Below are 71,446 nucleotides of genomic sequence, written 5' to 3'. Positions count from 1 at the left end.
TGACCAGAACTTTGCAACTTTCTATTGCACTGATGCATTTCTCTTTTGAGTTTCTTTCCCAGAAATGGTGGAACCTCCTTGCAGCCATAAAATAATTACAAAGCCTCACACCACCTGTTTATCCCGAGAAGACAAGATAAGTGATACTCTACTACAGATGGTCCCCAAAGACCCCCTGAGCCTGTGCACAGGCTGAAAGAATGACCAATATTAACCCCTAGCCCATTATAATACCAAAATGTCCACCCTGGAGAGAGACTTATCTACCATTTTTTGATAGTGGGACGTATGTACTAGCATGATTTCCCACTGCGCTTGCGTGCCCTGCACTCCACCCCAAACACAGAATGATGCTCACTCCCCTCATGCATTATTCATTTTGCCTCCAGAAAACCCCCCTGACCCTGTTGGTTGGGGTGAGGGAGGCAATCTGAGGCAGTTCATACCTCCTCCATCCAGCAGAAGGGCCTCCTGCAATAAATCCTTTCTTCCTTGACAATCCTTGTCTCAGAATTGGCTGTCTGTGTGGGGAGCAACACTGAACCCCCCTTGTGGGTTCGTTAACATAATCACTTCCCATGCTCCAATATATGACCCACATATTTTCTGATTTATGTAAATATCTTCGTAGAAGAAAAATGACAAGTCTTACTCACGTGGGGCTCTGCTGCCTCTTCCTCAGAACAGTGTTTTTTTTTTTTTTGAGAAGTCAGGACTGGGGGAAGGAAGGAAGGTTGTGAAATATCAGGATTGTGTCTCCATCCCAGATAAATATTACAGTGCATTCCCCGGTACCAGCTAGAAGCAACCCTCTGCTTCCTAAAAATATCAAGAGTTAGGGACAAACCATACTCATGGGTTCACGGAAGCTCATTTAAAACTTTTTGTACTACCTCGTTTTTTCTCAAACATCACACTAGGAAGGTATTATTTTTATTTTCCTTTTACAGAACAGCAAACGAAGGCATAGAGGGGTTAACTAACTAGCCCAATGTGATACCGTATGAAGTGGTAGGACTGGCTTGTAGGTGGGGGAGTCGGGTTGGGGAGCGGACAGCTCCGGACACCCTCAAACCCGGCGGAGCACGACCCGCGCTGGCCCAAGCTGGTAAGCCCCCAACGCAAAGAAGTCCTGACCAGGGAAACACAAAACAGCACCCTCGCGCCTCAAACCTCCGCATTTAGCTGATCCTCCTTTTTCTCTCCATACGAAAGGCCGGTAGCTGTTGGCCTCAAGCACATTTCGGGAAAGTTCGGAAGGTTCCTGTGGAGCTGATCTGAATCACCAAAACCAAGGCAAAGATGGCTGCTACGTCGTCTGCCAAGGGCGGAAGTACCTGCGACTACCAGGAGCTCCGGGACTACACTTCCCAGAATTCCCCAGCACTGCCTCCCTAGCGTGGGAAGTGCCGAGGACTACGGGGAGCGTTTGGACCTACATTTCCCAGAATTTCGCAGGGAAAAAATATTTACAATCTGGACTTACAGTAGCTCAAGTATGTGAGACTACATGGCGCTCTGAACTACACGTCAAAAATGCTGGGGGGCAGGGGGGAAGGAGAAAAACTGGCAACAGTGCAGCCCTGCGGGACTACGCTTCCTGAATGTCAGAGACCCCTGATGCAGAAGTGGTCAGCTCCCTTGAGCTCGTGTTTTCACTTCCCCAAACCCCTTACTTCTCTTTGGGCAGTACTACAGTCTGGTTGTTTGGGCCCTCGCTCCGCCGCCCCCACCAAAATTCGTGTCGAAATCCTAACTCTGGAGGTGATGGCATTGGGAAGTGGAGCTTTTGCGAGGTAATTAGATCAGGAGGGCAGAACCCTCATGAATAGGATTAGTGCTCTTACAGAACTGGCCTGAGTGAGTTAGCTATGTGTGAACACACAGGAGACCCATCCATGAACAAGAGAGGGGGTCCTCGCTAGACAATGAACCTATTGGCGCCTTGATCTTGGATTTTCTAGCCTCCAGAACTGTGAGAAATAAATTTCTGTTGTTTATAAGCTACCCATTTATGGCATTTTGTTATAGCAGCCTGAGTGGACTAAGACAGACATGGTTAAGGAGATGTAAATCCATTGCCTATCACAGAGTCTTCTTGGTAAACTCTAGAAAGCCTCACCATAGAAGTAAAAACAAACAACACTCCCCTGCCCCAAATCCAGTTAGCTCCCAGGTTCTACAGCTATCTTGTGACCAACCTGAAGACTCAGGTCATCAGGAGGTACCTGTAGTCTTATCAGTTATGTGGGAGGGGGTCAACAAATTTTTTTGGCTTAACCTACTGAGTTTTCTGTTACAAATTACCTTGAGGAAACATGACCTAATATGGCATCTGGTGGTACCAAAAAAAAAAAAAAAAAAGAAAGAATAAATATGGGTACTGGATTTCTGATGCCATGTGTATAGAAAAGAGTTAACATAGATAGGCTGGAGACTGCTATCCTTAGAAAGGCCTGCTTGCAACACGTTATGGTTTGAATGATGATGTCCCCTTATTGAAGTTTAATCCCCTCTTCCCCTTCCATCCCTTCTGCCATTAGTATGCACCATCTGTCCCTCAAGAGGATGCAGCAACTAGGTGCCATCTTGGAAGCAGAGAGCAGCCCTCACTGTACATACAACCTGCCAGTGCCTTGTTCTTGGACTTCCCAGCCTCCAAAAGTGTGAGAAATCAGTTTCCATTGTTTATAAATTACCCAATCTGGTATTCTGTTATAGCAGCACAAACAAAGATACAAGGTTAGCCCTTGACTGGTATCTGGAAACTTAGATTTTGGTAGGATTTCCACAATTCCTTGATAAGAGTGGCTCACTGTGCATAAGCTATTTATACAATGTGGTTTACACTGAATACCTACTTTCCTTATGAGAGTCTGGAATTTTGGTATAGGCTAGGGAGAGGTTGCCTATGTGACCAGCTCTTAGTAAAAAAACTAAACTAAACTAAAAACCTAGGGCACTGAATCTCTGTTGAGCTCCCCTGGTAGACATTTCACACATGTTGTTACAATTCAATGCTGGAAGAAATTTAGTACATTGTGAATGGTTCCACAGGGAGAGGACTCTTGGAAACTTGTGTTTGATTTCCTCTAGACTTCATCCCATGCACATTTTCCCTTTGCTCAATTTACTTTGTATCATATCAGTGAGTATGACAATAGAGGGTGTCTTGAGTATTCCTAGAAATCACAGATGTGGTGGTGGTCTTAGGGTCCCCCAATATAACATGAAAATTGGTGAGTACAAAGCATCCTGTGAAAGTACACTCCAGAAAATCAATTGTGAAAACAAGTCTCCCCAATTAGATATAATTTGTTGAGTAAAGCCCTTTAATCAACTACACAGAAAATATCACCATAATGTCTGAGTATGGAATGGCATCCAAATCTGCTCTTTGTACTTACCAGTTCCACATCCAAAGAAGGTCTGCTGCTATTATGCTATGACACCTTTTCCTCAGGGAAACTTTTTTTTAATATCTCCACAACATATGTTTATCCATTTTGTTTCTATATCCAGGATTTGCCCTCTCCCTGTTATAGATTAATGCTTAAAAAAGTGTAGCATGCATTAATTGTAAAAATACTGTTGTTCACACTCATCAATTTGTCTGTGTATTCAAACATGCAGAGAATTTTTTTGTTTTTGAAATTTGCTCCCAGAGTCCATTACTTAATTTTGATCTTATGTGCCATATAACCACATAGAACAATCACATAATATTGAGGCTTTAGCTGTAAGGGGTTATTATTTAGTATTTTTTCAAATTCTATTGTCCATAATTTACTGCTTTGGTAATATTGATGTTCAATAAGAAATTAAAACATACTTACGGAATTATAAAATAGAAAAATACTACAAAATGCTCATTGCTAGAGAAAATCACTAAGGAAGGATATCCCTTTACACATTATCTTATGCATGTACACACACAGATTGACTCACAGCGATTTACACTACAAAGGCTGTCATCTGTGATCGCCCAACGCCAATATTATGTATTTCTCCTGTCATTACAGATATCTGCCATTGTTTTAATGGCTTCAGGTTAATACAGGAATGAATATATCAAAACTCAAATTCCTATAGAGGAATGCACACTTCCATTTTAAATAATCAGTGACATCATTGATATGTTATTTATATTTTGGCATTTTAATCTCATAATCATAAATTCCAATTATATAAATTCCAAATCAAAGAGATATACAACCTATATTCTGTTATATACTCCTTTCCCAAAACCATGCTTTACTGCTACCAATAAGGAAAAGCATGTAAATGTCAATCCTGCCCCAATAATACATTTGATAAAATAATCAAATTTCTACAATTTTTTTTTTTTTTTTTTTTGGTATTTGCTTCATGGGTTTACGGTAAGAATATGGTATAGCCCTTACTTGAGAAGTTTTGATAAGAGAATACTACAGTAATAGGAAGGCAATCATTTCCAAATCTGGATGGAAATGCAGAGTTAGAAATCAAATAAATTCAAGGTTAATAAAGGTAATTGTTTTTATCATTGGTTAACTACTTCTGACACTTTAAAAGTGTTACAGTAAACTCCTGCCTTAATGTTTATGGATCAAAATTCAATTGTGTTAATATTCAGTAACCTGTTGTTATAAGGTTAATAAAACTTTTTCAGTATGCATTGTCAGAAAAATCACAAGATAGTTGAATTTATACTGTAGGCAACTCTTGGATAACTAGACAGGGCCCCAAACAATAAGAATCCAACTTGAGAGCAGAGGCTGGAGATAGGACAGGAGTCAACTGCAATAGGGCAATATCCATACTAGTATTGTAGACTACAGTATCCAGTGGTTTTCTGCATTTCAACAAATGCTTATTTCCCTGAATAATTTTATTTTTCAGGTTTCCTCCTTTGGATGTGATTTTCAAACATTGTACATTTATTCCTTTTGATTCATTTAACAAACAAATAGTGATCACGCCTGTAAGCACTAGTCAATGTTAAGGCCGTAAAGATTCAGCAGCAAAGTTCCTTCCTCGGTGGAGCTTATAGTTTAGTGGATATCAATTCTGACACCCTGATCACTATACTTTTGTTAAAAGCCAAACCAAACTCTTTTCCTAAGTCCTATCTCCTAAGTGATATCTGGTAAATGCCAAAATTCTGACTGAAGTCCTTACTATACCACTTACAAGGGCTCTCAGCTGTGTGGTCTCTGGACCACTGAGATATGTTGAGTTATTGCTTTAAACACTGACATTTTCTCTCCTGTGAAACCTGATTATAAGAATTCAGGTTGTACATGAGTTTTTAAAATACATCACTTTATAGAACTTCCTTCCTCTGACAATTCTCTGATGTTCTTACCACTCTCGTCACTTTCATAAAATGTATCACCAGCATGAATTTTGTGATGACTTACAAGATTTGATCTCCAGCTGAAGCTCTTACCACATATCTCACATTTGTAAGGTTTCTCCCCTGTGTGAACTCGCCTATGATACTGAAGTTGTGAAGACCGACTGAAGACTTTACCACACACATCACATTTGTACGGTTTCTCTCCAGTGTGGACACTCTGATGAAGCTGAAGGCTTGAGGCCTGACTGAAATGCTTCCCACATTCCCCACATGTGTATGGTTTCTCCCCTGTGTGCACCCTCTGATGCATATCAAGATTCAGGCTCCACTTGAAGCCCTTCCCACACTCCTCACATTTGTACGGCTTTTCTCCAGTGTGGACTTTTTGATGGGCTTGAAGGTGTGCACTCCGACCAAAGCTCTTCCCACATTCTTCACATTTGAATGGTTTTTCTCCACTATGGACTCTCTGATGGGTCAGAAGATGTGAGGCTTGACTGAAGACCTTCCCACACTCCTCACAATTATATGGTTTCTCTCCTGTGTGTATTCTACAATGAATTTTAAGATCTGCTCTACGACTGAATCCCTTTCCACACTCTTCACATTTGTATGGTTTCTCACCAGTATGGATCAGCTGGTGGATCTGAAGTCGTGAACTCTGATTGAAGCCCTGCCCACACTCCTCACACTTATAAGGTTTCTCCACACTATGTGCTTTCAGATGGATTTTAAGATATGAACTCTGACGGAAAGCTTTCCCACATACCTCACATTTATACGGTTTCTCTCCTGTATGGACTACCAGATGAACTTGATAATGGATTTTCATCCTGAAGCTCTTCCCACACTCATCACATTTGTATGGCTTCTCTCCAGTGTGGACTCCCTGATGGGCCTGAAAACTTGAACTATAAATGAAGCCTTTATCACATACTTTACATACATATGGTTTCTCTCCAGTGTGGATTCTCCGATGAGCCTGAAATTGTGAAGGCTGAATAAAGCACTTCCCACATTCCTCACATTTATAGGGCTTCTCTCCTGTGTGGACTCTCTGATGGATACGAAGATTTGAACTACAAGTGAAACGCTTCCCACAGTCCTCACATTTATATGGTTTCTCTCCTGTGTGGACCATGCAATGATTATTAAGTGCCGATCTACGACGGAAGTTCTTACCACATGTATCACATTTAAATGGTTTCTCCCCAGTATGGATTCTCTGATGTTCCTGAAGATGGGAAGCATGTATGAAGGCCCTACCACATCCCTCACAATTATAAGGTTTCTCTCCTGCGTGTAGTTTGCAATGCACAGTAAGTGTTGATCTACGACTGAAACCTTTCCCACATTCCATGCATTTGAATGGTTTCTCTACAGTGTGGACTCTATGATGAGTTTGCAGATGTGAGCTCTGACTGAATTCTTTACCACACACATCACACTTATAACGTTTTTCTCCCATGTGAACTCTCTGATGAATACGAAGAGCTGAGCTATAACAGAAGCTTTTTCCACACTCATCACATGTATGAGACTTCTCTCTTGCATGTAACTGTTGATGAAGATCAAAGCTGGAGACATCACTGAAGGATTTTTTACATTCATTACACTGGTGAAGTTTCTGTCCTGTGTGAGTTATAGACAGTTCTGCCCCAACCTGGCAGGACAAATCACCTTGGGTGGGAAACTGAGAACTATTTATCATGAAGTCTTGACACCTGCCTAAATCACTTGCAATTTGTTGCCAGATTTGCCTGCAGAAAACCTCTTCATGTGGTCCTGCTTCTGGAATAGTCTCCATCTCACTTTGGATCTTGTCTGCTGTAAGGACAGAGAATTCAGAGATTTGGACAACTGAAGGCTCTGTTCAAAGTTTTCAAGATTTCATACTTAGGAGAGAGCATGAGATTTTAACAAATCCAGAAAGGTCCAGTTTTTCTTTTCCACTGTGGATCATGGTCTCTGGTTTGCATAAGTAGAAAAACCAAGAGGTGGTTTAGTTGGCTGCTATCCACTAGGCATTAAAGAGACCTATTTATATGATACCAAGATTCGTATGTGAGGTACAAGTTAGAAGTCAAAGACTTAATTTTAAAAATTGATAATATGATACAAACTTAACCTACTGCCATTTCTATTGAATTGCAAAGTCAGCATAGAACCCTGGATAGTAAATTATGTAAACATAAAACTCACATAGATAATAAAATATGAATCAACAAGAATTTTAAGGAAAAGCAAAAAATAATCAAATACTTTACAGTTGTGATTCATGTTACATACTCAAATTATTAAATACCTTGAATATTTACATTTACAAATTCACAGTACAGTTGACCCTTTAACAACATAGGTTTGAACCGGGTGTTGTCCACTTATACATGGATTTTCCTCCACCTCTACCACCCCTGAGACAGCAAGACTTACTTTTACTCTTCCTTCTTATAATTTTCTTAATAACATTTTCTTTTCTCTAGCTTATTTTATTGTAAGAATACAGTATATAATACATATAACATACAAAATATGTGTTAATTGACTATATAATATTATTGGTATGGCTTCCAGTCAACAGTAGGCTATTAGTAGTTAAGTTTTGGGGGAGTCAAAAGTTATACACAGATTTTTGACTGCAAGGGGGGGGTCAGTGCCCCCAAACCCCATGTTGTTCAAGGGTCAACTTATTCCTGAATTCTGTACAACCTAGGCACCTAATCTTATTTTTCTGTGTCGATAGACATTAAATGAGTTGCCAACTATTACAAACTCTTGATCACTTCTAATGTAAATGAAGTTTAAAATGTATCTTCTAAAAGGTTTATCGTTATTGATATTCCAAAACTTCTAAAGTTGTAAAATGGTAAAGTTTCTTTTTCAAGAAACTCTTCCACTAAAGTTTAGAAAGTACTTCTGAGGAAATTTTTACAGGGGAAAAATTTATTCCCCTCCATGTAGGAGTAGTCATTTAAAAGCTGCTTCCTCCTTTGTTTCAGTAGACATTGGATCAACAGCCTCTATATAACTCTGCCTTGGGTCATTTTATTGGAAAGTTACTTCAGTGTCTAGGTGACTGTAATGTTTAACACAACTTGCACATTGGGAACAAATATCTAACCACGTACTGACTAAAATATAATATATAAGCAGAAAGGGGATCTTTAGCTCCTGTCAGCAAGTTTCCTTCAGGAGGACAAAAGTGAAAGTTGAACTTGATAACATTCTAAAATCTGATGGTAAAATTCAAGCCTCCAGAAAAAAAAAAACAACAATAAGGCCGGGCGCGGTGGCTCACGCCTGTAATCCTAGCACTCTGGGAGGCCGAGGTGGGCGGATCGTTTGAGCTCAGGAGTTCGAGACCAGCCTGAGCAAGAGCGAGACCCCATCTCTACTAAAAATAGAAAGAAATTATATGGACAGCTAAAAATATATATGGAAAAAATTAGCCAGGCATGGTGGTGCATGCCTGTAGTCCCAGCTACTCGGGAGGCTGAGACAGGAGGATCCCTTGAGCTCAGGAGTTTGAGGTTGCTGTGAGCTAGGCTGACGCCACGGCACTCACTCTAGCCTGGGCAACAGAGTGAGACTCTGTCTCAAAAAAAATAAAATAAAATAAAAATAAAAAAGTAGAAGCTAATCTTTTACAACTGAGACAGAGCCTGAGAGAAGGAAAAGATGAGGTCACAGTGTGAACTCTGAAAGCCAACCCTATAAGAGTTATATTTGGACAGGAACTCTTCCCAGATAGTGACACAGATGACTCCTCATATCTTACAGGTCCCTGTTCAATGGCAACTCATCAATGAGACCTTCTTTACCACCCAAGGAAAAATGATAAACCCTGTCCTCATCCAATTCAAAATGTAAGTCATTGAAAATGAAAATGAAAACTGATACATCCTGTCATCATTCAATTCACTTCTGGCAATTTGAACCTGTTTATGTTCTTCGCAGCACTTTTTACCATCTGACACTCTAAAGTCATTGATCGTTTAAGGTATGTCTTTTCTACCACAATGCAGCATCCACAAGGGAAACATTTTACAATTGGGGCATTATACATATTTTATACTTTCCTACTTTGTAACCACTGTCCAGAACTGTGCCTGTCACATTGAGTGCTCAAGAAATGCATGTCAAATAAATAAATGAGCCCCATTTTGACTTTTTTGTGACAGTTAAAAGCCAAGTGCTATAAGGAAAATATCTTTTCCAAGTAAGTTATTTGAAATAGAAAAAAGACAGAAAACTATACTTTTGTGGGGAAGCTGTAAGGCTGTATGAGAGACAGGTGTACACTCAGGGTGATGTGCATGAAAAAAAAACAAAGGTGGCAAGAAGCCAGTTGGGATGAAAAGAAAGCAAGAGGGCCTTCTGAAGCTCTGGATATAAAGAAATTGGCCTTTCACAACAGGTTTTCAAGTTGAAAACTATGGCCCTTTAGGAAGCTACATTTTAAAATCTTACAAAAAGCATTCAGAAAAAAAAACAAGGATAGAAACTATCAGAGCATTAGCAGAAAAGGAGTCCTTATGTGAAATGCCTACTAAAGCCATGCATATCAGTCTACATGCAAAATGTCTCTTTCATTGTTCTGGTTACAATGAAAGATGAATTTCTTAATATGGCTCATGCTCAAAAGAGCTTGAAAACTTGTGTTCTAGAAGTTACTCAACCCTTAATTAAACAAATTGTTTCAAATGTAAAGATAATTTCCAACGGTGAGTATGTACCTGCTGGTGGATACTGTAGTTAATGATAATATCTAACAAACCAACCCTTAGAAATAGTTTTTTGAGGGAGACAGTGAGTTTCTCTGAAGATAGGACAATTTTGAGTGGGAAGTTTTCTGATTTTTCTCAGGTTATAATGTCAACTCGTTGAAAATAAAACCCAGGTCTTTATAAAAATAAGGGAAAAATTGTATGTTATCTATATTCTTTAACATTTCTTTAATGACTACATTTGTAGGAAATAAAAGCACAACATATTTTCATTTTGTTTTATTTTTATTTATTTTTTTAGAGACAGGGTCTCACTCTTTCACCTAGGCTGCAGTGCAGTGGTCCAATCATAGCCACCGTAACCTTGGATTCCTGGGCTCAAGCGATTCTCCTGCCTCATCCTTCTGAGTAGCTGGGACCACAGGCATGTGCCCCCATGCTCAGCTAATTTTTTTAATTTTTTGTAGAGACACGGTCTCATTATGTTGCCCAGGCTGGTCTCGAACTCCTGGCTTCAAGCCATCCTCCCACCTCAGCCTCCCAAAGTGCTGGAATTACAGGTATGAGCCACCGCTCACAGCCCACAACATATTTTTGAAGCTAAGATATAGGCAATGTTCAGCTGTGTGACATGTGTCATTCAAATCTTAAATCTTCCAACTCTAGCACAGGAAAGGAGAAACCTGTGGGTGGTGATGAGGATGGGTACTTTGGAAGAAGCAAAAGGGCTGGAGATGGGTAGATCACTTAAGGGAAAACAGTTTGCAACCTAGTTATTGTCTGACATTGTAGGAAATAGAAACCTGCCTTGTGTAGGGCAGCTGTTTTCAGGAGTACACATCAGAATCCTTATTCAAAAAGTATTCCTTCCCAGAAATGAATACACTTCCCATGGAAGGCTCCAGGAAAGCCACTGGGAAGGCTAGTTACTTAGGGTGGTCGCAACCACATGCTTACAAGTTTCCATGAGATATGGGTCAAGTGCACACATTCAAACACACATTCACGCCAAGGGCACCTAAGGAAGAAGAACTTATATACACAGCTGTCAGAAAACAAATAATGTTCTGCAACATACTTCATTTACTCTGGTTTGTGCAAGACCTATACTATCCCACGACTCCTAGAGACAGTGAGGTCCTGCCCATCCATTAACACATTCATTATGCCAACAAATATTTAGACACCTGGACTATTCTAGGCACTGAAGTTAGAGCAATAAACAAAACAGACAAAATTCCTCCAATCTTGGAGATTACCTTCCAGTGGGGAGAAAGAGGTGACACTGAAGTAAACAAAAGCTAATAGGACACAGTATAACACAGGGCAGAGAGAAGAGAAGAAAGTAAGGGAGGGGCCAAGAGTATTTTAGTTGAGTTTTCCAGGCAGAGAAAAGAACAAATAAGGGCTATGAGGCAGAAATGTCTTTAGTAGGCAGAATAACTGTCCTCCAAAGAATCTGCATTCTAATTCTTAGAGCCTAAGAATATGTCAGGTTACGTGACAAAGGGTAAAGTTGCAGGGGGAATTAAAGTTGCAAATCAGCTGACCTAAAAATAGAAGACTATCCTATATTATCCAGGTGGGCCCAGTGTAATCTAAAGGGTCCTTGTAAGTAGAAAAGGGACACAAAAGAGAGAGTAAGAGGGAAACGTGACTATAGATGATCAGAGAAGCAATGGAGTTGGCTGTGAAGATAGAGGAAGGGGGCCACAAGCTAAGAAATTTGGCAGCCCCTAGAAGCTCAAAAGGTAAAGATACGTATTCTCCTTCCCTAGAGCCTCCAGGAAGGAGTGCAGACCTGCTGACAGCTTACTTTCAGCTCAGTGAGACTCAGGTTGAACTTCAAACCTAAATAACTGAAAGATAATACATTTTTGTTGTTTAATCTGCTGAAGTGTGTGGTAATTTGTTATGGCAGCAGTAGGAAATACAGTGCCCTTGGTAGGTCTGAAAAACAGCAGGGAGGACAATATGGCTGGAAAAGACTGAGTGAGAGGGAGAAGACAGGAGCTGTGGTCAGACAGGCAGTGGGGAATGAGGAGCAGACCATGTAGGACTCTATAAGCTACTTTTAAGATTCTTCAAGAAAAATAAAAAGCCATAAACGGTTTTGAGCAGAGGAATGGCAATGTGACTTACATTTCCAAAGGATCACTTTGGCCACAAATGGAAATAGCCTGCAGGAAAACAGACTTTATACTATTAAGGGTGGAAGCAGGGGACCCAGTACAAATGCTGTTGCAATAATCCAGGAAAGAGGTTTGGCGATTTGGACGAGATGATGGCAACAGCAGTGCAAAAGGTAAAGAAACGTAGATAAGGACTCCCAGTCACTTGGTTCTTACCTGATTTCTCTTTTCTTTGGGTTGCTGTCTTCACCGTATCAAGCCTTTTTTCCTTTTCTAAGCAGAATACATCATGCTTCAAGGGGCGATGCCCTATGAACATGCAAAGTCACATATTTAAAACACACTAAAGGTATTAATACAACTTACTGGAAATTTGAATTCCCATTGCACACTGATGAATTAATCAAAAGCAGTGTTTTTCAAACATTTTTAGGATGATCTATTAAAGAGAAATCAGTATTTCAAGACTCAGACACAAATGCATAAATATATACGACAAAAACCCATTTCTAACCAATGTTGATTTTCATTACATCTCCTCCCACTGGTTGTCACACCACTCATGCAATCGGCCAGAGTTTTTGCTACAATGTATTCCAGTCCTCCTAACAAACTCTGGTATTTTCTACCTTATTTTATTTCATTAAAAATTATTAATAGGAAACTCAGGTCCACAAATGTAGGTAACTAATTCTAGACCTCCAGAGACCACAGAGTAACTTCAGGGGGCTGACATTTAGTGTCAGAAGGCTCGTGTCCTCACCTACTGACAGCAGGTTCCTGAAGTTCTCCAGCATCACATCTTGGTACAGCCTCCTCTGGACAGGGTCCAGCAGCCCCAGCTCCTCCTCCGTGAAGACCACAGCCACGTCCTTGAAGGTCAGTTCCTCCTATAACATCAAACATACCTAACTTCAATCTTATTATCAATGGCCACTTGAAAAGAAACAGCATAGAGAAGGTGGAGAGAATGTTAAGGGACTTAAATCAATTTGTAGATTTCCCAGTCCTTCTCCTCCTGTCTTGCTAATGCCACACACTAATTTTCCTCAGCCTGACCAAAAGTACAGCAGTGACAACAATCCTTGTTCTTTCACTCTGTGCCCTCACCGGGTCTATTTATAAGTAACCATCTAGAACTCTAAATGATGCATCGGGGCTACACATGTTTCATTTTTTGGCAAATAGTAGCAGTTGTGCCAGAAACATTTAGCAATTTAGTACCAACATACTTGATAACACCCACCTCCCTCCTCTCTCACGCAGGAACCCTGGATGCGAGCACTTTTCATTAAAGTCGGCCAAACTAACAAGCTTTTGGTAACACGTCTGGAACAGGCATGCTAGTTTGTCTTCTGTACACTCAAGGCACACACCAGCACCATTAACTGCAGCATTCAGTGTCATAATCTGCAGCCACCATGCCTCAGAGCCACCTCAAGGGTCTGCCCCTTCACAGCTGTGTGACCTTGGACAAGTTCACCTTACTTTGATCCCAGTATGATAGTTCTTAAATGACAGAACGCTTTCAAAAATTGAACAAGGGACTATATACCTCGTATAGCATTTGGAACAGTATGTGGCTCAGCCTAAGTGTCTGACAAACATTAGCTGTCATTTATCATTACTATTAACATCATCTATTTCATCTCATTTCATGACTGCACATTATTCAAGGGAACTGATGATCTGTATTTAGCTGTCTTAAATAATGAATATTTAATTTTACATCTTTTTCTCATTACAACCAACCCTACATGGAACATTTTGTGTAGATCGTACTTTAATGTCCATTTAAAATAACTGCAAATGAAAATTTAAAAATCAAAAAACAAGCACATTTAAAATGATGATCTTATAATGGCAGGTTTTCTTCCTGACTTTCTTCCTACCCTCTCCACTCTTTCTCTTTTTTTTTTTTGAGACAAAGTCTCGCTCTGTTGCCCACGCTAGAGTGCCATGGCGTCAGCCTAGCTCACAGCAACCTCAAACTCCTGGGCTTAAGCGATCCTTCCGCCTCAGCCTCCTAAGTAGCTGGGACCATAGGCATGTGCCACCATGCCTAGCTGATTTTTTTCTATATATATATTTTTTAGCTGTCCAGATAATTTCTTTCTATTTTTAGTAGAGACGGGGTCTCGCTCTTGCTCAGGATGGTCTCAAACTCCTGACCTCGAGCAATCCTCCCGCCTCGGCCTCCCAGAGTGCTAGGATTACAGGTGTGAGCCACTGCACCTGGCCCCTTTCCAATCTTTCAAGAGAATACAAGCACCGTGTTTCTCTACATGATGGCCAAAAGCAGGTTATAAATTTTCCAATTTGTCAATCTGATTAGGAAGAATGATTCCTTTTATCATTCTCACAGGATTATAAATGAACACCAACGTTTACTGGCCATCTCTATTTTTCCTTTGTTCACTCGCCGCTTCATGTTCTTTATTCACATCGCTTGGGATGTTTTCTTTACACCGTGTATAAGATTCCTATTATGGACTTTGTCTTTTTTTGGGCATCTGTGTACTAAATATTTTTGCCCCAACTTGTCATGTTTTCTGGTAATTCTCTGCAAGATATCATTTGTCATAGAGGGATTTAAAGATTTATATAATGACCATGCTAACTGCTGTCGCTGTGCACCTGGAGTGCTGAGCATCTTGGTGCACCTGAGGAAGTGCCACATAAGGATGAGAAGAGGTCCCCCAGGGAGGGGGCCAAGGAGAAAATGTGCTATTTCACTGGAGAAATGCTGAGTGCCAACTGTAATAATAAAATAAACAAAATCTAAAAACAAAGTCAACTCAAAAGGGACAAAGACAGAACCTGGCATAAAACAGGTCCTTAAATGCCTGTTGCTCTCTTCAATCTTCCCAAGACAGAGAAAAATATGTGACAATCTGAGTAATGAGATAAAATTTTAACAGCAAGAAAGGCTGTTAATACTATATTACCAGCCAGGCATGGCGGCTCATGCCTATATCCCCAGCAATTTGGGAGGCCAAGGCAGGAGGATTGCTTGAGGCCAGGAGTTCAAGACCAGCCTGGGCAACATAGTGAGACCTTGTCTCTACAAAAAAAATAGAAAAATTAGCCAAGCATGGTAACACACGCCTGTAGTCCCAGCTACTTGAGAGGCTGAGGCAGGAGGATCTCTTAAGCCCAGGTGTTTGAGGTTGCAGTGACCTATGATGATGCCACTGAACTCTAGTTCAGAAAACAGAGTGAGACATTGTCGTCAAGAAAACAAAACAAAACTGTATTACCTTTAACATGGTCATTTTTCCTCCTACTTCTGGAAATTTGGAGAGTCCAATTTCTGCAGTTCCTGTGAAGGCAGAATTGTGACTGGAACGCTATGGAAGACAGAAAGAGACATGAATTGGTGGCCAGGATTACCGGCCACCAACACAGACGCGTATTGTGAATTAGCACATGAATGTTCACAGCAGCATTAGTCATAATAACCCAAAACTGCAGTCAACCTAAATGTCCTCCTATGGGTAAATGGATAGACAAGTTGAGGCATATCTATGCAATGGAATCTCACTTGCAAATTAATAGGAATGATGTTCTGACTCATGCTACCACATGCGTGAACCTTGGAAACATTATGCTAAGTGAAAGAAGCCACTCACAAAAAGCCACAGATTGTATGATTTCATTTACGTGAAATGTCCAGAATAGACAAATGTATATAAGGAGAAAGATTTGTTGATGGGGATTTGGGGTGAGAATGAGGATTAACTGTAAATGGGCATGAGGAGTCTAATTGGGGGATGAAAATGATCTAAACTGAATTATGGTGATGGTTTCTCCACTCAGCAAAGTTTCTAAAGATCACTAAATTGTATATCTGAAATGAATAAATGCTATGATATTTACCTCAATAAAGCTGGAAAAAATAATGGTTAATCTACATGTCATTTAACTTAACAAAACTGGATTCAGAGTCCACATTGATAGAATATTTATATTTGGATGAATGAATAAGCCAATAGGGGAGAAGGGGGAGTTTGTCTTTATAGTAGAATAATCACTAATAAATGTATCTACCCATAAAAACTTCATTAATTAAAAAAATAGTAATTTTACAATAAAAAAAATCTGGCAAACATCACTTTACAAAGTGAAGAAAACTGAGATTGCCAATCAAGGGACAAACCAACATCATGTGGCCTGTTATGTTACAATGAAAAGGACATCTTACCACTTCTGTGGTATCTCTGCCAACAATGCACAATTTGTACCTAAACATGAAATATATCAGACACACCCCAAATAAACACCTTTGTCCAAAATAAGTTGCCTACACTCTTCAAAAATATCAGGAACAAAAAAGACAATGGCTGTGGAATCATTCCAGATTAAAGATGATAGAAATGTGATAACTAAAGGCAATATACAAACTGGACTTTGAAGTGGGGAAGAGGGGCGAGTCACTTAAAAGGACTTAAAATGAAAAACAAAAAATTTAAATATGGGACTTCATATTAGTTACCATGATGTTATCTAATCTGTTACCCAGCATTATCTAACAGTTAACACAATTGAACTATTAGTAGACATTTAATAGATACATATTTAATGCTATAATATGTAACATTATCTGGCATGTTATGTGAAACTGTCTAGCCAGCTCTTCCTAAATGCCTCTTACCAGGCTACCCCATGATTACCCAGGTATGTGGGCCTCCTTGCTGCAGAAAGCTGTCCCTGGACACAGGTGTGTTCCTAGTGATACCTGGCTGATGGTTATCAGCATAGTAAATAGGCAAAATGTAAACAATTAGTAAATTTGGGAAAAAAGTACATGAGAATTTCTTATACTATTTTTAAAACTTTCCTAAACAAATAAAATTATATAAATACTATATTAAAGTTTTTGAAAATCAGGAAATAGTCATACGAATAATAATAATGAGAAAAATAAGAATGAGCATGATAGAATGTGGCAGTTCATTGGTTTATTCTCTCTTGGCAGTGTCTGGACATTTTCACAGTTAAACAGATAAGGGGAAAAATACTGGAAAAAGCATAATAATAATTTTGAAACATTCATGAGTAAATAACTAAAGAACCACTAAATAGAAATACATTAGAAGCTTAAGTGTTACTATCTTTACATCTTGGAGTCATGAGTAATTAAAAAATTTTTTCTCCTCCTATTTCTGTAATTTCTTAATGCTGCACAGTGTTATGGTTCTATAAGAATATGAAATATTTGCAGAAAGTGAAACAAAATAGTTGACAATGGTTTTAAAAACTCAGAAAAGTCCAAGCCCTTGAGCCTTGCTCTCAAGGTCCCATCAATCATCAAGTCCTCACTTTCCCCACCTAATTACAGCTCGCTCTTATGCCTTAATGAGAATAAGGCACCAACTCAGGCTCGAGACCCAGGCTGCATAGGTTTCAACCCCAGCGCTGCCATTCATGGGTCACTATGGGCAAATAATGCATGCTCCTTGTGTCTCACCCTCATCTTTAAAATAAGAAAAAAGCAGTCCCTCTCCACAGAGCCACGGTGTGGCTTAAATGTATTTATTTGTACAAAGCCCTTAGAACTGAAGTTAGTAATTAAGATTTAATTATTATCAACACTCATGCCCGATGACATATCCCACAACAGACGAGGTCTCTGGAAAACAAAAATGACAAGTCATACTCACGCGGAGCTTTGCGGTCAGCGGCCACGGAGTCACTCCCTCTACCTCTGTGCAGTCATTTTTGAAAAGTCAAGCTAGGGAAAGAGAAAGCTGTGAAACACAAAGATCCTGTCGCTGTCCTCGATAAAAGTTAAATGCTCCCCTCCCTTCCTGCAAGATGGAACTAACCCTCTCCTTTCTAAAAAAAGGGATCAGAAGGCGTCCAGGATTATCCAGCGTCCTGCAGAGGTCAGAGAGAAGGGCTGGAGTCACTACAGCTGGAGCTCTGACCCCAACCGGGGGACATGACTGCTTTACGGGAAATTAAAATTAACAAGAAGAGATCACCATTCACCACGAGACAGGAGCTGTTTCAAGGCTTTCATCTGCATTACCTCTTTCAGTTCCCAAAACAATTCTGCTAGGATAGTTGCTCTAGGATGGATGATCCTAAATTCCCTATTTTAAAGAACAGCAGGGAGAGGCCCAAGGAGATTCAGTAACTTCCCAACGTTACACACGAGAGCAAGTGGCCTCGCAGGTGAGGTGGAGGGAGGCGGATTGAGCGAGCTGAGAGACCCAGAAACCCTCAAACCAGGCGAGACGCGACACGGCTACCTATCAACCCCCCTCAGGGACGCGAGGACAACCCGAAAGGCGAGAAGACTCCGCTGACAGGAACCAAAACCGCCGCGAACGAAAACCGCCGGCTTTGCCCCTCCCTCCGTTCTCCGCCAAGACTTCTTTCCCCTAAATCGACTACCAGGTCGTTGCAGGCCCCAAGCGTAAATCCACGAAGTTCAGAAGCGCCCGCGAGACGTGGAACCGCCTCGGACTACCAAGGAAAGTAAGGGAACAGCCTCCCACCCTAGAAACGGAAGTGCCCGTGTTGCCATAGAGCGTCTGGACTACATTCCCCAGAATTCCCTGGCGCGTCTGCCTGAGCCACGAAGTGACTCTGTGGGGCTGCTGGACTACACTTCCCAGAATTCCCCGGATCCGCCTGTCTAAGTGAATAGAAGTGTCCGCTACCCCCAGACCTTGTGGGTTACACTCCCTTGTCTCACCTTCCAGGGGGAAGTGTTGAGGCTACTCGAAGATCTCTCGCTACACTTCCCGCAATGCCCGAAGGGAACTAATCCCGCAGTCCTGACCTCCTGGGCAGTCATATGCATTCCTACACTTGAGAGTTTGCATTAGGTTTCCTTGAGTTCCCCAGCGAAACTATTCCATAAACGCGACTTCCTAATGCCCCCAGTTATTACAGGAGTATTATTACAAGGAGAACAAGCTGGGAAATATAATCTTCAAGAAATTAACAGATAATGACTGTTTAGGGATCAGTAGATGACTGAAAGGAGCATAAATATAATCTGATGGTATGCAGCCAAAACAGGTAGATTTTAAAGAATGGGTGAGATGGAATGGTTTGGGAAGGGCAATGAGGAACAAGAAAGGTACTCCAGACCCTGTGCTGGAGGGGTTTAGCAGGAATAACCACCATTTGAAAAGACCAAAAGGAAAGCCCTGTCCTCATGGAAAAGCTGTCTTTGCTCATTTAAACTTTTTGTTTAAACGGTATTATTCGTGCGTTGGAGGTGAAAATATCAAATTTCAAAGAAGTTAAGAAATTACTCAATATCTCGAAGCAAACGTAACTGCTGAAGAGCTTGACATTGGTATCAACCTGACTCTACAAGGAGAGTACAAGGGAAAGTCCCCATTTGGTACTTCCCTAGACTGACTTATGTAATTTTTCTCTTAGCTAACTGTAATGTATATTTTTCTGTATAACATTGAATACAATGTTAAGTTCTGAGTTTTTCCAGGTATATAGCCTTTATTGTGTTGTGGTAGTTTCCTCTCCTTTTAGTTTCTTGAGGTTTGTTTTTTTGTTGTGGTGTTTTTTTTTTTGTTTGTTTGTTTTTTTGGTTTTTTTGAGACAGCATCTAATTCTATTGCCTCAGCTACAGTGCAGTGGCATCATCATAGCTCACTACAGCCTCACTGCAACCTCACACTCCTGTGCTAAAGTAATCCTACTGCCTCAGCCTCCTCAGTACCTGGGACTACAGGCATGCACCACCATAACTGGCTAATTTTTTCTATTTTTAGTAGAGACGGGGTCTTGCTCTTGTTCAGGCTAGTCTCAAACTCCTGACTTCAAGCGATCATCCTGCCTCAGGCTCCCAGAGTGCTAGGATTACAGGTGAGAGTCATCGCGCCTGGCTTTTGAGTGTTTTTTTTAATCATAAAAGGTTGCTGAATTTTATTCAAATGAGTTGTGTTCACTGACATACTCATGTGATTTATACCTTCTAATCTATTCATGTGGTATAGTACATTGATTTTTGTATGTTGAACCATGAACCATCTTTGCATTCCAGGATGAAATCAATTTGGTCATTGACTATAATCCTTTTAATATGCTGCTGAACTTCATTTAATGCTTATTTTTGTGTGGATTCTTTATTAGTATCCACATAAGCATTTATAAGGGATATTGGTCTATAATATTCTTGTAATGTCTTTGTCTGGTTTGGTATCACTGTAATACTGGTCTCATAGAAGGAACTAGGAAGTGTTCCCTCCTTTTGAGTTTTTGGGAAGAGGTTGAGTAATTATCATGTTAATGTTCCTTAAATATTTGGAAGAATTCACCAGTGAAGCCATCTGGTCCTAGGCTTTTCTTTGTTAGGAGATTTTGGATTACTGATTCAATGTCTTCTGGATATAATTTTAAAACATTATGTTTTCCCCTCTTGATTCATTTAACAACCAAGTACTGAACATACCTACAAAGTGCTAATCAATAGTAAGGTTGTGGAGATTTAGCAGCAAATCCTGCCCTCATGCAACTTACATTCTAGTGGACAATTTTGGCAATGTCAATCATTAGAGTTTTGTAAATGCCTGAACACACCCTTATTCTAAGCCCTGTCTCCAGAATAACAACTGTAGTTGTCAAAATTCTGAATGAAGTCCATACTATAACCTGTATGAGCATTCTTTCTTATGTGTCCCCAGGACCACTGGATATAGTGACCTATGGCTAAAAATCACAGACTTTAAGTTAATCAAATTTTTTCCCTCTGATGAAACTAGATGAAATCTATTACTAGGATGGATTCTGTGATAAATTATTAAACATGAACTCAAACTCAAGTGCTTATCAATGACTCTTTTTTTTCTTTTCTGAGACAGAGTCTTACTCTGTCACCCACTACAGTGCAGTGGTGCCATCATAGCTCACTGCAATCACAAATTTCTGGGCTCAAGCAAGCCTCCTGTCTGAGCCTCCTGAGCAGCTGGGACTACAACCATGTGCCACCATGCTTGGCTAACTTTTCTATTTTTAGCAGAGACAGGGCCTCGCTCTTCCTCAGCCTGGTCTCAAACTCCCGAGCTCAAGCAATCCTCCCACCTCTCCCAGAGTGCTAGGATTACAGGTGTGACCCACTGTGCCTGCCAAAGACTCTCATTTTTAATTAATGTTTCTCCCATGTGAGCACTCGGACGAGACCATGGATGTTAAGAAGTGGTGAAGAGTTTAACAACACACGACATTTAGTTTTCTCTTCACTGTGGACACTCTGAAGTTGAAGACTTCAGGCCTGATCAAAGAATATACTATCCACACTTCCATGGTTTCTCTCCCATATGGACCCTCTAATGCATATAAAGATTTAAGTGCTCCAGCAATCCCACTACTGGGTATATATGCAAAGGAAAGAAAATGAGTATGTTAGATATCTGCACTCCCGTGTTTACTGAAGCACTATTCACAATCGCCAAGACATAGGCCAAGATATGGGATCAAACTAAAGGTCTATGAGATAAATAAATAAAGAAAACATGGCATATATACACAATTACTATTTAGTCATGAAAAAGAACAAAATCCTGTCATTTGCAGCAATGTGCATAAGTTTTGGAGGACATTATATTAAATGATATAAGCCAGGCACAGAAAGATAAATACATGTTCTCACTCATATATGGAAGCTGAAAAAGTTGATCTCATAAAAGTGGAGAATAGAATAGTGCTGACTAGAAGCAGGGAAGGATGGGGGAACAGCCAAAATTGATTAACAGATGCAAAAGTATGGCTAGATAGAGGAATAAGTTCTGGCATTCTACAGCACTACAAGGTGATTTAACAACAATTTCATGTTTACTTTGAAGTAGCTTGAAATGCAGATTTTCAAGGTTTTCCAAAACAAAGAAATGATAAGTGTTTGAGGAGATAAATATGCTGATTACAGATTTGATCATTATACATTGTAGATTTGTGTCAAAATGTCACAATATATCCCATGAATATGAATAGTTATGTATCATTTAAAAATAATGACAAGAGCATATCAAGATTCAAGCGCCTCTTGTAGCCCTTCCCACAGTCCTCACATTTGTATGGTTTTTCTCCACTGCGGTCTCTTTGCTGGTCTTTAAGGTATGAACTGTGTACAATGTTCTTTCCACACTCCTCACATTTGTATAGCTTTTCCCCAGTGTGAACTCTCTGATGGGAACGAAGTTCTGACCTCTCAGTAAATCTCTTCCCACACTCTTCACATTTGAACCGTTTTTCTCCACTGTGGACTCTACGATGATGAGTATAAAGTTGTGGACTCTGAGTAAACCTTTTCCCACATTCTTCACATTTGAATGGTTTTTCTCCACTATGGAGTCTCTGATGATTCAAAAGACTTGAGGCCCAGCCAAAGCTCTTCCCACATTCCTTACATTTATAGAGTTTCTCTCCTCTGTGGACCCTCTGATGAAAGTGAAGATACCACCTGCTTTTGTAACTCTTTCCACACTCCTGACATTTGTATGGCTTTTCTCCACTCCGGGCTCTCTGATTGGAATAGCACTCTGAGTTCGTATAAAATCCCTTCCCACATTCGTCACATTTGAAAGGCGTGTCTCCACTGTGGACTCTACGATGGGTATAAACTTGTGAATTCTGAGTAAACCTTTTCTCACATTCTTCACATTTCAAAGGTGTTTCTCCACTGTGCACACGCTGATGATGTCTTGAAAGACTCGAGGCCCATCTGAAACTCTTCCCACATTCTTTGCAATTATATGCTTTGTCCCCTGTGTGGTCCATCTGATGTTTATAAAGATGTCGCCTATAAATGAAGCCTTTTCCACACTCCTTACATTTGTACCGTTTCTCTCCAGTGTGGACTACGCAGTGATTAGTAAGTGCGGATCTCTGACCAAAGCTCTTACCACATGTATCACATCTGAATGGTTTCTCTTGCATGTGGACCATGGAATGTCTATTAAGATATGATCTATTGCGGAAGCTTTTATAACATATATCACATTTGAATGGTTTCTCCCCAGTATGGATTCTCTGATGTTCCTGAAGCTGGGAATCATGAATGAAGGCCTTCCCACATTCCTCACAATTATAAGGTTTCTCTCCTGTGTGTAATTTGCGATGAACATAAAGTCCTGATCTACGACTGAAGCCTTTCCCACAATGCTCACATTTGAATGGTTTCTCTCCAGTGTGGACTCTCTGATGAGTTTGCAGATGTGAACTCTGACTGAATTCCTTACCACACACGTCACACTTATAGAGTTTCTCTCCCTTGTGAATTCTCTGATGAATCTGAAAAAGTGAGCTATAACAGAAGCTTTTTCCACACTCGTTACATGTATAAGACTTCTCTCTTGAGTGTAATTGTTGATGAAGATCAAAGATTGAGATATCACTGAAGGACTGTTTATACTCATGACCCAGGTAAGGTTTCTGTCCTATCTGAATAACAGACAGTCCTGTCTCAACCTGGCAGGGCACATCATCTTGTGTGGAGAACTGAGACCTGGTTAAGTTACTTGCTATTTGTTCCAAGATTTGCTGGCAGGACAACTCTTCATGTGATCCTGCTTCTGGAATAGTCTCCATCTCAGTTTGGATTTTGTCTCCTATAAGAACACAGAATTAAGAGATATGAACAAATGAAGATTTTACTCAGTATTATCAAGATTTCCAGTTAGGACATGGCATGAAACTTTTATGAATACAAGGTATGTTCACATTGTGTTTTTCAAGGGCAACATGGTCACTCTACACTGCATGAGACCAATTCAGAACCACACTAAGTCTCCTATGTGAAATACTTGGTAGAAATAAAACCTTGCATGGTAAATTATGTAACTAATAAGCTATGTACATAATGAAATGTGAATCAAAAGGAACTTTAAAGAGAAACAATAACATGATCAATACTTTATTTATATTAGTTTATATTGTGTATGTATCTTTATCAAGTGAAGAAATTAACCTAATTCAAAAAGAGGTCTGGGTGTTATCCTCAACATGCGAGATGTAATCTATCGGCTCTTGACATTTCCTACCTGAGGAGAGTGTATTTGTTTGCCTGGAGGTAGTCGGTCACTCTGGGTAGTCTAATACTATGAATTAGGATTGTCCCTGGCCACACCTTTGGAGAGGGTGTGGTGCTCAGCACGTCACGAAGAACAACAATGTGATTTAAGGTGGGGCTTTAGGTCACAAGGAATCAGTCAACCAGAAGAATAAGATGACTCACATGAGAAATGAGTCAACCCATAATGGCTATGTAATGGGTCCCTAGTAATTACTCTGCATAGCAGTATTCAGGTGAGCTTCTCTCACCTGATATTAGAATATTAGTCCATACTGTAATAACATACCTTCATCTTGGGAACATAACACATCCTGACCCTAACGTGAGAGTACAATGGAAAGTCCTCATTTGGTACTTCCCTGGAGTGTTACTTGATTGTTCTACTAACTGTAATGCACATCTTTCCCCTATAAATATCTCTAACTGCGAGTATAAAAGCATTCAGTGAGTTCTGCTTGTCTTTGCAGTGAATTACTGAACATGGTAATTGGCATGAAGGGAGAGCAGTCTTCTGTTAAACTGTACCTCTAAACCTTGCAGATAATTAATCTCTTTACACTACTAAATACCAAATACCTAGGAGTATTTATATCTGCATATTCAGAGGACTCCTGCTTAAGAATTTTGCACAACCTGTATTCTTAATGTTATTTTTCTGTGTTGATATGAATAATGCTTTGGTTCGCTAGAACAGAAAAGGGAGAGAATACTGCAGTTTTGATGGGAATCTGAAAGGCTGGACCTGACAGAGGAATATGAAGGAGGATGCTCCTGTTGAGACAATGAAAGGTGACAAGAATCACTTGAAATGAAAAGAATGGCTGAAGGGTATGACCTGGTTAGTTCAATGTCAGGTTATTGAACTGTCTCCTTAAAAACAGAATGCAGAGGCCGGCGCGGTGGCTCACGCCTATAATCTTAGCACTCTGGGAGGCCGAGGTGGATGGATTGTTTGAGCTCAGGAGTTTGAGACCAGCCTGAGCAAGAGCAAGAACCCGTCTCTACTAAAAATAGAAAGAAATTATATGGACAGCTAAAATATATACATAGAAAAAATTAGCCAGGCATGGTGGCACATGCCTGTAGTCCCAGCTACTTGGGAGGCTGAGGCAGGAGGATTGCTTGAGCCCAGGAGTTTGAAGTTGCTGTGAGCTAGGCTGACGCCACAGCACTCACTCTAGCCTGGGCAACAGAGTGAGACTCTGTCTGAAAAACAAACAAACAAAAAAAAACACCAAAACCACAGAGTGCAGAAATTATACAATATAAACAAATAGGCCTTTATACCCATTTTCATATTAAAGACTACAAACTATTAGTGAGCTATAAAATGAATTCAAAACCTAAAAAGCACTGAGAAAGAACAACTAGAATAGAAACTATCACAGCATCATGACAAGCAGTTTCAAAAAGTGTCATTACATGATATGTCTACCGAAGTCTCCCATATACATCTACACAGATGGAAAATTTTTGTCCTGGTTATGATTTAAGAGGTGTTTTTACTATGGCACATGCTCATAAAACTTTGAAAACTGTAGTCAGGATATTACCAAGTCCTAAATTAAGTAAATTTTTCTGTTGGAAAGTTAATTTCCAAAAGTAGAATCTTGGAAAATATGACTAGGTAAGGATGTACCTGTTGGTGCACATGGTACATGGACATATTTAATATACTATAACTTATAAATAAGAAGCTTTCAGGGAGATGGGAGAGTAGTTTTCAGGATGTTTTTATTTTGAGAGGGCAGTTTCCCAATTAATTCCAGGTGATAAAGTTCACCAGTCCAAAAACAGGACTAGGTCTTTATAAAAATGATATAAAATCCATATTCATTAACGTTTTTAACAATTAAATTTGTATCAAATAAAGCTGCAGAAACATGCACAGTTTTGAAGACAGATGACCAGAAATATAGGCAATGTTCAGTTGTGTGACTCGTGTCACCCTCATCTTCATTCTTCCCCCCATACGAAGAGGAGTGAGAAAACTGGGCGAAGTGATGCGCATGGAGACTGTGGAAAACATGGGTAAATGTTTCAAAGGAAAGGTAGCTAGAAAGGTGATTATTGATTGAGACATCACAAAATCGAGATATTTTTTCCCTTAACGTAGGGGAGCTCTCTCAGAAGTAGACATCACAATCCTCATTCAACAAAGATTTCTTCTCAGAACTAAATATGCCCCCTACAGAGAGCTCCAGGATAAGGCACAGGAAAGGCATGTTAATCAGTGTGGTCATAAAAAGAATGCTAGCTGGGTGTGGCTGCCCACACCTATCGCCCCAGCTGTTTAGGAGACTGACACAGGAAGATCGCTTGAGCCCAGGAGTTCTAAGCTCCACTGAGCTATGATCACACCAGTGCACTCCAGCCTGGGCAACAGATGAAGACCCCATCTCTTAAAAAAAAAAAAAAAAAAAGACCACTATCATTTTCCCCTAACAGATTGGCAGAGATGAAAACAAAACAAAACAAAAAGAATGCTTAGAAGTTACCATGGGATGTGTGTCAACTGCACACATCAAAAATGCAATCACAAGGGATCCTAAGAAAGTTGCAATTGGAATAGTCACCCAGCACAGAAACATGATCTGCACTCTCTCTCCTACACTCTTAACAGCTATCTTCATGATCTCTGGAGACAGTGAATTCCCCCCATCCATTAACTCATTCATCACGATGACAAATATTTAGATACTCGCCACGTACCAGAACTATTCTAGACTCTTTGCTCAGCCATGAGCAAAACAACTAAAATTCCTCCTCTTAGACATTACAATCCATGGGGTAGACAAATATATGAGATACAGTACAAGACAGGATAAGAAGAGTAAAAATAGAATAGTATTTTAAATAGGGTGGTTAGAGATGGCCTTCCTCCTATTAAAACAGAGCAGAGACTTGCATAAACTTAAGGAGGGGCCAGAAGGTTTTGAGGTGAAAGATTATTCCACACGGAGAGAAGAGCAAGTAAGGGCTCTGAGGCAAAAGCTTCTGTAGTAGACAGAATAATGGTTCCTAAAAGATTCCACACCCAATCCCCAGGACCTATGAATGTATTATGTTACACAGCAAGCAAAATTAAGGTTGCAGATGCAATTAAGGTCACTACTCAGCCAAGAAAATCGAAAGATCATCCTGGGATACCCACAAGTGACCAAAATCATCACAGGGGACCTGAAAGGTAGAAGACAGAGGCATAAGCAGAGTAGCAGAGGAAGCTACTCTATGACTATGGAGGAATGCTCAGAGATGCAAAGTTACTGCCGTTGAGGATGGAAGAAGGGAAGGTAGAGCTGAGGAATGTGTAAACCAAAGGAAAGATTTCTCCACAACAACACCCAGTAAAAATGAAGCCCTATAGACAACTGCATGTTAGTCCAGTGTGACGTGTCAGATTCAAGTCTAAAGAACAGAAAAATAATAAATTTTGTTGTTTAATCCACTGAGTTTGTGGTCATTGGTGACCAGGAACAGGCAGTACAGTGACCTTGGCAGGACAGAGAAATGGCAGGGAGGACAATATGTCTGGAAAAGACAGCAAGAGAGAGGACAGGAGGTGTAGTCAGAGAGGCAGTAGGGGATGAACGGCAGAGCACAGGGTCTCTAAAACCCAAGTAAAGAGATCATAACTTTAATAAAAATAAGAAGCCAAAAAGGCTGTTGAGCCCAGGAAGGGCAATCTGACTCACATTTCCTAAGGATCACCTGGCTACTATGAGGAGAGCAGAAGCCAGGCTGGGAAGGGTGGGAGCAGGGCGATCAACAGGAAGGCGGTTTGGCGATTTGGACCAGGGCAACAGATTTGGACATGGACAGAAGTAAACAGATGGGAGAGTCACATACAAAGATGCACAGTTGTTTGGTTCATGCCTGAATACCCTTCTCTATGGGTTGCTGTCTTCACCATCCAAAACTTTTCTTCTTTTATGAAGTGGAAAGTATCTCGGTGGAATGGATCATGCCCTGTGAACATGCAAAGTCACATGCTTAATCCCAACACATTCTAGATAAAATTTACTGGGAATTTAGGCTCCCATTGCACACTCAAACTGGAATAACCTAAGATACAAAGTCACTCCTGCAGCCTGACATTCCGTCACAGAGAGTGCCTGTCCTCACCCACTGACAGCAGGTTCCTGAAGTTCTCCAGCATCACATCTTGGTACAGCTCCCTCTGGGTGGAGTCCAGCAGCCCCAGCTCCTCCGCAGTGAAGACCACAGCCACGTCCTTGAACGTCACTGCCTCCTACAACATCCAACATGTGCAACCTCAATCTCGTGACCAGTGGTTACTGGGAGAGGGGTGGCACTAAGCAGGCAGAGAGGTGGGAAGTTGTTCTGGATGTTGAGAGACATAGTCAACTTACAGATTTTCCACTCATTCTGTGTCGACCCTGACAATGACACGCACTGATTTTCCTGAGCTCCCCCAGAAATGCAATGATGACAGAGAAGCCCTTTACTTCTACTTGTGCACTCACTGAGCCTACTTGTAAGTTACCCTCGAGGGACCCTAAATGCTGCAGCCTGGGCTACACATATTTAGGTTTTAATGAATCTTGCCAAGTACCCTAGCAGCATTTAGCAATTAGTGCCAACACTGTTTGATAATGCCCACTGTCCTCCTGTCTCGTACTAGAAATCTGGATGCTACTCTTTTTATTAATATCTGCCAAGTTAAAAAGCTTATGGTGACCTGTGTGGACAGCTATATAGCATGTGCTCTGTATTCTGAACGCACAAATTATATGCATTAATTGCAGCATTCAATGTCATCATCTAGAGCCAGCATGCCTTTGAATCCACACCTAGTCTCTGTCAGTTCAAAGTCATGTGACCTTTGACAAGTTAGTCTAAATGCATTACTTGGCCGGACACGGTGGCTCACGCCTATAGTCCTAGCACTCTGGGAGGCCGAGGCGGGTGGATCACTCGAGGTCAGGAGTTCGGGATCAGCCTGAGCAAGAGCAAGACCCCGTCTCTACTGAAAATAGAAAGAAATTATATGGCCAACTAAAAAAATATATATAAAAAAAAATTAGCCAGGCATGGTGGCGCATGCCTGTAGTCCCAGCTACTCGGGAGGCTGAGGCAGTAGGATTGCTTGAGCCCAGGAGTTTGAGGTTGCTGTGAGCTAGGCTGATGCCACGGCACTCACTCTAGCCCGGGCAACAAAGCGAGACTCTATCTCAAAAAAATAAATAAATAAATAAATGCATTACTTTCTACTCTAATGATTTTCACATGAGTTTTTTTGAGCAGTTAAACCAGGGTGTATATATAGCATTGGGAAAATTATGGGGTACTGATTAAGTACTTAATAAGCATTAGTTATTTTTATTATTAGCATTGTTGTGATCTATTCCATCTCATTTCATGTCTCTGTTGAAGGCAAAGAATTGATTATCTATTTTTACCTGCTCTAAACATAATAATTAGTTTAACATATTATTCAACAATACCAATCCTGTAAAGAAAATTTTATGAAGATCTTACCGTCCTCTTTGATTAGTTAAAATATTTTCAAACGAAAAATCAAAATGTCAAAAAATCAGCATGTTTAAATTGTAATCATATAATGTCATATCTTTGCACTTTTTCATCAAACTTTGTGATCTTTCAAGAGGAAACATGTTTTCTTTTTTTTTTCTTTTTTTTTTTTTTTGAGACAGAGTCTCACTCTGTTGCCCAGGCTAGAGTGAGTGCCGTGGCGTCAGCCTAGCTCACAGCAACCTCAAACTCCTGAGCTCAAGCGATCCTCCTGTCTCAGCCTCCTGAGTAGCTGGGACTACAGGCATGCGCCACCATGCCCGGCTAATTTTTTCTATATATATTTTTAGCTGTCCATATAATTTCTTTCTATTTTTAGTAGAGGTGGGGTCTCGCTCTTGCTCAGGCTGGTCTCGAACTCCTGAGCTCAAACGATCCGCCCACCTCGGCCTCCCAGAGTGCTAGGATTACAGGCGTGAGCCACCGCGCCCGGCCATGTTTTCTTATTTATCTTTGCACAGCCAAGAGCAAGTTACCAATTTTCCCAGGATTTTCATAATCTGCTTAGGAAGAAGAATCCATTTTATTATTCTCACTTACTTGAGTATAAATAATGCCATCACCTTTTCAAATATTTATTGGCTATCAATATTTCTCCTTTATACTTTCCTGTTAATGTCTGTTATCCATATACCTTTGACTTTTTTTCTCTATTCTGTATTCTGTGCATAAGATTCTTGTTTTAGATTGTTTCTTTTTTAAATATCAAAGTGGTATGTATTTTTACTCCAAGTTGTTATATTTTCTTTTTTTTTTTTTGAGACAGAGTCTCACTCTGTTGCCCAGGCTAGAGTGCCATGGCGTCAGCCTAGCTCACAGCAACCTCAAACTCCTGGGCTCAAGCAATCCTCCTGCCTCAGCCTCCCGAGTAGCTGGGACTACAGGCATGTGCCACCATGCCCGGCTAATTTTTTTTATATATATATTTTTAGTTGTCCAGCTAATTTCTTTCTATTTTTAGTAGAGATGGGGTCTCGCTCTTGCTCAGGCTGGTCTTGAACTCCTGAGCTCAAATGATCCGCCCCCTCGGCCTCCCAGAGTGCTAGGATTACAGGCGTGAGCCAAGTTCTTATATTTTCTGGTAACACTATATAAGGCATATTTTGCCACAGAGAATTTAAAGATCTTCTGTAAATGATTGTGGTCATTGTGGTCCTTGGGCATCTCAAGCTCTGGGTGAACCTGAGGAGGTGCCGTATCAGGAAGAGAAGTAGTCACCCCAAGGTGGGGACAGGGAAGAGCTGTGCCATCTGTGGATGTCATCACTCAACAGGGCACTGCAGTCACCTACACTACTGGGCACAGGCCCCTCCATGGAGAAGTCTCTTTCTTCTTGTCTCTTTCACTTGAGCAGAACGGCTAACATTCCTGACACTTGGTTTCCTGTCTGAACGTGACCACGTTTCTCATATTTCACATGTGTAAAAGGAAGATGAGGCTGAGAACTGTCTCAGCCAGCTGCTTGGCGGAATAAATGCAGTAACAGAACACAAGTGACTGGCAAATCTTCTACTATTACCAGACATTTTAAATGAAGGTTACCTCCTACTTTGGTCAAACTCCTTAAAATATAAATAAAAAAGAAATGACCAGTAAATAAAATACACACAATACATGACTCAGGCATGGGGGAAACAGAATCTAGTTTTCCCGTGTAGAAACCTCCAACAATACTTCTGTGAAGCAGCAGTTACAGCCTGTAGTGCTGTGCCATATGTCAATACTCTAGCTACAAAACAGACAAGGTGGCACAGGTCACAAGTACCCTGTTAGACCAGGCACGGTGGCTCATACCTGTAATCCTAGCACTTGGGGAGGCTGAGGCAGAAGAATTGGTTGAGCTCAGGAGTTCGAGATCAGCCTGAGCAGGAAGGAGACTCTGTCTCAAAATAAAGAGTACCCTTTCAAAATTGAGCTCCCAGTGTCTGTGAGGGGAAAGTAGTTAAAAAGAATGCAACCATAAAAAAACAACATTATATAATATTAAATAAAAAGAGCATAATTTAAATTAGATGAGTATCATCGATACAGTTATAAATGTACATAAAGAAGAGTGTAAGATTAAAAACAGCTAATTTGTGAACTTGGAATTAGTGAAATGAAAGAAGTATCCATCCTTCCTATTTTTCCTAGTTCATAAAAAAATACAGGAAAACAAGAACTAAAAACAACAGGTCCTCAAAAGGCTGTTTCAGTTTTTTTTTTGTTTGTTTGTTTGTTTTTTGAGACAGAGTCTCACTCTGTTGCCCGGGCTAGAGTGCCGTGGTGTCAGTCTAGCTCACAGCAACCTCAAACTCCTGGGCTCAAGCGATCCTTCTGCCTCAGCCTCCCGAGCAGCTGGGACTACAGGCATGCGCCACCATCCCCAGCTAATTTTTTCTATATATATTTTTAGTTGGCCAGATAATTTCTTTCTATTTTTAGTAGAGACGGAGTCTCGCTCTTGCTCAGGCTGGTCTCAAACTCCTGACCTCGAGCGATCCACCGGCCTCGGCCTCTAAGAGGGCTAGGATTACAGGCGTGAGCCACCGCGCCCGGCCAAAAAGCCTGTTGTTCTCCTTGTGTCTTCCCAACAGAGAGAAAAATATGTGACAATCTGAGTAATGAGGTGGGATTTTAACAGCAAGAGAGGCAAGTCTTACCTTGCATGTGGTCATTTTTCATCCAACTTCTGGGACTTTGTGGAGTCCTGGGTTATGCAGTTCGCGGCAAGGCAGAATAGTACCGGGAAAGCGCCATAGAAGGCAGAAAAACACACAAAAGGGTGGCCTGGGATGACGCCCACCAATACAAATGTGTATTGTGAATTAGCAGGAGAATGTTCACAGCAGCATTAGTCATAACAACTCCCAAGTGTAAACAACCAGAACGCCCTTCTATGGTTAAATGGATAGACAAATTGTGGCATATCCACATAATGGAATCTAATTTGGAAATTAAAAAGAATGAAGTATTGTAACTCATCACGTTACAGTAACTATCTTAAAGCTTTCATTTTAACTACCTCATTCAATTACCAAAACAATTTTATTATATTAAGATATTCCTAATGTCCCCATTTTGAAAAACAGTAATGGGAAGTACAGGAAGACTAAGCGACATTCCAATGTTATTGCTGTGAACTGGCCTCACGCGTGGGGTGGAGAGAGGCAGATGGAGGGAGCTCTGAGTCACGAAAACCTCAAACCAGGCGAGACGCAACACGACCAAGTTCCAAACTCCCCCGGGGACGCGAGGACAGCCTCAAAGCGAGAAGGCGCCACCTTAAGGTCGCAAACTGCCGCCCTCGCACCTCCAAACCTCCGCTCTCCGCCACGATTTCTTTTCCCCCAAATCGATCACCAGTTCCATGAGGATCCAAGGCGTAAATCCAGGGAATTCAGAAAAGGTCTGCAAGATGCGGAACTCCCCCAAACTACCACTGACAAAAAACGGTAGTAATCTCACAGTCTCGGAGGGGAAGCGCCCGGGAGGCCGCATAGCGTCTGGACTACACTTCCCAGAATTCCGCGGACTCTGTGCGGAGCGGAAGTGACTGAGACCTCCCCACCCCCCTGACCATTTAAACTACACTTCCCAGAATTCCCCGGATCCTTCAGCCTTAGTGGAAGGAACTGCGACCCTCACAGAGCGTCTGAAATACACTCCTCTGAATGCCTAAGCGAAAACATAAATAGTCTGCATCTTCCAGTGGAAGTGTCACGGTCACATGCGGCTCCTTAACTACACTTCCTGCAGTGCACAAGTGGAATTAATCCGTCAGCTTAGAGCGCAGGGTCAATAATGTGGACTGTTCAAACCAATAGTCAGGTCCTTAGCTCTCCCTGAGTCCCCGAAAGAAAATATTTAATATGAAGATGTGCCCCAAACAGTTAAAATAATAAAAAATAAACAGCGACTAACAGAAATTCTTGAGCTTGCAGGATGGTAAATAAGAAAAGAAACACCTTGCTGAAATGCTGAAACTCCCTGAGCTTGTAAAACAATACTGGCTGAAATTGATTGGAACCAATATGGCCAGCTTGACTCTGCACAGTACGAGATTGCTGTTGTCACACCTGTCTCCTGGTTGGTGGGCTTCCAATAAAAGATTTTCTTTTCTAGAAAACCTGGTGCCATATTATTGGCTTTAGTGTGCATATCTGCACGTGAGACTTTTTGATTGGTAACAGATAGACATGACTTCCTAAAGTCTAAATGCCTGCCATATGACAGTATTCTTTAAAAGGGAACAAGCAAGCCGGGCGCGGTGGCTCACGCCTGTAATCCTAGCACTCTGGGAGGCCGAGGTGGGCGGATCGTTTGAGCTCAGGAGTTCGAGACCAGCCTGAGCAAGAGCGAGACCCCATCTCTACTAAAAATAGAAAGAAATTATATGGACAGCTAAAAATATATATAGAAAAAATCAGCCAGGCATGGTGGCACATGCCTGTAGTCCCAGCTACTTGGGAGGCTGAGACAGGAGGATCGCTTGAGCTCAGGAGTTTGAGGTTGCTGTGAGCTAGGCTGACGCCACGGCACTCACTCTAGCCTGGGCAACAGAGAGAGACTCTGTCTCAAAAAAAAAAAAAAAAAAAAAAGGGAACAAGCAAAAGGACACAACCTTTGAGGAATTACGTTTTGGCAATCTAATGATAATATTTGGTGTCTAAATGTAGTTTTAATTTGTATTTCATGTTTTGTAAATAAAATAGAACATCTTTGCACATTTTCAAGAGCCATTATTATATTTTTTGTGAATTTTTCATTTCTTTTGTGACAACTAAACCCCTTGCTTTAAGAACCAGGAGTTAATTCCTTCAAGATTTTAGAGTCTTATTCTTGATTAATGTACTTGTAGCTTGTTCTTAGATTCATCAGCCATAAATCTTTTAATGTTAAGGCTACCTTAGTCCTCTTTTTTAAATATCTCAATATAAATGTTTTCATCTCATTTTCACACCTGCCTCCCAAGAGAAGAAGGAATTCAGCAAAAAGGATAAGAGAATTCTTTCTTCAAAGACTTCAAGATCTTTACTTATCTATTGCATGATGTGTTCTGCATTCACTGACATGATTATGTGGTTTATATCTTTCAGTCTGTTTACATAAGACATTGATTTTTGCATGTTTTTTACTTTTTAGAGAAGTGCTCTTGCTCTGTCACCCAGACTGGAGTGCAGTGGCATGATTATAGCTCACTGCAGCCTCGAACTCTTGGGCTCAAGCGATCCTCCTTTCTCAACCTCCTAACTAGCTGAGAATACAAGCATGCCACCATGCCCAGATCCGATGTTTGCATGTTGAACCACAAACCATCTTTGCATTGCAAGTTAAACCCATTTGGTCATTGTGTACAATCCTTTTAATATGCTGTTGAATTTGTTTTTATAGTACTTTGTTATGGATTCCTGCATCAGTATTCATAAGGGATATTGGTCTGTAATATTCTTGTAATGTCTTTATCTAGTTTTGGTATCAGAGTAATGCCAGCCTCATAGAAGGAACTACGATGTGTTCCCTCCTCTTGAATTTTTGGGAGAAGTAGTTATGGTGTCAAATGTTCCTGAAATGCTTGGAAGAATTCACCAGTGCAACCATCTGCTCCTGGGCTTTTCTTTCTTGAGAGTCTTTTCCTTCTCCTCACTAGTTATAGATCTACTCAGATTTTCTCTTTCTTCATGATTTACCTTAGATAGGTTATGTGTTTCAGGAAATCTATTTCATGTAGGTTGTGCAAACTATTGGCAATTTACAGTATTCTATCATAATCATTTGTATTTCTCCAAAATCAGTAGTAATGTCTCCACTTTTGTTTCTGATTTTAGTTACTGGAGTTTTCTCTCGTTATTTATTGGTCCATTTTGATAAAGTTTTCAAAATTTTATTAGCCTTTTAGAATAACTCGTAATTTGGTTGACTTTCTCTAAGTTTTTCTATGCTCTATTTATTATTGCTTTAATCTTTATTTTCTTATGTCTGCTGGCTTCCAGTGCAGTTTCTTCTTGTTCTAATTCCCGAGTATAAAATTAGTTTGTAAAACTGAGATCTTTCTTCTTTTTAACGTAAGCATTTACAGGTATAAATTTCCCTCTCACCACTCCTTTTGCCTCATACCATCGTTTAGGCATGTGTTGTTTTCATTATCACTTTTGTCTCCAGATATTTTCTAATTTTACTTCTGATTTATTCTGACCTATTGATTATTTAAATGTGTGTTGTTTATGTTCCATGCAACTGGGATTATTCCCCTTTCCTGCTGCTATTCGTATCTATTTTTTGTGATCTAGATGGTAATTAGAAAAAAATATTTTTATGGTATCAAACTTTCACATCTATTAAGATTTTTGTGCCCTAATGTATGGTCTATCCTGGGGAATGTCCCCTGTGCATTTGAGAAAATGTGTCTTCTGTTGTTGGGTAAAGAGTTGTGTGTGTATCTGTCAAGTAGATTGGTGTTTCGTCTCCTTCAAGTTATCTGTTTCCTTATTGATGTTCTGTCTGGCTGTCTTCTGCACTGGAAAGTGAGAAAGGAAGTCTTGCACTATTATTAGAGAGCTATGTATTTCTCCCTTCAATTCTGTATTTACTCCTTATATTTTGGAGCATATATGATGCTTGGTGGCTATATGCTTAAAATTGTTTCAACTTCTTGGTGAAATGACCCTTTTAGTAATATATCTTTTTTTGTCTCTTCTAAGAATTTTTTAGTTAATGCCTACTTTATCTGTTATTCATACAGCCACCCTTGCTCTCTCTTGGTTACTATTCACATGGAATATCTTTTTCCATCCTTTCACTTTCAACCTATGCCTGCCATTAGATCCAAAATGAATCTCTCGTGCAGAGAACATACTTGGATATATATTTTTTCAATCATTTTGCCAATATATATGTTTTGATTGGGGAGTTCGATTTATTTACACTTAAACTATCATCACTCATAGAAAAGGACTTACCTTTTTGTTTTCCATAAGTCTTGTTGCTTTTATGCCCCTCATTTCTTCCATTACTGCGTTCCTTTGTATTGAATTCTTTCATGTGGTGATACATTTTAGACCACTTATTTCCCCTCTTGTTCGTGTCACTGGTATTTTCCTTAGGGTTACAATAGGGGTTACATGTACTAACAACATCCAAAGTCATAATGATTTGTTTTAAATTAATACAGACTTAACTTCAATCACATACAAAACTCTGCTCCTTCACAGCTTCTCCCCCTTCATGTTACTGATGTCATAAATTAGACCTTTCCATATTGTTCCATATTCCATTAGCAGACTTACAATCATTTTTATGCATCTGTCTTTTGTATACTGTACAAAAGACAAGAGTGGAGTTAGAAACCAAAATTACAGCAGCACTGGGTTTTATATTCAATCATGCACTTGCCCTTACCATAGATGTTTATATTTGCACATGATTTCAAGTTATTGTCTAACATCCTTTCATTTCAACTTGAAGTACTTAGCACTTCTTGAAAAACTTGTCTACCACCAATGAATTTTGTTGGCATTTATCTGGGAAGTATTTATTTACCTCTTTTTTAAGTGTAGTTTTGCTCAACGTAGAATTCTCAGTACACAGATTCTTTTCCCTCTAGCACTTTACATCATCTGGCCTCAGAGGTTTGCAGAGAAATATACTGATGCTCTAATTCAGGATCCCTTATACATGACAAGTCACTTTCATCTTGCTCCTTTGAAGATTCTCCTTTGTCTTCTGCTTGCAGTAATTTGATTGTAATGCGTCTTTTGGTTTATCCTATTTGAAGTTCATTCAACTTCATGGATTTGTAGATCCATGTCTTCCTCAAAGTTGAGAAGTTTTCACTCTTTCTTTCTTTAAACAAGCTCTCTGTCCCTTTCCTCTTCATCTGGGACTCCTATAATACATAACTTGGTCCAAAAGAGGATGTCCACATTATCCCTTCAGTTGTTCACTTTTGATCATTCCATTTCTTTTTGATGCTGAAACACAATAATTTCATGAATTATCTTCATGTTCACTCATTTTGAAACTAATGTAGGAGAAATGGTTGCCATGGGCCCCAGGGGCACCTACCAGTGGCTTCAGAGACTTCTCAAACTCAATCTCTTACATATCACATCCAAATGGAAAGCTGATGCACATGTTTTCTCCTTTTGATTCATTTAACAACCAAGTGCTGAACATACAAAGTGCTAATCAATAGTAAGATTGTGGAAATTTTGCAGCAAACAAAAACCCTGCCCTGAGGGAACTTACATTCTAGTGGACCACAACTTTGGCAATGCCAATCATTAGAGTTTTGCAAATGTCTGATCAAACCCTTATCCTAAAGCCTGTCTCCTGAATAACAACTATTATTGTCAAGCTTCTGAATGAAGCCCTTACTTTACCCTGCATGAGCATATTCTCTTATGTGGTCCCGGGACCACTAGCTATAGTGACGTATGGCTAAAATCACAGACTTTAAGTTAAACAAATGTCTTCCCTCCAATAAAACCAGATGAAATTTATCACTAGGATGGATTCCATGATAAATTATAAAATATGAACTCGAAGTGAAGTGCATACCCCATGACTCTCATTTTTAATGTTTCTCCCATGTGAGAATTCAGATGAAATCATGTTTGTTAACAAGAAGTGAAGAGTTTACCACACACTTCACGTTAAGTTTTCTCTTCACTGTGGATGCTCTGAAGTTGAAGACGTCAGGCCTGATCAAAGAATATACCATACTACCCACACTTCCATGGTTTCTGTCCCATATGTACTCTCTAATGCATATAAAGATAAAAGTGGCCCAGCAATCCCACTACTGGGTATACACACAAAGGAAAGAAAATGAGTATGTTAAAGAGACATCTGCACTCCCATGTTTATTGAAGCACTATTCACAAGAGCCAAGACAGGAATCAAACTAAAGGTCCACCAGATGAAAAAATAAAGAAAATGTGGCATATACACAATTACCACTTAGTCATGAAAAAGAACAAAATCTCGTCATTTGTGGCAATGTGGATAAAACTTTAGAGGACATTATGTTAAGCAATATAAGCCAGGCACAGAAAGATAAATGCATGTTCTTGCTCATATATGGAAGCTGGAAAAGCTGACCTCATAAAAGTGGAGAATAGAATCATGGTTATTAGAGGTGGGGAAAAATAGGGGAACAGCCAAAATTGATTAACAAATACAAAAGTACAGCTAGATAGAGGAATTAAGTTCTGGCATTCTGCAGCACTACAAGGTGATTTAACAACAATTTAGTGTTTATTTTCAAACAGCTAGAACTGCAGATTTTGAAGGTTTCCAACACAAAGAAATAATAAATGCATCAGGTGATAAAAAATATGTTAATTTCACTGCTTTGCTCATTACACATTATATAAATATATCAAAATATTACAATGTATCCCATAGATGTGTGTAATAATTATGTATCGTTTAAAAATAATGACAACAGCATATCAAGATTCAAGCGCCTCTTGTAGCTCTTCCCACAGTCCTCACATTTGTATGGTTTTTCTCCATGGTAATCTCCTTGCTGGTCCTTAAGGTATGAATTGTGTACAATGCTCTTCCCACAGTCCTCACATTTGAATGGTTTCTCTCTGCTGTGGAGTCTCTGATGGGTTAGGTGAGTTGAGGCCCATCTGAAGTCCTTTCCACACTCCTCACATTTGTATGGCTTTTCCCCAGTGTGAACTCTCTGATGGGAATGAAGTTTTGAACTCTCAGTAAATCTCTTCCCACACTCTTCACATTTGAAAGGTTTTTCTCCACTATGGAGTCTCTTATGATTCAAAATACTTGAGGCCCGGCTAAAGCTCTTCCCACATTCCTTACAATTATAAGGTCTTTCTCCTGTGTGGACCCTCTGGTGCATGTCAAGATTAAATTTACTGTTGTAGCCCTTTCCACACTTCTCACATTTGTATGGCTTTACTCCACTGTGAACTCTGCGATGGGAATAAAGTTGTGAATTCTGAGTAAATCTTTTTCCACACTCTTCACATTGGAATGGTTTTTCTCCACTGTGGACTCTACGATGAGTATAAAGTTGTGAATTCTGAGTAAACCTTTTCCCGCATTCTTCACATTTGAATGGTTTTTCTCCACTGTGGATTCTCTGGTGATTCAAAAGACAGGAGGCCCAGCCAAAGCTCTTTCCACATTCCTTACATTTATAGAGTTTCTCTCCTCTGTGGACCCTCTGATGAAAGTCAAGATCCAACCTCCTTTTGTAACTCTTTCCACACTCCTCACATTTGTATGGCTTTTCTCCACTGTGGGCTCTCTGATGGGAATAGCGTTGTGAATTTGTATGGAATCCCTTCCCACATTCTTCACATTTGAAAGGTGTTTCTCCACTGTGCACATGCTGATGTCTTGAAAGACCTGAGGGCCATCTGAAACTCTTTCCACATTCTTTGCAGTTATATGGTTTGTTCCCTGTGTGGTCCATCTGATGTCCATAAAGATCTCGCCTACGAATGAAACCTATTCCACACTCCTCACATCTGTATAGTTTCTCTCCAGTGTGGACTATGTAATGATTATTAAGAGCTGATCTCTGACCAAAGCTCTTACCACATGTATCACATCTGAATGGTTTCTCTTGCATGTGAACGACGGAATGCCTGTTAAGATTTGATCTACTACGAAAACTTTTATAACATATATCACATTTGAATGGTTTTTCCCCAGTATGGATTCTCTGATGTTCCTGAAGCTGGGAATCATGAATGAAGGCCTTCCCACATTTGTCACAATTATAAGGTTTCAGTCCTGTGTGTAACTTGCGATGAACATAAAGTCCTGATCTACGACTGAAGCCTTTCCCACACTGCTCACATTTGAATGGCTTCTCTCCAGTGTGGACTCTCTGATGAGTTTGCAAATATGAGCTTTGACTGAATTCTTTACCACACACATCACAATTATAGAGTTTCTCTCCCATGTGGATTCTTTGATGAATACAAAGAGCTGAGCTATAACAGAAGCTTTTTCCACACTCGTTACATGTATAAGACTTCTCTCTTGAGTGTAATTGTTGATGAAGATCAAAGATTGAGATATCACTAAAGGACTGTTTATACTCATGACCCAGGTAAGGTTTCTGTCCTGTGTGAATAACAGACAGTCCTGTCTCAACCTGGGAGGGAATATCATCTTGTGTGGAGAACTGAGACCTGGTTAAGTTACTTGCTATTTGTTCCAAGATTTGCTGGCAGGACAACTCTTCATGTGATCCTGCTTCTGGAATAGTCTCCATCTCAGTTTGGATTTTGTCTCCTATCAGAAAACAGAAGTAGGAGATATGGACAAGTGAAGCCTGTATTGAGTATTACCAAGATTTCCAGTTAGGACATGGCATGAAACTTTTATGAATACAAGGCATGTTGGGTTTTCAAGTACACCATGGTCTCTCTGCACTGTATGAGACCAATTCAGAAGCACACCAAGTCTCCTATCTTAAATTCTTGGTAGAAATAAAACCTTGTATGGTAAATTATGTAACTAATAAGCTTGCATGGTAAATTATGTAACTAATAAGTATGTACATAATGAAATATGATTCAAAGGGAACTTTAAGGAGAAACAATAACATAATCAATACTTTATATATTTTAGTTTATGTTGTGTATCCTTATGAAGTGAAGAAATTCACCTCAGTAAAAAGAGGTCTGGGTGTTATCCTCAACGTCTGAGAGGTATAGGTCAAAAAATAAAAAGATCATCCTGGGATATCCAGGAGTGACCAAAATAATCACATGGGACCTGAAAAGTAGAAGACAGAGGCATAAGCAGAGTAGCAGAGGAAGCTACTCCATGACTACGGAGGAATGGTCAGAGATGCAAAGTTGCTGCCTTTGAGGATGGAGGAAGGGAAGTAAGAGCTGAGGAATGTGCACAGTCCCTAGATGCCTGCCATGGTATCCAGGTAAACCAAAGGAAAGGTTTCTTTTGCCCCAGAACACTCAGAAAAAATGAAGCCCTACAGACAACTGGATTTAAGTCCAGTGAGATTCACCAGAGTTCAGGCCTAAAGAACAGAAAAATAAGAAATGTTTGTTGTTTAATCCACGAAGTTTGTGGTAAGTGGTTACCACTAACAGGCAGTACAGCATCCTTAGCAGGACAGACATATAGCAGGGAGGACAAGGTGTCTGGAAAAGATAGCAAGAGAAAAGACAAGAGATGTAGTCAGAGAGGTAAAGGGGGATGAAATGCAGAGCACAGGGTCTGTAAAAGCCAAAGAAAGGGATCATAAGCTTAATAAAAATAAGAAGCCAAAAAGGCTGTTGAGCCTAGGAAGGGCAATCTGACTCACGTTTCCTAAGGATCACCTGGCTGCTATGAGGAGAGCGGAAGCCAGGCTGGGAAGGGTGGGAGCAGGGCGACCAACAGGAAGGAGGTTGTAATAATCCAAGACAGAGGTTTGGCAATTTGGACCAGGGCAACAGAATTGGACGTGGACAGAAGTAAACAGACGGGAGAGTCACATACAAAGATGCACAGTTGTTTGGTTCATACCTGAATTCCCTTCTCTCTGAGTTGCTGTCTTCATCATCCAAAATTTTTCTTCATTTTTGAAGTGGAAAGTATCTCGGTGGAATAGATCATGCCCTGTGAACATGCAAAGTCACATGCTTAATCCCAACACATTCTAGGTAAAATTTACTGGGAATTTAGGCTCCCATTGCACACTCAAACTGGAATAACCTAAGATACAAAGTCACTCCTGCAGCCTGACATTCCGTCACAGAGAGTGCCTGTCCTCACCCACTGACAGCAGGTTCCTGAAGTTCTCCAGCATCACATCTTGGTACAGCTCCCTCTGGGCAGAGTCCAGCAGCCCCAGCTCCTCCTCAGTGAAGACCACAGCCACGTCCTTGAACGTCACTGCCTCCTACAACATCCAACATGTGCAACCTCAATCTCGTGACCAGTGGTTACTGGGAGAGGGGTGGCACTAAGCGGGCAGAGAGGTGGGAAGTTGTTCTGGATGTTGAGAGACATAGGTCAACTTACAGATTTTCCACTCATTCTGTGTCTATCCTGACAATGACAGGCACTCATTTTCCTGAGCTCCCCCAGAAGTACAATGATGACAAAGAAGTCCTTTACTTCTACCTGTGTACTCATTGAGCCTACTTGTAAGTAACCCTCTAGGGACCCTAAATGCTGCAGCCTGGGCTACACATATTTAGGTTTTAATGAATTTTGCCAAGTGCCCCAGCAGCATTTAGCAATTCAGTGACAACATTGTTTGACAAGGCCTACTGTCTTCCACTCTAGTATTTGAAACCTGGATGCTATCACTTTTTGTTAATATCTGCCAAGCTAAAAAACTTATGGTGACCTTTGTGGGACAGCTATATAGCACATCCTCTGTATTCTCAAGGCATGAACTATATGCATTAATTGCAGCATTCAATGTCAAGATCTAGAGCCAGCATACCACTAAGTCCACACCAAGTTTCTGCCAGTTCCCAATCATGTGACTTTAGACGAGCTGGCCTAAATGCATTACTCTGCTCTAATAATTTTCACATGAGTTTTTTTCAGCAATTAAACAAGCTAATACATATAGCACTGGCAAAATTGTGGGGTACTGATTAAAGACTTACTAAGCATTAGTTATTTTTATTTATTATTATCATTGTTGTGATCTATTCCATCTCATTTCATGTCTGTGTAGTATTCCAAAGAATTGATTATCTATTTTCACCTATTTCAAATAATACTTAATTTTACATATTATTCAACGATACCAATCCTGTAAAGAAAATTTTATGTAGATCTTACCCGCCTCTTTGATTAGTTAAAATATTTTCAAATGAAAAATCAAAATGTCAAAAAATAAGCATGTTTAAATTGTGATCATATAATGTCATATCTTTGCATTCTTTCATCAAACTCTGTGATCTTTCAAGAGGAAACATGTTCTCTTATTTATCTTTGCACAGCCAAGAGCAAGTTACCAATTTTCCCAGGATTTTCGTAATCTGATTAGGAAAAATTTGTTTTGTTAGTCTCACTTACTTGAGTATAAATAATACCATCACCTTTTCAAATATTTATTGGCCATCTCCATTTTGCCTTTAAACTTGCCTGTTAATGTCTGTTCCATATGCCTTTGACTTTTTTTCTCTACTCTCTATTCTGTGCATAAGATTCTTATTTTAGACTGTCTTTTTTAGATAACTAAGTGGCAAACATTTTTGCCCAAAGTTGTTATATTTTCTGGCAACATTTTGTAAGGCATCTTTTGCATAAGGAATTTAAAGATTTTCTGTAACTATTGTTGTACCTGGGCACCTGGAGCTCTACATGCACCTGGGGAGGTGCCATATCAGGAAGAGAAGTGGTCACCCCAAGGTGGGGACAGGGAAGAGCTGTGCCATCTGTGGATGTCATCACTCAACAGGGCAGTGCAGTCACCTACACTACTGGGCACAGGCCCCTCCATGAGGAATTTTCTCTTTCTTCTTGTCTCTTTCACTTGAGCAGAACGGCTAACATTCCTGACACTTGGTTTCCTGTCTGAACCTGACCACGTTTCTTATATTTCACATGTGTAAAAGGAAGATGAGGCTGAGAACTGTCTCAGTCAGCTGCTTGGCGGAATAAACGCAGTAACAGAACACAAGTGACTGGCAAATCTTCTACTATTACTGGACGTTTTAAATGATGGTTAACTACTCCTTTGGTCAAACGCCTTAAAATATAAATAAAGAAGAAAGACTACTAAATAAAATACACACAAGGCAAAACTCAGGCATGGGAGAAACAAAATCTAGCTTTTCTTACATATAAACCTCCAGTAATACTTGTGTGAAGCAGGAGATATAGTCTCTTGTGCTGGGCTATTGGATATTCTATCTACAAACCACAGAAGGTGGCACATGTCAAACGTACCCTTTGAAAATTGAGCTCCTAGAGTATATAAGGCGAAAGTAGTTTAAAAGAAGGCAACCATTAAAAAAAAAAGACCATTATATGATATTAAATAAAAAGAGCACAATTTAAATTACATGAACATCTTCAATACAAATAGCCATAAATGTACATAATGAAGAGTAAAAAGAAGATGAAAAACAGCTAATTTGTGAATAAGGAAGTAGTAAAATGAAAGAAGTATCCATTCCTATTTTCTCTACTTCATAAAAATATTAATACAGGAAAACCAGAACTAAAAACAACAGGTTCTCAAATGCCTGTTGCTCTCCTTGAGTCTTCCCAACACAGAGAAAAACGTGACAATCTGAATAGTGAGGTGGCATTTTATCGCAAAGAGAGGCAAGTCTTACTCACTTTCGACGTGGTCATATTTCATCCAACTTCTGGGAATTTGTAGAGTCCAGAGTTATGTAGTTTGTGGCAAGGCAGAATAGTACCTGGAAAGTGCCACAGATGTCAGAAAAACATACAGGAAAGGGTGGCCTGGGATGCTGCCCACCAACCCAGATGTGCATTGTGAATTAGTAGGAGAATGTGCACAGCAGTATTAGTCATAATAACTCAAAAGTGCAAACAACCAAAATACTTTATCTGTAAGTAAATAGATAGACAAATTGTGGCACATCCACATACTGGAATCTAATTTGCAAATTAAAAGGAATGAAGTACTGACTCATCCTACTACATACATGAACCATGAGAACATTATACTAAGTTAAAGAAGCCATTCACAGAAAACCAGAGATTGTATGATTCTATTTCTATGAAGTTCCGCAGTAGGAAAGTGTATACAGTGAAAAAGTAGGTAGGTGGTCCCTGTATATGTAAGGTGAAAAAAGGACTAACAATAAGTGGGCATGCAAAGTCTAAATGTGGGTTGAAAATGATTTAAACTGAATTATGGTGAGGGTTATTCTGCTCAGTAAAGTTCCTAAAGATCACTGAATTGTACACATAATATGGATGAATTCTATGATATGTAAAATACACTTTAATAAAGTTGGAAAAAATAATTGTTCAGCTACATGTCATTGAAATTGAAATCCAATTCTGACTCTATACTGATAAAGTACTTATATTTAAATGAATGAATAAGCAAATGGAGGAGAAGAGGAAGGCCATCTTTACAGTAGAATGCCCACTAATAAATGGATGTCTCCATAAAAAACTTTATTAGTACAAAAAGTATTAAATAGTAACTTTACAATGGAGAAATCTGACATAACTCTGGCCAAGTGAACAAAATTGAGATCACGGATAATAGGATAAACTGACATTATTGGCCCCTGTTATGTTGCAGTCAAAAGGACCCTTCACCAACAGTGCATGGTGATATCCCCACCAACAATGCATAATCTGAACCTAAATGTGAAATACATCGGACAAACTCCAAATGAACATCTTTCTCCAAAACAACCTGCCCATACACTTGAGAAATATCAAGGATAAATAACAATAATTTTGAAAAGGTTATGATATCCTTCAAGATTAAAGAAGACTTTTGGTGGGGGAGAAGTGGGGATGGTTAATGGGTACAAAAATGTAATTAGATAGATAGGGTGAACAATATTTGACAGCACAATGAAGTGACCATAGTCAACAATAAGTCATGGTATACTTTACAATAACTAAAAGAGTGGAATTGGAATCTTTCTAACACAAAGAAATGATAAATGTTTGAGGTGATGGATACCCCAATTACACTAGATTGGATTAATATACATTGTATGCTTGTATCAAAACATCACATATAACCTATAAATATATATACAACTATTAAGTACCCATAATAAAGAAAAATAATTTTAAAAAGACAACAAAAACGTGACTATTATAAAAGCAATATATAAAATTCAACTTTGAACGGGATTGTGTGTGGAGGGTGGGGGCATGGGTACAGTTATAAGGACTTAAAACATAGAACAAAAGTAAATGGGAACCTGCACATTAGACATATTATCTAATACGTTATCTAGCACTATGAAAAAGATAACACTATTAACTACTTTTAGTAGTCTTTTAATAGATATCACATATTTAATATGTTATGTGAAACTCTACAACCAGCCCTTTCTAAATGCCTCTTACCAAGACACCCCATGACTACCCCAGAATGCGGGCTTCCTTGCTGTACAAAAGCTACAGTAAGCTGTGTCTGGTTACAGGTATGTTCCTGGTGATATTTGCTGATGGGCATCAACAGAGAAAACAGGCAGTACATAAAAAACTGGTAAATTTGGGTAAGGAGTATATGAGAATTACTTATATTATTTTTGCAACTTTTCTACAGGTTTCCAATTCAACAAAAGTTAAAATTTGAAAAGTGTCAGCAAACAGTCATTGGAATTATAATACCTGTGAGAATAATAAGGATGAACATGCTACAACATGGCAGTTCACGAGCTTATTCTCTCTTAACCGTGTTTGGAAATTCCCATAGTTAAATGGATAAGGGGAAAATACATTAAAAAATGATAAAAATTTAGTTAAAATATTCATAAATAAATACACAAATATACACAAAGACTAAAAAAGAAATGCAAAGGAAGCTTAACAATGACTATCTTTTCATCCTGGATCTATGAGTGATTAAAAATTTTTTTTCTAGTCATATTTCTCTAATTTCTGAATGCTCTACAATGATATGGTTCTATAACAATGCAAAATACTTGTAAGAAGTGAAACAAAACAGTTGACAACTTTGAAAAACTCATAGAGAAACCCAAGCCCATGAGCCTTGCTCTCAAGTTCCTTTCAATCAAGTCCTAACTTAACTTTCCCCACCTGATGCCAGCAAGTTCCTACACCTCAACAAAAACGTATTAAAGAGATTATCAACTCAGGGTCAGGACCCAGATTGCCCAGGTTCCAAACCCAGCTCCCTCTTACTAGTAGGTGACTATGTGCTTTGTGTCTCACTCTCATCTTTAAAATGAAAAAAAGCAGTACCTCTCCAAAAAGCCATGGTGTGGCATAAATGTATTTATTTATTAAAACCCTCAGAATAATGTTAGCAATTAAGACTTAATTATTATCAACACTCATGCCTGAGGACACACCCTGTACATTCTCCGTTGAGGTGAACATCTCTGTAAAAGGAAGAAGCCAAGTACCGCTCACGTAGAGCTTAGCTTTCAGTAGCCAAGAAGTCACCCCTTGCAGTTCTCTTTGAAAGTCAGGCTGGGGAAAGAGAAAGCTGTGAAATACCCCATACCGCCGTCCTCAATAAAAGGTAAATGCTCCCCTCCCTTCATGGAGGATGGAACTAACCCCCTCCTTCCTAAAAAGAGGTCAGAAGGCGTCCAGGATTATCCAGCGTCCTACAGGGATGAGAGAGAAGGGCCAGGGCCACTGCAGCTCTGACCCCAAGGAGGGGACCTGACCGCTTCCCGGCAGATTAACAATAACAAGAGATCTCTACTCATCACGTTACATCACACTGCTTTAAAGCTTTCATTTTAACTACCTCGTCTGACTACCAAAACAATTTTATTATAATAAGGTGCTCCTAATATCCCCATTTTAAAGAACAGGAATGGGAGTTACAGGGAGATTAAGTAACACCCCCAACGTTATACTATTAACTGGCTTCACGCGTGGGGTGGAGAGAGGCAGATGGAGGGAGCTCAGAGTTACGAAAACCCTAAAACCAGGCGAGATGGGACACGACCAAGTTCCACACTTCCCCGGGGACGCGAGGACCACCCCAAACGCCACAAGGCTGCGCTTCGAGATAGCAAACCGCCGCCCTCGCACCTCCAAACCTCCACTCTCCGTCGAGACTTCTTTTCCCCTAAATCGATCACCAATTCGGTGAGGATCCAAAGCGTACATGCAGGGAATTTAGACAGGCCTGCAAGATACGGAACTCCCCCAAACTACCACTGACAAAAACCGTGGCAACCTCACACTCCTGGAGCGGAAGTGCCTGGGGCGCCGCAGAGCGTCTGGACTACACTTCCCAGAATTCCGTGGATTTCCACCCCCTTGAGCGGAAGTGACTGTAACGCCACAGAGCATTTGGACTACACTTCCCAGAATTCCCTGGACCCCCTCTGCTTTAGCAGACCCCAAAGAGAGTCTGGCGCATAGTCTTGTGAATACTGAGGGAAAAACATCCGTAGTCTCACTCTTCTAGGGAAGTTTCACGAGTACCTGGAGCTCCTTGACTACACTTCCCGCAGTGCCCGAGTGGAACTAATCAATAATGTGTTTACTGTTAAAACTCAGAGTTGGGTCATTAGCTCTCCGTGAGTCTCCAAAAGAAAATATTTAATATGAAGCTGTGCCCCAAACAGTTAAAAAGAACCAGTGACTAACAGAAATTCTTGAGCTTGCAGGGTGGTAAATAAGAAAAGAAACGACTTGTTGAAATGCTGAAACACCCTGAGCTTGTAAAATAATACTGGCTGAAATTGGTTGGAACCAATATGGCCAACTTGAGTCTGCATAGAGTGAGATTGCTGTTATCACAGCCCAAATTTCTGCTGCATGTTTCTGTCACTAGAAAAGAACCCAAACTCTGTAAAATAATTTAAAGACGTTTATTCTGAGCTGAATATATGCCACCACTGCCCAGAGAGCCACACCAAAGAAGCCTTGAGCAAATGGTCTTGCTGTGGTTGGGTTACAGTTTGGTTTTATACCTTTTAGGGAGACACGAATTACATGTAAAGTCATTAATCAATACATGGAAGCTGTACATTGGTTTGGCCCCAAAAAGCAGGACATCTCGAAGCAGGGGATTACAGATTATTGTTGGGTTTAAAGGTTCTTTGATATAATTGGTTAGAGAAATGAAGCTTTGTCTAAAGTCTTGAAATGTTTTAAAATAAGGAAGTCGTAATCAGAGACAAGCCACTGGACATATACTCAGACCTAAGTGATCTGTTAAGTAAATCGATGACCTGCTGGAGTGTTTAAGCTTTTGTCTTATATAGCCTTAGGCCTGTTAATGAGTTCCAAAGAATATTTCAAATAAGGGAGGGGGGGCATGTGGAGAGGCATGTCTGTCTTCCCTTCTCATGGCCAGCAACTCAGCTTTAGGATATTTCTGGGGTCCTGTTGGCCAAAAGGGGGGTCCATTCAGTCAGTTCGCAGGGGGCTTAAGATCTTATTTTTGTTCACATTTCATACTAATTCACCCTGAATTTGCACATGTGACCCATGAAGACACAACTGCCCGTGCTTGAAGACTTTCTTTCCAGCCCTCTCCTTTCCTTCCACCAATTACGAGCTAATTCCAAAAACCGTTAATGAACCCACAAGGGGGATTCCCTGTTGCTCTCCCCACAGAAAGCCAATTACTGAGACAAAGAGGATTGTCAAGGAGTAAAGGATTTATTACAGTGGACCTGTCTACCGGGAAGGGGAGGTATGGACTGCCTCAAATCTGCCTCCCTGATCAACAGGGTCGGGGGTTTCCTGGAGGGGAAATGAATAATGGCATTAGGGGAATGAGCATCATTATGTGTTTGGGCTAGAGTGCAGGGCACACAAGTGCAGTGAGAAATCATGCCAGTACATCCATCCCATGATGAAAAAATGGTGGATAAGTCCCTCCCAGGGTGGGGATTTTAGTATTATAATGAGCTAGAGCTTAACATTGGTCATTCTTTTAGCCTTGTGTGTAGGCTCAGTGAGTCCTTTGGCACAATCTGTGGTGGGGTGTTGCTTATCTAGTGTTCTCTGGACAAACAGGTGGTGTAAGGCTTTGTAGTTATCTAGTGGCTGCAAGGAGGCTCTGCTGTTTCTGGGAAAGAAACTCAAAAGGGAATGCATCAGTGCAACAAAAAGTTACAAAGTTCTGGTCAGCAAATCTTATTGGCCTGGGAACTTGAAACATAAGAGAACTACAAACAAAAAAAGCTATAAAAATGTTTTCTTGGGCCGGGCACAGTGGCTCATGCCTGTAATCCTAGCACTCTGGGAAGCTTAGGAGGGAGGATCGCTTGAGCTCAGGAGAACAGCCTGAGCAAGAGTGAGACCCTGTGTCTACTGAAAATATAAAAAATTAGCTGGGCGTGGTGTCGGGCACCTGTAGTCCCAACTACTTGGGAGGCTGAGGTAGGAGGATCACTTGAGCCCAGGAGTTTGAGGTTGCTGCGAGCTAGGCTGACGCCACGGCACTCTAACCTGGGCAACAGAGTGAGACTCTGTCTCAAAAAAAAAAAAAAAGTTTTCTTGCTTATGGAGCAGGTTACAGAATTATCATATGAATCAATAATTTCACATGGCAATGAAACAAATACTTGTACACGAATGTTTACAGCAGCATTATTCACAACAGACTAAAGTTGTAAAGAACCCAAATGAACAATGGTGATATAGCACCTCTTGTATTTTCCTGGAAAAAGTTGGAACCCATTCTACTAAGTGAAGTATCCCAAGAATGGAAAAATAAGCACCACATGTACTCACCATCAAACTGGTTTCACTGATCATCACTGAAGAGCATATTTAGGGCCGGGCGAGGTGGCTCACGCCTGCAATTCTAGCACTCTGGGAGGCTGAGGCGGGTGGATCGCTCGAGGTCAGGAGTTCGAGACCAGCCTGAGCAAGAGCGAGACCCCCGTCTCTACTAAAAATAGAAAGAAATTATCTGGCCAACTAAAATATATATAGAAAAATTTAGCCGGGCATGGTGGAGCATGCCTGTAGTCCCAGCTACCCGGGAGGCTGAGGCAGTAGGATCGCTTAAGCCCAGGAGTTTGAGGTTGCTGTGAGCTAGGTTAAAGCCAGGGCACTCACTCTAGCCAGGGCAACAAAGCGACACTCTGTCTCAAAAAAAAAAAAAAAAAAAAAAAAAGAGAGAGCACATTTAGGAATAACATTGATTGGGTGTCGGGCAGATGTGGGTGGGGGAGGGGAGGGGTACATACATACATAATGAGTGCGATGTGCACTGTCTAGGAGATGGACACGTTTGAAGCTCTGACTCAGGGGGTGGGGGAGTAAGGGCAATATACATAACCTAAACTTTTGTACCCCCACAATATGCTGAAACAAGAATAAAAAAAATAAAAATAAAGAACCCAAATGTCCATCAATGGATGAAGTGATAAACTATAGTATGAACATACAATATTATTCATCTATAAAAAGGAATGAAGAACTGATATATGCTATCATATGAATGAACTTTAAAAGCACGATGCTAAGTGAAAGAAGCCAGAAACAAATGTTCCACAGCTTATGATTCCATTTATATGAAATATTCAACATAGGTTTTCAACAAGCAGAAAGATTGGTGTTTGCTAGGGATAGGGGCTAAGGACAATGTGAATGACTGCTTAGAGGATAGGGGGTTTTCTCTGGGGTAATGAAAATGTTCCACAACTTTGTATTTGTACTAGATACCATTGCCACTGAATTATATATTTTAAAATGGTCAATGTCATGTTTGTGCATTACACCTCAATAAAAGTGTTTTTATAATAATAAAAACTATGTTAAAAATGTTTTGCATAGTTAAAAATAACAAAGTAAAAGAGAAAACAAACTTTTTCATTGAGAAAATATTTGCAAGAGAAAATGTTAATATCATGAATACATAAATTATACTTAAAATTAAGGGGAAAAGACTCAAAACTCAATAGAAATGTGAGCAGAACATTTAGACAATTTACAAAAAATATGTAAGAATGGCAACTGAAAACATGCAAAGATGTTTCATTTTATGTACAAAACAAGAAATACAAATGAAACTACATTTAGTTACCATTTATTACCTCTAGACTGGCAAAACTTAATTCTTTGAAGATTATTACCTTGTCCCTTGTTCAGTTTCCAATAATACTCCTGTCATAATTGGAGCCATTCAGACTCAAGGAAGTCATGTCTATTCAATATTTTCTACTTTGAGGGACTCAGGAAGAGAAGCAAGGACGACTCTCAACATGACAGTCCATATTGTGGACCAAGCGCTCGGGGGTCCCGTGAGTTTCCCTTGGGCATTGCGGGAAGTGTAGTCAACAAGCTGCGTGCACTTAAAACGACACTTTCCCCGCAGGGTGAGACTATGGCCGTTTCCCCTTCGGCATTCAGAGGCGTGTACTCATTCGCTCGGTGGGGTCGCTGTCACTTGCGCTCAGGCAGAGGGGAATCCTGGGAAGTGTAGTCCAGACGCTCGGCGGTCTCGCGGACTGCGGTTGCTACGGTTTTATCCCTGGCAGTTGGAGTCAGTCCCCCCATGCAGGCCTTTCTGAACTTTCTGGACGTCCGCTTTGGATCCTCAGCAAACTGGCGATCGATTTAGGGGAAAAGAAGCCTCGGAGGAAAGCAGAGGTTTGGAAGGGGCAAGGGTGGCTGTTTTCGTTCCCGTCTTGTATTTGAGGCTGCCCTCGCTCTCTGGGGGAGTTTGGGACTCGGTCGTGTGGCATCTTGCCTGGTTTGAGGGTTTCCTGGGCTCTCAGCTAGTCCGGCCCGTCTTCCTCCACTCCACATGTGAGGACATTTTCTCGCATTATAAAGTTAAGGTGTTATTTAATCTGCCTGTACTTCCCGTTGTTGTTCTTTAAAATGGAGATATTAGGAACTTCCTAATAGAAGTGTTTTGGGACCTGAAAGAGGTAGTAAAAACGAAAGCCTTAAAACAGTTCCTGTCAAGTGATGAGTGGTGATCTCTTGTTGATTTCCCACGAAGCGGTCAGGTCCCCGGGTTGGGGTCAGAGCTCCAGCTGCAGTGGCCCAGGCCTTCTCTCTGATGCCTGCAGGACGCTGGATAAGCACAGACGACTTCTGACCTCATTTTAGGAAGGGGAGGGTTGCTCCATCTCCCACAAAGGGAGCGGGGAGCATTTAACTTTTATCGAAGGTGACGACACGGTCCCGGTGTTTCACCGCTTTCTCTTTCCCTACCCTGACTTTTCAAAGAGGACTGCGCAAAGTGACTTGTCGGCTACTGAAAGCAAAGCTCTATGTGAGTGGTACTTAGCTTGTTTCCTTTGTAGATATGTTCACCTCAACTGAGAATGTATAGGATGTATCCTTGGACATGGTTATTGATAATAATTAACTCTTTTTTTTTTTTTTTTTTTTTTTTGAGACAGAGTCTCACTCCGTTGCCCAGGCTAGAGTGAGTGCCGTGGCGTCAGCCTAGCTCACAGCAACCTCAAACTCCTGGGCTCAAGCAATCCTCCTGCCTCAGCCTCCCGAGTAGCTGGGACTACAGGCATGCGCCACCATGCCTGGCTAATTTTTTTCTATATATATTTTTAGCTGTCCATATAATTTTCTTTCTATTTTTAGTAGAGACGGGGTCTCGCTCTTGCTCAGGCTGGTCTCCAACTCCTGAGCTCAAATGATCCTCCCACCTCGGCCTCCCAGAGTGCTAGGATTACAGGCATGAGCCACCGCGCCCGGCCAATAATTAAGTCTTAATTGCTAACTTCATTCCAAGGCCTTAATATAAATAAATAGTTTATGCCACACCGTGGCTCTCTGGAGAAGTACTGCTTTTTTCCGTCTTAAAGATGAGAGTGGTCAAGGCGTGGTGGCTCACGCCTGTAATCCTAGCACTCTGGGAGGCCAGGCGGGCGGATTGTTTGAGCTCAGGAGTTCGAGACCAGCCTGAGCAAGAGTGAGACCCCGTCTCTACTAAAAATAGAAAGAAATGATTTGGACAGCTAAAAATATATAGAGAAAAAAATTAGCCGGGCATGGTGGCGCATGCCTGTAGTCCCAGCTACTCGGGAGGCTGAGGCAGGAGGATTGCTTGAGCCCAGGAGTTTGAGGTTGCAGTGAGCTAGGCTGACTCCACGGCACTCTAGCCCTGGCAACAGAGTGAGACTCTGTCTCAAAAAAAAAAAGAGTGTGACAGAGGGAGCACAAGTTATTTGCGCATAGTTACCCAACTATTAGTATTATAGTAAGAGGCCAAGCTGGGATTGGAACCCAGGCAGTCCAATCTCGGGCCTGAGTTGATATAATAATTTCTTGGATACATTCTCATTGGGCTGTAGGAACTAGCTGGAATCAGGTGGGGAAATTAAGTTAGGACTTGATGGAAGGGACCTTGAGAACTAGGCTTTTGGGCTTGGACTTGTCTAGGAGTTTTAAAAAATCTTGTTGGCTATTTTGTTTCATTTATTACAAATATTTTGTATTCTTATACAACCATATCATTGTGGAACATTCTATTTTTAATAGAAAAGGAGCAATTTTCTGTATTAAGAAAAAAATTTTATTACTCATGAATCGGGGTATAAAGATAATAACTATAAGCTTCTAATTAATCTTTCTTTGTGTATACTCGTATATTTGTTTATGACCATTACAAATTTTTATATTATTCTTAATGTTTTCCCCTTATCTGTTTAACTATGAAAATTTCCAAACACGACCAAGAGAGAATAAACTAGTGAACTGCTATGTTATATCATCTCATCCTTATTATTCCCATTATTATTATTCCTATGACTATTTCCTGATATTTTAAAACTTTATTTTTATATCATTTCAAAGCTGTAATAAAGTTACAAATATAGTATAAGGAATTCTCATAAATTCTACCCAAATTTGCCACTTGTTTACATTTTGCCTGTTTGCTGATGGCTGCCATCCAAATACCACCAGGAACATACCTGTAGAGACAGCTTGACGTAGTTTTCTGCAGCAAAGAAGCCCGTATAGCAGGGTAATCATGGAGGTGTCTTGGTAAGAGGTATTTAGGAAGGGCTGGCTAAAGGGTGTCACAGAACATATTAGATAATGTTAGATATTATACTAGATAATGTTATGTATTAAATATTAGATCTCTATTAGAAGACTAATAACAGTGGTTAATTGTGTTGTCTATTAGATAGTGCTAGATAACATTATATAACATCATGTTATCTAATCTGCAGTTCCATGTTTAAATTTGTTCTGTTTTTCATGTAAAATTCTTTTTTTTTTTTTTTTTGAGACAGAGTCTCACTTTGTTGTCCGGGCTAGAGTGAGTGCCGTGGCGTCAGCCTAGCTCACAGCAACCTCAAACTCCTGAGCTCAAGCGATCCTCCTGTCTCAGCCTCCCGAGTAGCTGGGACTACAGGCATGCACCACCATGCCCGGCTAATTTTTTCTATATATATTTTTAGCTGTCCATGTAATTTCTTTCTATTTTTAGTAGAGATGGGGTCTCGCTCTTGCTCAGGGTGGTCTCGAACTCCTGAGCTCAAACAATCCGCCCACCTCGGCCTCCCAGAGAGCTAGGATTACAGGCGTGAGCCACCGCGCCCGGCCGTAAAATTCTTATAACTGTCCCCTACCGAACCCTTCACCCCCACACCTATTCAAAGTCCAGTTTTATGCATTGCCTTTAGTTGTCACATTTTCATACTCTTATTTATTTATTTATTTATATTATTGCCTGACTTCTGAGTTGGGAATTTTTTTTTTGAGTTTTTTAAAATATTAATTAAAGGAGTACAGGTATTTTTATTATGTAGATATCTTATATAATGCTTAAGTCAGAGCTTTTGGTGTGTCCATCACCAGCATAGTGTTCATTGTACCCAATAGATAAGTTTTCATTCCACGCCCCCCCCATCCTCCCACCTTCTTGGTCCTTTATATCACTTTGTGCCCGTGTGTACCTATCTATTAATATTAGCTCCCACATATTAGTGAGAACATATGGTGTTTGGTTGTCCATTCCTGGGATACTTGACTTAGGACAATGGTCTCCAGTTACATCCATGTTGCTGCAAATGACATTACTTCATTCCTTTTTATGGTTAAGTAGTACTCCCTGGTATACATGTATCACATTTTCTTTATCCACTCATGAATTGAAGGGCACATAGGTTGATTCTACATCTTTGCAATTGTGAATTGTACTGCAGTAAACATTTGAGTGCAGGTGTCTTTTTGATAAAGTGACTTCTTTTTCTTTGGGTAGATACCCAGCAGTGAGATTGCTGGATCAAATGGTAGGTCTACATTTATTTCTTTGAGCAATTTCCATACTGTTTTCCACAGAGGTAGTACTAATTTGCAGTCCCACCAACAGTGTATAAGCATTCGTTTCTCTCTGCATCCACACCAGCAACTATTGTTTTTTGACTTTTCAGTAATGGCCATTCTGATAAGAGTAAGGTGGTATCTCATTGTAGTTTTAATTTGCATTTTCCTGATGGTTAGATGTTAAGCATTTTAAATGACATGAACATTAACAATTATTTTTTTCCAAATTTATTGAGGTATACTTTACATATCATAAAACTTACTTCTTTCAGGTGTACATCCAATGATCTTTAGAAAGTTTGCCAACTGGAGGAACCATCACTATAATTCAGTTTAAATCATTATCATCACCCAATTGGACTCCTCCTACCCACTTACAGTTAAACCTCATTCTCATCTGAAATCCAGAGCAACCACTAACCAGCTTTCTCTCTATATATACATTTACCTACTCTGGACATTTCATAAAAATGGAATCATACCATATGTGGTCCTTTGTGATTGGCTTCTTTAATTTTGCATAATGTTTCCAAGGTACATGCATGTTGTAGCATGAGTCAGTACTTCATTCCTTTTAACAGGTGAATAACATTCCATTGTATGAATATACTACGATTTGTCTATCCATTTACCTGTAGGAGGGCATTTTCATTGTTTGAGTTCTGAATTACTGTGAATAATGCTGCAGTGAACATTCTGCTAATTCACAATACATATCCTTGTTGGTGGGTGTCATCCCTGGCCACCCTTTCACTTGTCTTTTCCTGGCACATTCTAGGCACAATTTTGCCTTCCCATGCACTGCATAACTCAGGACTCTGGAAATTCCAAGAAGTTGGGAAAAAAATGACCACATTCAAGGTGAGTAAGGCTTGCTTCTCTTGCTATTAAAATTCCATGTCACTGCTCAGATTGTCACATGTTTTTCTCTGTCTTGGGAAGACTCCAGAACAACAGGCATTTGAGCACCTATTGTGTGCCAGGTGCTTCCTTTCTCTCTTTTGTGTTGACTTTGCATTTGGTTTTAGTTCTCATTTTCTTGGATCTTTTTTTTTATGGAGTAGAGAAAATAGTAGGCATAGATCATTCTTTCACCGTACTACTTCCCTGCTCGCATCATTAGCTGTTTTTATCTTCTTCACATATATTGATAACTGTGTTTGTTTTCATAATATTCATCTAATTGAAACTGTGCTCTTTTCATTTAGTATTATATAATGGTCATTTTTTATGGTTACATCATATTCTCATTGAGTCGATACACCTTTTTATTTTTAGTTACTAACCACTCACAGAAAGTAGGAGCTCAATTTTGGAAGTGTACTTTTGACATGTGTCACATGGGCTGTTTTGCAGATGGAATACCCACATATGGCAAAGCACAACAGGCTGTAACTGCTGCTTCACTCGTGTATTGTTGGAGGTTTTCACACAGGAAGAGCTAGATTCTGTTTTCCCCATATTTGAGTCATGCCTTTATTTACTGGTATTGTCTTATTCTTTTATGGAATAAGGAATTTGCCCAAAGCAATAGGTAACCTTAGTTTCAAATGCCCATGATACCAAAAGATTTTCCAGTTACTTGTGTTTTGTTGCTTCAGTCACTCCTCAGAACAGCTGAGTGAGGCAGTTGTCAGTGTCATCTTCCTCTTAAACATGCAAACTAGGAGAAACCTGCTGAGGCTCAGACAGGAAATCAAGCGTCAGGAATTCTGCTCAAATGAAAGAGAGAAAAAGAAAGACTGAAAGAAGTTTCCATTGAGGGGCCTGTGCCCTGTGGTGTGGGTGTCTGGGGTACCCTGTTGAGTGATGACATCCACAGGTGGCACGGCTCCCCTCTGTCCCCACCGTGGGGTAACTTGTTTTCTTCCCGATGTGGCACCTACTCAGGTGCACCCAGCTCTCCAGGCACCCAGGGACAGTTATTATCATAGTTGTTATAGAAAATCTTTCAATTTCTTATGGCAAAAGATGTCTTACACAATATTACTAGAAAACACAACAGCCTAAGGTGAAAATATTTACCCTTTAGATATCTAAAAAAGACACAATATAAAATAAGAATCTTATGTACAGAATAGAGAAGAAAAAATCAAAGGAATATGAATAAACAACATTACCAGGAAAGTATAAAAGAAGAAATAGAGATAGCCAATAAATATTTGGTGGGCTGATGGTATTCATTTATGATCAAATAAGTGAGAATAGTAAAATACATTCTTCTTCCTAATCACATTACCAAAATCATTGGAAAATTGATAACCTTCTCTTGGCTATCCTATAAAAAATCAGGGTACATGTATCCCCCTTGAAAGATTTTGGAGTTTGGTAAAAAATTGAGAGGATCTTACCTTGTATGATCACACTTTAAAACATTCTTTTTTTGACATTTTAATTTTTGTTTGAAATTCTTTTAAATAATCACACGGGAGAGTAAGATCTATATAAAATGGCTGCAGTCCCCGACCCCTGGGCGGGGGACCAGTACCGGTCCATGGCCTGTTAGGAACCGGGCTGCACAGCAAGAGGTGAACAGCGGGCAAGCGAGCGAAGCTTCATCTGTATTTATAGCCACTCCCCATCACTCGCCATCTCCCCAAGCCCCAAGTCCATGGAAAAATTGTCTTCCATGAAACCAGCCCCTGGTGCCAAAAAGGTTGGGGGCCGCTGCTTTACAGAATTGGTAATAATGAAAAATATGTAAAATTAAGTTTTCATTCTTAAGAGTAAAAATAGATCCGTTCCCTGGAATACCATACAGACATGAAATAAGATGAAACAGATAACCATAATGATAGGTATAATAAAAAGTAATAAAAATAGCTAATGTTTATTAAGAACTTAGTTTGTGCCACACACTTTTCCCAGTGCTACATATATTCCCTTGCTTAATTCTTTAAAAAACTATATCATGAGATAATCATTTTACAGACAGGAAAGTTTAGGCCAGCTTGTCCAAGGCCACCTGACTGGGAAGTGACAGAAACTTGGGATGTGCTCTGAGGCATGCTGGCTGTAGATCATGACATTGACTGCTGCAATTAATGTATGTAGTTCATTTCTTGAATGTACAAAGGATCCACTGCATAGCTGTCCCACATGTGTCACCATAAGCTTGTTAGTTTGACAAACATATTGACGGAAAGTGATAGCATCCATGGCTCGATGTTGAGAGAGGGGAACAATGGGCATTATCAAACAAGGCTGGGACCAAATTGCTAAATGTTGCTGGGGCAATTGGCAAGATTCATTGAAACCTAAATATGTGTAGCTGAAAATGCAACATTTAGAGTCCGAGAGGGTTGTTTACAAGTAGGCTCAATCAATGCACAAAGTAGAAATACAGGACTTCTTTTTTCAGCATTGCACCTCTGGTGGAGCTCAGGAAAATCAGTGTGTGTCATTGTCAGGATAGAGACAGAATGAGTGGGATCAATCTGTGAGTTGATCTACATCTCTCAGCATCCAGAACAACTTCCCACCTGTCCTCTGCACCTGCTCAGTGCTGCCCTCTTCCAGTAATCACTGGACATAAGATTAAGGTTGTGTCTATTTGATGTTGTAGGAGGCAGTGACGTTCAAGGACGTGGCTGTGGTCTTCACCGACGAAGAGTTGAGGTTGCTTGACTCTGCCCAGAGGAAACTGTACCGAGATGTGACACTGGAGAACTTCAGGAACCTGCTCTCAGTGGGTAGGGACAGGTGCCCTCTGCAACAGAATGTCAAGCCCCAGGAATGACTTTGTTCCTTAGGGTGTTCAAGTTTGCATGTACAATGGGAATCCAAATTTTTAGTAAATTCTACTTAGATTTTACTTGGGATGTGTTGGGATTAAGCATGTGACTTTGAATGTTCACAGGACATCAACCATTCAACCGAGATACGTTCCCCTTCCTAAGGGAAGAAACATTTTGGATGCCAAAGACAGCAGCCCATAGGGAAGGGAATTCAGGTACAAACCAAGCATGTGTGCATCTTTGCACGTGTCTCTCCCATCTGTTTGCTTCTGTCCATGTCCATTTCCATCGCCCTGGGCTAAACTGCCAAACCTCCTTCCTGGATTATTACAACCACCTTCTGGCTGGTTGCTCTGCTCCCACGCTGGCATCTGTTCTCATAGCAGCTGAGTGATCCTTAGGAAATGTAAGTCAGGTTGCCATTCTTGGGCTCAACAGCCTTTATAAAGGCTTCTTATTTATATTAAAGTTACCACCTCTTCTAGTGGCTTTTAGGGACCGTGTGGTCTGCTCTTCGTCCCCCACTGCCTCTCTGACTACAGCTCCTGTCCTCTCTCTTGCTCTGTTTTTTCCAGCCACATTGTCCTCCCTGCTGTTTCTCTGTCCTGCCAAGGACACTGTATTACTTATTGTTCATAACCAATTACCACAAACTTAATGGATTAAACAACAAACAGTTATTACCTTTCTGTTTTAGGCCTGAAGTCTCACTGGGCAATAATCAAGGTGTCTGTTGGGGTTTGTTTCTTTCTAGATGTTCCTGGGGAGAAACTTTCACTGTGGTTTATCAGTGTCTAGGGACCGTCCACACTTCTCAGCTCTTACTTCCCTTCCTCCATCTTCAAAGGCAGCAACTTTGCATCTCTGACGATTCTGCCACAGTCACGCTCCATGTGTCCCTCTGCTATGCCTCCGTCTTGCGCCTTTCAGGCCCTTGTGATTGTATTCGTCAATCCCCCATCACCCAGGATGATCTTTCTATTTTCTGGCTAGCTGAGTAGTGACCTTGATTGCATCTACAACCTTAATTCCCCTTGCTGTGTAACATAACATGTTCCTAGGTCGTGGGGATTGGGTGTGGGCATCTTCCAGGAAGCATTATTCTGTCTACCACAGAAGCTTCTGCCTCGGAGCCCTTACTTGCTCTTCTTTTGATGGAATAATTGTTCTCCTCAAAACCGTCTGGCCTTTCCTTAAGATTATTCAAGTCTCTGCTCAGTTTTCATACCATAAGAAAGGCTGTCTGCAACTACCCTATTAAAAATAATGTTCTATTTTTACTTTTCTTGACCTGTCTTATGCTATGTCTCAAATATTTCTGTTTACCTGTTACCTCTACCCCTGGAATGTAACATATAAGAGGAGGAATTTTAGCTGTTTTGTTCATGGCTGTATTTTTAGTACCTAGAATAGTCCTGGTACGTGACAAATATCTAAATATGTATTATTTATCCTTAAGAATGAGTTAATGGATGGGAGAAATTCACTGTGTGTAGGAATTATAGAGGTAGGTAGTGAGTGAGACACAAGCTAGAGTGAAAACGAGTGAGTGCAGAACATGATTTTTTCTTCAGGTGGCTGCCTGTTCAACTTCAATTTTCTTTTCTTTTTTTTTTTTTTTTTTGAGACAGAGTCTCACTCTGTTGCCCAGGCTAGAGTGAGTGCCGTGGCATCAGCCTAGCTCACAGCAACCTCAAACTCCTGAGCTCAAGCGATCCTCCTGTCTCAGCCTCCCGAGTAGCTGGGACTACAGGCATGCACCACCATGCCCGGCTAATTTTTTCTATATATATTTTTAGCTGTCCATATAATTTCTTTCTATTTTTAGTAGAGATGGGGTCTCGCTCTTGCTCAGGCTGGTCTCGAACTCCTGAGCTCAAACGATCCGCCCACCTCGGCCTCCCAGAGTGCTAGGATTACAGGCGTGAGCCACCGCGCCCGGCCCAACTTCAATTTTCTTAGGTTCCCTTGGCATGATTGCATGTTCTGTGTGCGCAGCTGACCCACATCCCACGGAAACTTTTAAGCATTCTTTTCATCACCCTACTGAGTCACATGCCTTCCCTGTGACTTACCTTGGAGCTTTCCATAGGGAATATATTCATTTCTGGGAAGAAATCCTTATTGAATGAGGATTCTGATGTCTACTTCTCAGACAGCTGCCCTACATTAGGGAAAAAAGAAAAATCTCAATTTCCTGATGTCTCAATCAACGAACAACTTTCCAGCTACTTTTTTTTTTTTGACAGATTTTCCCATCTGCAGCCCATTTGCCTTTTCCAAAGTATACATGCACATCACTGCCCCCAGGCTTCTCCCTCCTTCTCCTAGAGGGGGAAGAATCAGGATGAGAGTGACATGAATCACGCAGGTGAATGTTGCCTATATTTCTGGTCATCTTTTTTCAAAAACATGCATATTTCTGCATCTATTTTATACAAATTTAATTGTTAAACATGTTAAAGAATACAGATTTTAAATACTTTTTCCTTTATTTTTATAGAGTGTTAGTACTGTATTTTGAACTGGTGAACTTTATAACCTGGAAGGAATTGGAAAACTGCCCTTTCAAAATATAAACATTCTGAAAGAGACTCTCCCTTCTCCCCAAAAACCTCTTATAAGTTACAGTGTATTAAATATGTCCATTTACCAATATGCACCAATAGGTACACCCTTACCTATTAATATTTTCCAAGATTCAATCATTAGAAGTTATCTTTCCAATGGAAAAAATTTACTTAATTCAGGACTTGGTAATATCCTGACCAAAGTTTCCAACCTTTTTATGAGTGTGTGCCATAATAAGAAACACATCTTTCATTATAACCAGGACAAACATTTTTCATGGATGTAGATGTACATGGGAGACTTTATGTAATGACACTTTTCATGGCTGTCATGATGATGTGCTAATTTCTGTTCTCGTTCTAGTTTCTAAATGCTCGTTAGAAAAATTTTAACTTATTTTACAGCCCGCTAATAATCTTCAGTCTTTAATTTGAAAATGGGAATAAAGGCCTATTTATCTGTGTTATATATTTTCTGCACTCTGTTTTCAATGAGAGAGTCCAATAACCTCACATGGAACCAACCAAGGCATAACCCCTCAGGCATTCTTTTAATTTCAAGTGATTATTTCCACCTTTCATTGTCTCATCAGGAGCATCCCCCTTTGTGTACCCCTGTCAGGTACAGCCTTTTAGATTCTCATCAAAACTGTAGTTCTCTGTTCCTTTCCTATTTCAGATACCCAAGTTATTCATATCAACACAGAAAAATAAAATTAAGAATACATGTGTACAAAATTCTTGTGCAGTAATATTTTGAATATGTAGATATAAACACTCCTAGGTGTTTGATATTTAGCATTGAGGCAAGTTTAACCAACTACAAAATTTAGAAGGCCAGTTTACAGAAGACTGCCCTCACTTCATACCAACTGCAAATTCAGGGATTTCCCATTACTACTTTTACATTCAGTAATTCACTTTTATACTCAAAGTTAGGACTTTTCCAGGGAAAAGATGCACATTTTGCCAAAAGAAAAATCAAAGAAGAAACAGTCCTGGGAAGTACCAAATGAAGACCTTCTATTGTATTCTCCCTGTGGAGTCAGAATATGTTACATTCCTAAGATTAAGGTGTGAATTAGACACAGAGTACGGCCAATCAGGGAAACTCACATGAGCCTTGATTTCCAGAGTAATTATTGGGCCTCCATTACATAGCCATTACTGGTTGATTGAGTCCCACGTGGTTAATCAAACTCCTAACCCACTGATTCCATGTGACCTAAAGCCGTACCTTAAATCACATTGTTCTTGTTTCTGACATGGTGAGCACCACTCCCTAACCCCCAAAGGAGTGGCTGGCCACAGTCCTAAGTAATATTGTTTTAGAATCCAAAGTGACCCATTGTTTGCCTCAAGAAAATGAAGACATTCTCCTCGGGCATGATATTCTAAGCATACCTCTCAAATGCTGAGGATAACTTCTAGCCTTCCTTTTGAGTAAGGTTAATTTCCTTACTTTATAAGGATACACAACACAATTGCAAATATACCAAGTATTGATAATGTTATTGCTTTTCCTTAAAGTTTCTTTTGATTCCTATTTCATTATGTATATAATTTATTAGGTTGATAATTTATCATGAAAGATTTTAGACTGAAGAGAAAATTCTATAGGATCAGTAACAGATAACGTGTATGTATCATTAATTTTTTATTAAGTCTTTTATTTCTATCAAGTATTTTACACATGAGACTTGGTGTGGTTCTAAATTGGACTAATGCAAACCACAGAACATGTTGTACTTGGAAAACACAAATTGCATGTTCTCTGTATTCATTAAAGTTTCATGCCATGTCTTAAGTGTGAAATCTTGGTAATCTAGGCTTTACTTGTTCACATTTCTTAATTCTGTGTTCTGATAGGAGGCAAGATCCAAACTGAGTTGGAGACTGTTCCAGAAGCAGAACCACATGAAAAGTTGTCCTGCCAGCAAATCTGGGAACAAATTGCAAGTGATTTAACCAGGTCTCAATATTCCATGATAAATAGCTCTCAGTTCTCCAAACAAGGTGATGTCTCCTACCAGACTGAGACAGGACTATCTCTTATTCACATAGGACAGAAGACTTACCAGGGTAATGAGTGTAAACACTCCTTCAATGATGTCTCCATCTTTGATCTTCAGCAACAATTACACTCAAGAGAGAAGTCTCACACATGTGATGAGTGTGGAAAAAGCTTCTGTTATAGCTCAGCTCTTCGTATTCATCAGAGAGTCCACACTGGAGAGAAACCATTCAAATGTAAACAATGTGGAAAAGGATTCAGCCGTAAATCAGCACTTAATGTTCATTGCAAATTACACACAGGAGAGAAACCTTATAATTGTGAGGAATGTGGGAAGGCCTTCATTCATGATTCACAGCTTCAGGAACATCAGAGAATCCATACTGGGGATAAACCATTCAAATGTAATATATGTGGTAAGAGCTTCCATGGTAGATCAAGACTTAATAGGCACTCTGTGGTTCACACAGGAGAGAAACCATTCAGATGTCATACATGTGGTAAGAGCTTTCGTCAGAGATCAGCACTTAATAGTCATTGCATGGTCCACACTGGAGAGAAACCATACAAATGTGAGGAGTGTGGAAAAGGCTTCATTTGTAGGCGAGATCTTTTTAAGCATCAGATGGTCCACACAGGAGAGAAACCATATAGTTGTAAAGAATGTGGGAAGACCTTCAGATGGTCCTCAAGTCTTTTGAAACATCAGCGAGTCCATAATGGAGAAAAACCATTTAAATGTGAAGAATGTGGGAAGGGATTTTATACAAATTCACAATGCTATTCCCATCAGAGAGCCCACAGTGGAGAAAGGCCATACAAATGTGAAGAGTGTGGCAAGGGCTACAAAAGGAGGTTGGATCTTGACTTTCACCAGAGGGTCCACACAGGAGAAAAACTCTACAACTGTAATGAATGTGGGAAGAGCTTCAGTCGGGCCCCATGTCTTTTGAAACATCAGAGACTCCACAGTGGCGAAAAGCCATTCCAATGTGAAGAGTGTGGGAAGAGGTTTACTCAAAATTCACATCTTCATTCACATCAGAGAGTCCACACTGGAGAAAAGCCGTATAAATGTGAGGAGTGTGGGAAGGGCTACAACAGTAAGTTTAATCTTGACATGCACCAGAGGGTCCATACAGGAGAAAGGCCTTATAATTGTAATGAATGTGGGAAGAGCTTTGGCTGGGCTTCATGTCTTTTGAAACATCAGAGACTCCACAGTGGAGAAAAACCATTCAAATGTGAAGAGTGTGGGAAGAGATTTACTCAGAATTCACAACTTCATTCCCATCAGAGAGTCCACACTGGAGAAAAGCCATACAAATGTGAGGAGTGTGGGAAAGTCTTCAGCTGGGCCTCAACTTGTTTGACCCATAAGAGACGACACACAGCAAGGAAACACTGAAATGCGAGGAGTGTGGGAAGGACTGTGTACATGGTTCATACTTTAAAGTCCAAGTTAAAGTTCATGGTGTAGAAAAGTCGTACAAATGTGAGGACTGTGGGAAGGGCTACAGCCAGCCCTTGAATCTGGGTGTGCATCCCAGAGTCCACACGGGAGAGAAACTATGGAAGTATGGGGAGTGTGGTATGTCTTTCAACCTGGCTTCAAGTCTTCAACTTCATCAGAGTGTCCATACTGGAGACATACTTTAGTAATGTGATGTATAATAAAGTCTTCACTTAGTTTTCATGAATACAATCTCATCTGAGAGTTCATAAAGGGGAGACATATTAAAATGTGAGACATGTGGTAAGCAATTCACTGTGAGTTCTTATCTTATAATTTATCACAGAATCCATGCTAGTGATAAATTTTATCCAGGCTTGTAGGAGGGAAATCATTTGTTCAAGTTAGAGTCAGTGTTTCAGCCATAGCTCAGCATACCCCAGTGGTCTCAGGACCACCATAGTGGAGAATCCTTGTAAGTGGTGCAGTAAAACCTCATTCAGAAGTCTGATGGTTAGAGTTATCATTCAAGAGACAGGCCTGAGAAAGACTAAGAGTTTGTTCAGGCATTTACTAAACTGTAATGATGAACATGCTAAAATTGATGTCCACTAGAATGTAAGCTACGTGCATCTTTGCTGCTGAATCTTTACAACTTTAACATTGATTAGCAATTTCTATGTGTGTTCAGTACTTATTTTTTGTTTTGTTTTGTTTTTTAATCAGATGCTCTCAGCAGTATCAAGTACTCATTTGTTACATGAATCAAAAGAAGAAAACATACAATATTTTAAAAATTGTATCCAAAAGAGGGAACATGCAAAAAATAAAGAAACATGAGTTGAAATGCAGAGTACACTCAGTACTGGAATCCACAGTATCATTTTGAATATTATTCTACAGCACTTGGCTCCTGGCTTCCCCTTATCCTCTGGTCTGAAGTTGGATTCTTATTTTTTGTGGCCCTAGCATCCCACGATATATATGGTAATAGAACCATAAATTTTAAAAAAACAACAGAATAAAACAATATGCCAAATGAGAGGGTCAGGTGCTAACCGCTATACATAAATTGGCCTCTTTCATGTCCCAACTTTGGTTGGCAGCAAAAAAAATAGAAGATTCCCTATAAAGTGCCTCTAACAACTCATACCTCATTAAAATTGTCAAAAATTAAAACCTTGAGTCCATCATACCAAAGTAAAGAGGTGTCCCATGAAAAAAAGAGGACCCAAATCCCCAATGGAGGGGCCAGCCTTTAGGTGACCTAAAATATCTGTTTAGAAAAAGAAAAATGTTGATATTTTTGCTAATCTTTCTGTATTTATTTTGTCTATAGGATGGAGAGACAGCTCCTTAGTAAGGATTTCCCCAGGCTATCACCTCTTCTATTAATCTGCCTTACTACTGGGTTTATTATACTAAAACTCATTCAGTACAAATATTTCTATACATCTAAATTTACAATAGCTGGATCACCTACAGAGTACAACCAATAGCTCTACACTCAAAAGCCCCATGTTTCTTTTCTAACCCAGTCCTATATCCAACATTATATACAAGGCCATGGTCCATTTTGCCATTATAATTATTATGACTTTTTTCTCCTGATAATCTGTTATTATACTGCCAAAACTTTACAGTGACATACATAAATACAAACTTTCCATCTAAAACATTGCCTCAATTCTACAGAAAGTAGCTCAATGACTACATCATCCCTCCTCTCAGATATTAAAGGGTAAAATTGACAGTGGGGAATATGTAACAGACGAAATGGCCTGGAAAAAAAAACATGGCAAAAATGTTTCTATCTCTTTAAAACCTCACTCACTCTTTTTGGAAACTAAAACCTGCATCCCTGCCTCAGGCCATTGGTAGGGAGGGGCAGAGGAGTGTCCTTATATCTCAGAACTTTCTGGATGGAGGCTGGGGCAGGCAGAGGTCTGGGTGGGCCTCCTGCGTGGGTAGAGGTCATGGAATTGTCTTCGCTGGAGGTGTGACAGATCAGATTATAGCCTGAAGCGGAGAACCCACCATTTAAAAGCTATGTATTTTTGCTTATGATTAGGAAAATTGGTACTTTAAGATGGGAGTCTGCCATTTTCTTCATTTGCTGGCAAATTAATAAATCTTTCCTTTTCCCCAAACATTTGTCCTCATTCTTCTAATGTGGCCTCAGGTAACAGGGAGATAGACACTTCCTGAGTTCCTGGGGAAGCATGGGGGTGTGTGTGGGGACAGTGGAGGCAGGCCAGGAATCAGGAGGAGAAGCGTTTGCCTGCTGCTTTTTCCACTGAGAAGGAGAGACTGGGGATTGAGTGGGTGCGGCTGTGCTGGTTTCAAGTTATTGAGGATGAGGGTGATTCCATTTCTCTGCAAACTCTTTAATCATCTGGCAAGATTCCCCAAACTTGCCTAGAGACTAAGCAGAGGGTCCAGGGTGTCCTAGTATGCTTTGCTGTCTCTGCGCTGTCTCAGGGTATTCAGTGCCTCTGGGAAGCGTGCCCTGTCCTCCTTGTCAGTGTTGGCATAGCCCAATCTTGCTTCTGAAACACAATCTCACTCCACCCACTGCCCTTCTGGGACTTCAGTTCCAAGTCTGGCCCACCTGTGGTCACATGGGCTATCCCTGGGACTTACCTGGCTCCATGTTTTCGCCTTCCCTGAAAAGCAGTGGGGACAAGGAGCAGCTTCTAGGGTGTGAGGCCAGGGCAGTATCTGGTGAGCCCAGGAGAAACGGAGATGTTGGATACATAAGTCAGTGAGTTTCCGGTGACATGTTTACTTGAGGCCTCAGGTATCTTCATGTGTCCATTGCTGCCATCCACTCACACCAGATTTCCTTCCAACCACTGCGGGAAGCCATGCCTGTCCCTAACACCTCTTCCGGAATCAGATCCAAAGAGGAGTGGGAGTGTTCACCTCTCACTGTGAAGCCCGCCCACTGACAGGAACCCACCTAAAGAGCTCTGCTCCCAGGCGTCCTGAGAACAGGACAGCGAGGGTCCGGCCCTTGGGCCAGTGCAGACTCTATCCCCCTCCCAGATACCCCAGCCCCATCACCACATCCATTGCCCCTCCGTCTCCCCTGCCGCGGCCTCACCTGAGTTCAGCCCAAGTTTGCCACTGCGCATGCGCGCGTCAGGTGGCGCACCGCTGCCTGACGTCACAGTGGCCTCAGCGGTTGCCTGGAGATACGTCCCTGAGGCGTTTGGGAGCTCCAGGGCTCTGCCGCTGTGAGTCCGGCCTGTCCTTTCAAGCCGTTTCAGGGGATGGTCCTGGGATCCTAGGGGCAGAGGAGGGCCGAGCAGGCTGAAGCCAACGGTCGCACAGGATCCATCACTGCCTCCCACCGCCTCCTGGGTGTGTATGTCAGTTTCCCAGAAAGTTATCACCCCAGTGACTTGGAAGACTGGACTGCCTGTAGCTCCGTGGGCTGTGCTGAACCCCACAGCCTCAAGAGCAACCTACGTACCTGTGTGTGTGTGTGTCTTTGTTTGTGTGTTGTTTTTGTGTGGTGGCTGGTGGGAGGAACGTGTCTGGCGCATGGGGCGGGGCCCTTTTCCAATCTCCTTCCCTTCTGGCGAGCCCCTCCCTGCGGTTTGGCTTGGGCTGTGCGGCTGGGGGTAGTTCGTTTTCCTCGGGCTTCCTGTCTGCGTCTGTTTATGGCTGGTTGAGCTGGGAGGCTGCCTGAGACGGGCAGGGGTCAGTGTGGATTTGTTTGGATTTATCCTACTTGAAGTTCATTGAGCTTTTTGGATTAACAGATAAATATCTTTCTTCAAATTTGAGAAGTTTTCAGCCCTCATTTCTTTAAATAAGCTTTCTGTTCCTTTCTCTTTTCACCAGGGACTCCTATAATGCATATATTGGTCCAACTGATGATGTCCTCGATGTCCCTTGGGTGCTGTTCACTTTTATTCATTCCATCTCTTTTTGCTGCTGAGATACAATAATTTCATATGATTTATCTTCATGTTCGCTCACTCTGAAGATAATGCAGCAGGAGTAGGGGCCGTGGGCCTCAGGGCCTGCTCAAACCCAATCTCATACATGCCATTTCCAAATGGAATTTTGATGTGCACATGCAACTCAAAGTCATGCAGGGCCCAATAACACCCAATTTATGATGGAAAGCTCAGTTCACAGGCAATTTGGTGGCCCGTGGTTAGGTGCTCTGTCTTTTCTAAGACCACTGGGAAAACCAAAAGCTGCTCCTCAAAAAGAGAGGGAGAATATGCAGAAGATGGCAGGATTTACAGGATTTGCTCTAAAATGCTAAGCTTCTGTGTTTAGATACACCAATTGGGGCTGGCCAAGTGACAAACATCACTATCTGCCACTAACATTTCAAAAACTTTTGGATCTCCTGGATCATGGTGATAAGGGGATATTGACCCTACAAAAGTTCAGGGTACTAGGTACAGAGCTACGTATTTAATATACAAATGTTGTTGGGAGTCAAGGCCTCATGCACTTTGCGAGACAGAAATATGAAGAAGAAACACACATCAGCTAGCCCCAGGTGTTAACACCACCTGTTGACCAATTTGATGACCCAAGACAGACAGGAGGACAGATGTAAGTCCTACCTGGAGTCTTTTGTTGTTATAACAGACAAGTATTTTGTTTAATCTGCTGAGCTTTCTGTTACAAAAAATTACCTTTGAAGATGAGATTTTCTGGTATCTGGTGACAGTGAAGAATAAAACAAAATAGAAAGACTGCCGGCCCTAGTTTTCTGATACCACAGGCACAGAAAGTTGACATAGCAGGCCTCAGACTGCTAACCTTAGAAAGGACTGCTTGCAAGATCGGCCTTTGCTTGGCACCAGGAAACATGGGCTTTGGGAGGTTTGCCACCGTATCACAGCTGGTAAGATTGGTTCACTGTGCCTGGACTGTACAGTGTGGTTTATTCTGAACACTTGCTCTGCTTCTTGGAGTTTGGATCTTAGAACATGCTAGGTTGGTACCTGTATGA

General features: G+C 40.6%; 5 protein-coding genes across 12 annotated transcripts in view; 1 reads left to right on the top strand and 4 right to left on the bottom strand.

The window, feature by feature from the left end:
• ZNF226 (zinc finger protein 226) overlaps nt 1–1,296 on the bottom strand; it is a 12,207-nt gene extending 10,911 nt beyond the window's left edge. The window contains exons 1-2 of the mRNA XM_069457139.1: nt 1,174–1,296; nt 657–715 (exon numbers count right to left, since the gene is read on the bottom strand). The gene's annotated coding sequence lies outside the window, so the exon portion shown is untranslated. The remainder of the gene's footprint in view (nt 1–656; nt 716–1,173) is intronic.
• A 4,004-nt stretch (nt 1,297–5,300) lies between these two features.
• ZNF234 (zinc finger protein 234) lies at nt 5,301–18,074 on the bottom strand. Its single transcript, XM_069457199.1, has 6 exons — nt 18,029–18,074; nt 17,864–17,950; nt 15,461–15,550; nt 12,964–13,090; nt 12,417–12,509; nt 5,301–7,168 (listed from the first exon to the last, which is right to left on the bottom strand). Exons 3-6 carry the CDS (start codon nt 15,473–15,475, stop codon nt 5,301–5,303), a joined length of 2,103 nt encoding a protein of 700 aa, XP_069313300.1. The 5' UTR covers nt 15,476–15,550; nt 17,864–17,950; nt 18,029–18,074.
• Nucleotides 18,075–21,508: 3,434 nt separating this feature from the next.
• LOC138374372 (zinc finger protein-like) lies at nt 21,509–33,232 on the bottom strand. Of its 4 annotated transcripts, XM_069457152.1 has the most exons (7): nt 33,106–33,232; nt 28,375–28,501; nt 28,126–28,218; nt 23,170–23,785; nt 22,859–23,085; nt 22,482–22,696; nt 22,170–22,310 (listed from the first exon to the last, which is right to left on the bottom strand). In XM_069457152.1, exons 1-7 carry the CDS (start codon nt 33,154–33,156, stop codon nt 22,170–22,172), a joined length of 1,470 nt encoding a protein of 489 aa, XP_069313253.1. In that variant the 5' UTR covers nt 33,157–33,232. The 4 variants fall into 4 exon arrangements, with proteins under 4 accessions (XP_069313251.1, XP_069313253.1, XP_069313252.1 ...); XM_069457151.1 differs by lacking the exon at nt 33,106–33,232 and adding an exon at nt 32,448–32,652 and having other exon boundaries at nt 22,482–22,780; nt 22,868–23,785; XM_069457150.1 differs by lacking the exon at nt 33,106–33,232 and adding exons at nt 21,509–21,519; nt 32,448–32,652 and having other exon boundaries at nt 22,205–23,785.
• A 5,314-nt stretch (nt 33,233–38,546) lies between these two features.
• Nucleotides 38,547–45,108, bottom strand: LOC138374747 (zinc finger protein 225-like). Of its 5 annotated transcripts, none has more exons than XM_069457850.1 (7): nt 45,094–45,108; nt 42,559–42,685; nt 42,310–42,402; nt 40,032–41,067; nt 39,983; nt 39,556–39,694; nt 39,198–39,381 (listed from the first exon to the last, which is right to left on the bottom strand). In XM_069457850.1, the coding sequence occupies exons 1-7, from the start codon at nt 45,106–45,108 to the stop codon at nt 39,206–39,208; spliced, it is 1,587 nt and encodes a 528-aa protein (XP_069313951.1). In that variant the 3' UTR covers nt 39,198–39,205. The 5 variants fall into 5 exon arrangements, with proteins under 5 accessions (XP_069313950.1, XP_069313951.1, XP_069313954.1 ...); XM_069457853.1 differs by lacking the exon at nt 39,983 and having other exon boundaries at nt 39,556–39,717; nt 40,123–40,367; nt 40,452–41,067; XM_069457849.1 differs by adding an exon at nt 38,547–38,557 and having other exon boundaries at nt 39,241–39,767; nt 39,852–41,067.
• An 8,387-nt stretch (nt 45,109–53,495) lies between these two features.
• LOC138374378 (zinc finger protein 224-like) lies at nt 53,496–66,698 on the top strand. The gene is given in 6 exon segments (XM_069457167.1): nt 53,496–53,659; nt 57,464–57,546; nt 60,251–60,377; nt 60,545–60,637; nt 64,862–66,406; nt 66,409–66,698. Coding segments are annotated over 5 exon segments (2,037 nt in total). The 5' UTR covers nt 53,496–53,659; nt 57,464–57,531; the 3' UTR covers nt 66,666–66,698.
• Nucleotides 66,699–71,446: the final 4,748 nt, after the last annotated feature.

This window comes from Eulemur rufifrons, chromosome 24, assembly GCF_041146395.1.
Source record: "Eulemur rufifrons isolate Redbay chromosome 24, OSU_ERuf_1, whole genome shotgun sequence".
NCBI classification, from domain to species: Eukaryota; Metazoa; Chordata; class Mammalia; order Primates; family Lemuridae; genus Eulemur; species Eulemur rufifrons.
This window is presented reverse-complemented; position numbering and strand designations above follow the sequence as displayed.

Bases quoted from the DNA above. Each gene is read 5' to 3' on its own strand.
- ZNF234 (XM_069457199.1), bottom strand. The intron at 12,510-12,963 runs GTGAGGACACGA...GCATGTTCATAG, and splicing joins CAGGAACCTGCTGTCAGTAG to GGCATCGCCCCTTGAAGCAT. The intron at 7,169-12,416 runs GTAAGAACCAAG...CTGTCCTTACAG, and splicing joins CCAAAGAAAAGAGAAATCAG to CAGACAAGATCCAAAGTGAG.
- LOC138374372 (XM_069457149.1), bottom strand. The intron at 28,219-28,374 runs GTGAGGACAGGC...GCATGTTCACAG, and splicing joins CAGGAACCTGCTGTCAGTGG to GGCATGATCCATTCCACCGA. The intron at 23,786-28,125 runs GCATGAACCAAA...GTGTTCTTATAG, and splicing joins CCATAGAGAAGGGTATTCAG to GAGACAAAATCCAAACTGAG.
- LOC138374747 (XM_069457848.1), bottom strand. The intron at 42,403-42,558 runs GTGAGGACAGGC...GCATGTTCACAG, and splicing joins CAGGAACCTGCTGTCAGTGG to GGCATGATCTATTCCACCGA. The intron at 41,068-42,309 runs GTATGAACCAAA...GTTTTCTGATAG, and splicing joins TCAGAGAGAAGGGAATTCAG to GAGACAAAATCCAAACTGAG.